Raw genomic sequence first — 68,482 nt, 5'->3', positions numbered from 1 at the left:
CAAGTTATGTTGGACTTTTCCCATCTAATTTGATCGTCATAGAGATGCTGATAAACGCTTGCAGGTCCTATCATTGTATTGCTATATAGTGGCAATGTAATTAATGTTGTTAATGCCATTCCTTGTATTGCCATTTTTAGAACCAATATGAAATGGGCTCTGTTATAGGATGCAGGCTGGAATTTCATACTTGTGCTTGGTCATCAGGTCAGACATGTCGCTATCAGGCGGTACGCATACTCGTATGTCCCCCTCACGTCCGCACCTCTCTCGCTCGTGTTCCCAGGGCGAGCACACGGAGAACGTGGCTCTGAGCGTCACGGAGAGCACCGAGCCGGCTCAGTGGCAGGGCTCCGAGCCGTCCGACCCCATCTGTGTGCTGGCCGCCTCCTCCTGCGGCCATCTGGCTGCCACGGGCACCCGGCGCGGACACATTGCCGTGTGGAGCGCCGCCGCCACCCTCCAGCGGGAGGTCACCTTTCGGGTCGATCCGTCTGATGAGACGATTGTGCGGCACAGTGACGCTATGTCTGGGACGGGTGACGTGACGCCTGTGACGGCGGCTGTGACGGCCGGTGTGACGGCTGCTAACGGGACGGACGGTGACGGTGCCGACCCGGCCGCGGTGGAGGCTGAGACGCCTGCCGCGCCGCCGGTGGAGCTCGGAGCGCTGTGTCTGCTGGCGCCGCCCCCCGCCCTGCCCGTGGGTGAGCCTCTGCGGCCCTGTCTGGTGGCGGGGGTCAGCCTGCGCCGGCCGCTCCGGCCGCGACCGCAGCGACCAGCGGAAAAGGTGGGCGGATAGCGATTGGTGACTAGGATGCATGTTGGTCAGTTTTCTGGGAAGGAGTTGCTATCTTTCCATGGTAAAAATATAGAAAATAACGTCTTATATTGAATTGTCGTTCATAGCGCGGTAAAAGTTTCTTTCTTTGTTGATTCGTATAGTCGCTATTTCACTTACATCTCCGTTGACTGTTAGTTTAAAAAGTTTTGTTCTGTATAGCTTCAATATTTGCTCATATAGCTTCATTTGTTCTCATTTCCATAGAGCGGCACCTCATCACCGCCCGACGGTTTGGATAATGCGACCTCGGACGGTGCGAGCGGTGGCACTTCTGAACACTGGCCCGTGTTGCTAGTCTACGACATCAAACAACAGGTATGTCGGAGACGGCGACTTCGCTTAGGTGTCTGTAAACGGAAAGGGCTGGTGGTGCCGATAACCTTGCCAGTCATTTTGCTACAGCTGGGGCGAGGACGAGTGCTGAACGGTCCTGATCGAAAGGGTTGCACGTTATGAACTATAGATTTGTCGGTTGTTATTAGGCAGGCTGTTGATGGGTACGCGGCGCGGCCTTTCGTGAGTGCTGAGTTGGTAGATGTGACTGGACTGGTTCGCGGAACGACTTTGGATGTGATCGATAACGGGGTCAGCTGGTTGGCGCCGCGCCGGTCGTAAACGGCACTTTGTGCTGTATTGGGGCGGCGGCTGGAACTCGGGGGTATGCGAGTCACTGCTAGCTGATAGGGGCATTGGACTGGCTCTGGTGTTGGAACGATCGCATATTACGTCCTTTGCGATTTTACTGGGTGGTCTGAGGTGTATATGTGATGCTGTATGAATCTATCGAGATCGATTTCTGATGAAAATACCGTTTATGTTCCTTTGCTTGTGTGGTGTTGTCAAAGCAGCCTTTTAAGGCTACTCGCTACTCAATACACGTTGTCTCGGTTAAGTCTGTGGGCGAGTGTTGCATACGGCACTGACCTAGCGTCTCACCCCGCAGGCGGTACCGTCGGGCAGTTGCCGACCGGCCGACCCGGCGCTCTTCACCCACTCGGGCAGCGGGCACACCAAGAAGATGAGCGTGCCTCCGCCGAGCTCCGAACCGACCACCGCGCCGGCCGCGCCCGACGAGCCGGCCAGCCTGACTGTCAGCGCCGCGGGCAAGGACCCAGAGGTCTCCGACACGGTCATGAAGTTCCTGATGAACAAGGAGGAGACGTGGTCGGCAGACGGCGACGCGGCGCCCGAGTCTCCTCCCCCGCCGCCGCCGCCGCCGCCGCCCCCGCCGACAGCCGCCGAGCCGGCGCGGCGCGCCCCCAAGCCGGTGTTGCTGCAGTGCGTGTCACTGCCGGCGGAGATGGCCGAGGGCCTGCTGTCGGTGACTGCGCTGCTGCCGTCTGCCGATGGAGCGCAGCTGGTGGTGGTGGCTGCAGCCGAGCCGCCGCCGCCGGCCGCGTCCCAGCCGGACGTCGTCAGCAGCTCCACGGTCCGACCGGCCTCCGGCGGCGGCGGCGCCCTGCTACTCTACGACCTGGAGCCCGAGGGCCGCGTGCTGACCCTGTCGGTACGGCCGGTGGCTCAGCGGGAGTATGTCGCCGGGGAGCCGCACCCGACGGCCGTCACCGTGCTGCCCAGCGAGCTGTGTGCCAGCCCCGAGGAGGACCCGTCCGAGCGGGGTGCCGCCGACGGCCAGCTGGCCGTGCTGCTCAGCAACGGCGAGCTGCAGCTGCTGAGCGCCTCCTCGCTGCAGACGCTGGCCACCCTGCTGCCGGCCGGCTCCGGCTGCTTCGCCGCCACCTTCTGCAACAGCCTCGAGTGTCTGATCGCGTGCACGGACGCCGGAGAGCTCAAGTTCCTGCCGCTCGGCCGTGGGGACGGTGACGAGGCGGCGCTGGGCGACGGTGTACCGGGCGGCGCGGCCGGCCCTCTGGCGGCCCGGCGTGCCGAGCAGCCGCCGCCGCCAGGTGCCGACCTGGTCACCCAGGCGCCGCTGACAGCCGCCGCCCTGGAGCGCGCCCACGAGCTGATCCGACTGGAGACACTGACGCCGCTGTTTTCGGCTGTGGTTCCGCCCTGCTGGACAGAGATCCAGCAGGCGCAGAAGCAGCGCCGTCACCCGCGGCACCTCCAGTCGGACAAACACCACACGCGCACCTGGCGCCTGCTGAACGACGGACCAGCCTGGAAACAGCACGTGTTTGAGATCACACTGCCGCGCTCTGTGCCCGTGGCGCACGTGGACTTTCGGTTCGTGCTGCAGCCGCTCTGTGCCACCATGCCGGCGGTAGAGGCGAGTCTGGTGCGGTGTAGCGCGCTGCCCCGCCCACCGACGGCCGCCGCGGCTGGTGCCGAGTCCGGTGCTGGTGGAGGGGCGGGCGCGGAGGCGGACCCCTCGTCAGCCGGGGACGGAGAGGTGCTGTGTGGCCCGGTAGACCTGCGCTCGTGTCTGGACATGTCCGGTCAGGGCGGTACCGTGACATTCACCTCCACTGAACTACTCCGCGCCCACCACCGCACTTTCAGCATTCGCCTATCCTGCGCGCCGGCCGACCGCGAGTCAACATCGGGCGCCTCGTTCCTGCCCGACCTGCAGAGTGCAGTGCTCAGCTCTGTGCCGCTCACTGTGGACAAGCTGGCCGCTGCTGGCGTCAAAGCTGACCACCTCACCGGCTGTGAGTGCTTCCAGGAAGTCAGCGTCACCGTGCGTCGCGTCAAGTCCTCCACGGTACCTCACCAGCGTCTGCAGAGGACGGCGATGCTGGAGCAGAGTGACTACCACGAGAGTCTGCTGGAGGCAGCCTGCCGTCGCGCAGAGCTAGATGACCCGCTGTTCTGTCAGAACGTGTCTCTGGACGTGCTACTCTGGGTGGCAGCGCTGAAGCTGATGCACAGCACGACTCCCGAGACTGGCTCGCCGCTGGTCACGGCTGTACAGGAGCGACTGCGGCCGCTACTGACCGCCTGCTACCTGTACGGATCCCGGCCGGTGGCGCACAAGTGCTCTCGGCTGATCGTCATGTGTATCGAAGCAAGTCGCGGTCCCGGGTTCGTGAGCGCCCTGTGCGAGGCGCTCATTGAGTTTATCCCGCGCACGCCCGGGTTCCAATCTCCCGGCGCGCTCAACTGGTTCTTCGTGCTTCTCAATCACGTACGCGGTCTGATCCCATTGGCGGCTGCCTCAGCGCTGCTGGCCCTGCTCGCTCAGGTAACTCGCCAGCTGTCTGCACGGGCAGACCGTCTCCATGACGTGCTACGGACTCTGTTTGGTCTTCACGGCACGCCACTCGAGGAAGAACTGTTCGACTTGGAGGCGCCCTTCGCGTCTGATGTGAGCGGCACTTCCTCCTCGAGCACAGTCTCTTCGACGCTAACTGGCACCGAGACGACACACCACTCCACCGGTGACCCGGACCTGCGTGACCTACTGGGCGCCCCTTCAACCACACGCGCCGGAGTCTGGTCAGCTCTGGCCAGCGACGAACAGCTGCGGGGTCTGATTGAGGTGGAACCGCTGCACTACACGTGTCACGCTACATCTGATTCGACCCGACTCGAGTGGCAGGCGGGGCCGGTGTCTGCGCGTCTGTTCGGCCCCAGTCAGCAACTGGCCGGCCAGAGGGACGTGCTAAGCACGGCACGACTCGAGGAGGCCATCGCTGATGTCGAGAAGAAGGCGGCTGAACTGCGCGCGCTGATGACTCAGAAACCTGATCAGGAGACCGGCCACCTGTTGGATATCCTTCAGCACGTCAGTCAGGAGGTAGCCGGCGCCAAGAGGCTGACTGAGCAGCTGGAGGACTCGCTGGCGGCACCGGACGAGCCGCCGCCGTCGCCTCCGCCGCCGCCGCCGGCTCCGGCAGCGCAGACGGCCCAAACGGCGCCCGGCGACCCCAGCCAGCAGCTCACGGTGAGCGGTGACGACGTTAGAGATATGTTTCATTAGATTCAGACAATTGAAGTCTTCCTCTTTTTTATTATTTTGCTATGTTGCTTTGAGTATGTACTTCAAGCTCCAAATAAGAAGTACGAATAGATCTGTCATAACTTTAGACACACGTCTTGAAACCGTCCACCACCAGTGCATTTTTTTTTTTTAGTTTTTACCTCGCACCTTGGTCACGTTAACAATCTTCTGCGCCATTGTGAGGTTCATCAGTCCCGCACTGCCGATCCCAGACTGACTACCCTGACAATGCGACGCCCTACCTATATGTCCCCCAGGACCCGATTCTGTCTGTGTTGCTGTTGGCTCCCTGCTACCGCCCTCTGACGCTCGGTCCTCCCACCAGGACCCGATGCTGTCGGTGTTGCTGTCGCCATGGCACCATCTGCTCGCGCCGCCCGCCCACCACACACTGGTCATCGACCGCATGCACAGCGGCGCGCGGCGCTTCGTCGTCATCGACTTTGGCGCACCCATATTGCTGACTGGTGAGTCGCGGCCCGACGCAGGGAGAGGGGGCGCTGGGGTGTGCCCGGGGAAGCTTAATGACAGTCTCGACTGATACGAAGTTCTGCAATGTTGCCATATGTTCTGCTGGTGTCTGCTAGAATCTGTTCTGGCGTCTCTATCCGAGTCCCAGTTGACGTGTATGTGACTTAACATGCCGCCCTCCCTCAGACGTCATCATCCCGTCGTGCCCGGACCTGCTGTCCCCCTCTATATACGAGTGTGTGACCCTGCCGCCCTCCCTCAGACGTCATCATCCCGTCGTGCCCGGACCTGCTGTCCCTCTCGGTGGACGTGTGGACGGAGCGCGAGGAGTCGGACGGTCAGCGGCTGGTGGTGGCCTCCGACATCGGCTACCGGCGGCTGGTGATGACCGGCCTGGAGCCGCCGCCCGTCTGCCGATACCTCAAGGTGGGTCTCAACACTCCCGGTGGTCGGATTAGTGTGCGAGCGCTGTGTCGTGTAGGCCGTTGTTTGAGACAATCGATGTTAGGAAGACCATGCAGCAATTTGGAGTGTATGTCGTTTTGGTACTAACTCTGCTCATTTATGGAACACCAGCGCAATACGTTGCCGAGTGAGGTAAAGCAGAGGTTACCTATCGCTTCACTCAACACAACCTTTTTTCATCGTGTTCTGTGTTCAGTGTTCACCCACCACTGCTGGCTAAGAGCGTGCTCCGATGCGTCCTGGTCCACATGGAAGCCACACCTAAGACTTTTTTTGTGTCCCCAACGCGGAGACCTTCCCGTGAGATTTCTGTAAGCCGTGCAGTGAGACTGTGCTCTCTCACAGATGACGACCATCGCCCGGTACGGGATGACGACGACACGCTGCCGGATGCCGATGGCGCTGCTCTATGGACACACGGTGGTGATGCCGTGGCAAGTGGCCGATCCCACCAACAAGGTCCGCGTCATCACCCGGCAACAGGCACAGGTGAGATCGGACGGCTGAGGAAGGTAGGCTGGAGAGACAGGCGTGGGGTGGCTGATAGGCTTAGGAAAAAGAAGAGGGCGTTTGAGAGAAGGTGACATGTAGTGGATTGTGATTGGTTGGTAGCTATGGAACCAGGAGTGAGGGGTAGGGTATTATGTTTTGAAGGGCTCATCAGACTCCTCCAAGAACTTCAGTATATGTTTTTCCGGCTGTCTGTTTTCCTGAAGTTTTTTATCATCCTCATCAAAACTGTTAGTGTTATATCTGCGTTCACGATTTGTTTACCTGCCGCTCGCCGAGTCTAACGCCTTCTCCCGCCTTTCAGACGGAGCTGGGCCTGCTCACCACCCTGCACCAGGAGGTACACTGTCAGTACAGTCTGGCCTGCGAGCGGCTGCGCAGACTGCTACTTCAGGTAGCGCCCAGTGCCGACGAGCTGGCGGACGGCGCTGGACGATCGCTGGCCTGCGCTGCGCTCGATAAGGTGCCGGCGGCGTACCAGGTGAGGAGGGACGAGGATGTGTGGGTGGGTGGAGTGTGTGGTGAGGTGAGGCTAGGTGAGTGCTGGGAGATAAGACGATTGGTTGCTGGTATATCGTGCTGTGCGGTTATCGATTCTTCCGGAATGGGCAGTGGGGTGAACTGCATGTAGGATTTGAATGTTGTTTCGATTATAAAAAGTGAAAAAACGATAAGCCTGGAGTTATTCATGCGTTATTCATGCGTTATTCATCAGTATCCTTAATTGAATACGAGTAATGTCGTGTGGTGTTCACATCTGTACAGTCGTTTAACTGTCTCATCACTGAGAAGTTCTGGTCGCCGTGACTTCTGCATCCCGGATGTCCCAATCCCCAACCCATAATACATAATCATCTCGGGGCACCTCGAGCCGTGTCGCCGCTCCCCGCTGACCCCGCCCTCAACCCCTCAGGAGTGCGTGGCGCTGCACCAGCAGGCCTCTGTCGTGCTGGCCCTGCTGCGCCGGCTGCGTCAGTACTGCCGGCCCCGTCTGCCGTCGGCCGCCGCCGCCGCCGGCCAGCTGCGACACATCGGCACCTCCCAGCTCCGCCGTCTGGCCGACCACCTCCTCGAGTCGCTGCTGGCGCTGTCGGTGACGGGCCGCTCGTCGCCGAGTGCCGCGCCGCCGCTGGCCACGCTCACTCCGCCGCTGTGTCTGCGGCTGTTTGAGGAGCTCTGTGTGCACGGCGGTCCGCGCGTGCAGCTGGCGGCCGGCACACTGCTGCTGACAGCGGCCGGACAGCAGGCCTGGTGGGGCGGCCTGGTGGCCGATACGTTCTGTAGGATGTACGCGCACACGGAGGACCGGCTCTTCTGTAAACGGAGGTGAGTTATAGTCAGTACGCTGCTACGCTGCTTCGGGAGGAGGGGAGTGCGGTGGGCGAGGAAGGATGTTGAGTTAGAGGAGTGAGACCATGAATCGACAACGGCGGCCCGATATGTGCGTGGGAAATACAGGAACGCCTGGGGTCTTGTACTAAATCCATTCTCAGGGGATTCATAATTTGTAATGAGCTGAACTACTAATGATATTGACGTGTACCTAATTCCCATATCTGTTTTTACTATATACCTTGCCTGATGCCTCCCATCCCAATGAGCAAAGCTGGGCCGATCTCACCTTTTCCCTACCTCTCCGAGTGAAATGACCACTCTTCTGACCTCTGCCGACCTCCCCGGCAGGCTGTTCATCCTGCTGACGTACCTGGGCCAGCGGACGCTGTCCCGCTCTCGGCACCAGTCTCGCTGTCTGCTGGAGGCGCTGCTGGGTGCTCTTTGCGAACACCTGGCCGCACCAGTACCCGAGCTGGAACTGGTGGAGTGGCTGCTGCTCTACCTGTCGACGCTCATCGAGGGACTCGACCAGCGAGACTCCAGTCAGTGGCGGGGGCAGAGGCGTGGGGTGGGGTGGGAGGTAAAGTGTGACCCAATTTAGTGGCGAAGGATGATATAAATTATAAACTATTTCCAATTACACAGCTTGCCTGAACGTGAACCCAAAAGGTTGCGTATCATTGTATTTAAATCATCGACAAATAAGTATAAGAATAAAACATGTGTATCTTGTATCGCTGTCTGTGCCGACTTACTTCTTGATTACTTGCTTCGGCTGTCTGTCCCGTGCTGACCCCTGCCCATGTAACTCCAGGTCGGTGGCGGTTCCTGTCCGTCCTGTGCTGACCACGGCCCGCATAACCCCACTGCCGTCCAAAGGAAGAAAACCGTAAGCGCCATTTACCAAATTTTACAGGAGAGCACTTTTTCGGTTTTCATTTAATACACTCTTACAGAGTGGATGTTTATTGTAAAATTAGGTATAGAAATGATGCTTTCTTTATCAGCAACCTACTGATATGCTTTATTTCCCTCAAAATTGAATACTTTTTGCTATATTTCAATAAATGTTTTTTTCCTTAGTCAACAAGTCAACATTTAGGTGCATCTGTCAAGTCAAATAAACGTATGTCAAGCCTGAATCTCACGGATGGCGGATACGCTTATTTACCTTGGTCACCATGGGCCGAGAAAAAGTGGCAAAAAGACGTATGATGTGACTTACGTCTTTTTGTTTTTGATACTAACCTCCGTCTTCCTACTCAATGACCGGCCAAAAAGCGTAAGTGCACGATACGCCTTTCTGCCCTTTGTCATTTCAGCCGAATTCGAGATAAAGTGACAATAAAATAGCCGTATGTCGTACCAGAAAATGAATGAAATGAATGAAAAGGAAAGAATGAATGAATGAAAAGCGTATTAAGTACCTACACATGAATCCGGGGCAACTGCGTAAAATAATGCGGCAAATGAGTGTAAAAACGGAGTCAGAGTCGGGGTCAGTCGAAGTCAACAATTCTGACAGGAGTTGGAGTCGGGATCGGAGCAACTTTGGAAGCCGGAGTCGGAGTCGCGACTTCGACTCTGCATAATTCATTGCCTGGACAGCGACACGCAGGGATGCGGAGTCGGGGTCGGAGTTTGAGTAGGAGTTGGTCGGAGTCTACAGTTCTTCACGAAGTCGGAGTTGGAGTCGATTTTGGGAGCCGGAGTCGAGTTACCGAAAATCTCGACCGCTCAGCCTTGGTCAAAACAGAAGCGTCGCTTTCCTTCTAGCTCAGGATGTACCGCACTGTTGTCTTGGCTCTGTTCTGCAGAGCAAGCAAGAAGTCTGTGGCGGGAGATCAGCCCCAGCAGATTCTTGCATGGCTCGTCGATTTTCTTGTGCAGCATACGGGTAAAGATCCGGAGGAGATTGCCTTCTCTTTAGTGCTCGAAGGTACGGCTCTCGCGAAATTAAGCGGTAGGTTTGCACTTTTACATTTCCGGTTATATCTCAGAAACTAATCGAACTACGATGAAGCTATTTCACGATCATGGCCGGCTTGTGAACCAACAAGTCGATCGCATCTTCAACACTTATAGGCGACGAATGTATAGCCTGAAGTACACTAAATTTTCTAGGTGCAAACTGCAAAACCTACCGTTAAAACCCGCGAGACCTGTACCTGTAATACGGTGCCGCCGGCGGATACGACATGCTGACGGGACGCTATCGTGTCACAGTCACACTTAATTGTGTGAGTTCCACCTCCTCGCCTGTCCTTAGGAGTGGCTGACTGCGTACTTGACTGCTCCACCCCGTTGTGTATCGAAGCATCGTTGCAGGGTAGGCGGTGGTCCGTACCATAACCGGCTGCCCCCTGTCCACCCCGGTTCACGTTGTGATGACGGAAACCGGGCTGATGCCGGTGGCCGCCCGCCGGGCTGTTTTAGAGGCCAAGCTCCTCGCCAAGGCATACGTGCTAATCGAAATGACCCGCTCAGGTCAGCCGCGGAGGCGGAGGGGCGACACCGGCTGAAATTCGTGACGGACTGGTGCGAGGCCGTGTGCGATGCGTGACGGGCCGCTGGGATCGTCCCACCGTTCAGTCACCCTGCAGCCAACCCGCTCACCGCCGTGGGAGGTGACTGCCTGTCCCCACGTTACATTCGGCCTGGACATCGAGATTCTGCGACTGGGAGCCTCGGCCGATGGTCTGCGCCGGGCGGCGCGGCGACTTCTGATCTTTCTTCTCCAACGAGCCACCTGGGTGTGGACGGACGGTTCGGCGGACGCTGGAGTCCACTGCGGAGGAGCTGGAGTGTTCGTGGACTGGCCGGACGACTGACGAGCCGCGCTCCCGTCGACGTCCACCAGCTCCGCGCCGGGCACTGAACCAGGTCCCAACAGTGTTTACCCAAAATCGTCAAAAGTCCCACTACCGCCTGCGCCAGGTGCGAAGATGAAAGATGCACCGCGGCCAGATGCAGCATCTGTCTTGAAGAGGCGGACACCCTGGCGCACGTGCTACTGAGGTGCATCAGTCATCACCCTCATGACCTGCGGTTTTGCGTGCTGGGAACAAACCACCCGACGACCGAGGAGCTGCGTAGCGCCGACGTGGTGGCGGCTTTGGGGGGCCGCCTTCGTCTCCCTTCAGAGCCGATTGGCTACCCCTCTTTGGGCCGCAGAGAGACAAACAACAACAGCTGAGCTCCCCGGCCGGCCATGTCTTCTCCAGCTTCAGGACGGAGCTGGCCGCGCTCCGCTCAGCCCTGGACCACATGCGAGCGAGACCATACGCAGCATGCGAATCTTCCAACAGTTTTTTTTTTGTACGGACTCCCAGGCAGCACTCGCGGCCCTCCGGGAGGGGGTTGGGGGGTGACCCAAAAGTCCCCGCTGGGTACCGTCGTATGGATGGGTTTGGCAGCACTGGTCGTCCCGCCCCATCACATCCACCTGCAGTGGGTGCCGTCCCGCTGCAGCATCGACGGGAATCAGCGCGCCGACCAGGTCGCCAAGGAGGCGGCGACGCTCCCCAAGCAGCGGTCCAGGTGGATGTCGGCACCGCCCACCGCGCGGTTATCAGAATAGCATGCGACCGCGCCGTCGCCGCCTGGCCGGACGGCTGGTACCCGGGACCGATTGCCACCGCCGCGCCGATGGCGGAGGAGGACCGCTCTTTAGCCGAAGACGTTCACCAGCTCTGTGCGAGCTACTGGTCGGGGCCCCGCCAGAGCCTGCACTGGATCGTATGGAACTCTACCGTGGAGTGCTGCCAGTGCCCCGACACCGATTGCGCGGCGGGCCGGTGCACCGTGTGCCGACAGGAGGCATACACTCCTGTTGTTGTTGATTGTTGTTGATTTTCCCTCCGGCTGCGGGTGGCCCCGCGGCGTAGCCTCATCGGCTCTGGAGGGCCCTGAAGGCGGCCACCAGGGCCGCCACCACGTCACTGCGCCAGACCTCGTCGGGTGTTGGTAAGATGTTCCTTACGGCCGGGATTCTGAGGCGAACACCCATCAGGCCCGGGCACGTGAGCAGGATGTGCCGGGGGGTGTCCGCCTCTTCGCCGCACAGCGGGCACCGGGCGGCCTCGCATAGCAGGTCCCGGCATTGGGCGCAGGCGGCTGAGGGGCTCCGGCCGATGGAGTGCAGGAACTGGGTCGATCCACTCCAGTGGCCAGTCCGGATCTGGTGGACATCGATGGCTGATCGCCGATCCAGGTTGGAGATTGGGGGCAGGTATCTCGTACCCATCAGCTCACGGTACCAGCCGGTCGCCGCTCTGCGTGTCGGGTCCGGGTATGACGGTCTGTCCCTGGCGCCCGGTCCCTGGCTAGACAGTAGACGGACCGCAGCCTTGTAGATGGTGTTGACGTCGATGGAGGCGATTTCTTGTTCCAGCGCCGCCGCCTCTCCCGCCAGCACGTCCACCGCCTCGTTGCCTGGGATCCCACAATGGGAGGGGACCCACTGCAGCGTCACGTGGCGGTCCGGTGCAGCGATTTCCAGCAGGCGGCTCCATATCTCCGCCCCCTTGGCCGTCCTCTGGGCCGAAGGCCCCTCTCTCAGTGCAGCCAGGGCAGACTGTGAGTCAGTACAAATAAACGTATGTCCATCGAGCTTGCCATTTTGCTTGGGGACGGGTATACTGACAATGGATAAAAACCGTAAGTCCATCGTACGTCTTTTTGCCATTAGAAATTCGGCAGGGTGACCAGGAAAATAAACGTATACGCCCACATACGGCTGGCCGAAATTGTCGGACAATCCTTTCCAGAATGGAAGATAAACGTAAGTGCATTTTTTCGGTTTCTACCAAGGCAAATAAACGTATATCCATCTGTAAGTTTATTTTCCGTTGTACCATGTTGACAATGTATGGTGGCAAATAAACGTAACTGAGCACTTGCGTCTTTTATCCATGGTTACTCCGAGTTTTAGCCGATTTTTCGTTGATCATACGTTTTTTTGTCAAAGATACGTTTATTTGCCAGTATTATAAAATGCTTTATGTGACATAAGGTTATTTTGAAATATTTTATTCTTGTATAACTTGGTATAAAATCATTTAATATCTGTGTAATGTATATGGTTAGATGCAGAATAACATGACGATTCCAATGATACCAATAACTCATTTTCGGTAAAAGTGGCGCTTACGGCTTTCTTCCTTTGTACGGCAGCCCAGGTCGGTGGCGGTTTCTGTCCGTCCTGTGCTGACCCCTGCCCATGTAACCCCAGGCCGGTGGCGGTTCCTGGCCGTCCTGTGCTGACCCCTGCCCATGTAACTCCAGGTCGGTGGCGTTCCTGACCGTCCTGTTTGTCCCTGTCCGCCCTATACTGACCCCTGCCCGTATAACCTCAGGCCGTTGGCGGTTCCTGGCCGGTGAGCGATCGCTGCTCCGGTCCAGCAGTAGCTCAGCCTCGGGACGCGGCAACAAGGGCTACCGCCGCCGGCTGCTCACCCGACTCAAGAACCACAAGCAGATAGACGAACTACTGAACGTGAAGAAACTCACCATGGGGAAGGTGCGTGCGCTGAACTCTTCCAGGGACTTGGTGTGACTGGCGTGACTTGTGTCGCGGTGACTTCGATTAGGGCTTATCTACTCGTTTCTACTCGATCTATCGATGTCGATCACATCTATTTGATATTGTCATGCCACCATCATTACAAAAGAAAGATGTTTACCCGAGCCTGTAATATCACTGTACTTTTTATTAACTTTTGATCACGATGATCGTTAACCGCTAATCTTCGGATCATCTGGCTCTGTTAATAATCGGCGCTGCCCTGGTTTTTCCATTTCAGAGTTTGGCCAACAGCAACCTGATCGGTTTTCTGGTGCACAGCACCAGCTCGCCAAAGTCGGACCTTCTGAAGAAGAAACAATTCAAATACCACAAGGTACGCCACCTCACAACCCGCACTTGACCCCATACAGACCAGAATAAAATAGATCAACACTTAGATAATTGGTTTACAATTAAACGCGAGTCGTGAGCTTCTTGCATCCCCTTCGGTCTCCAATTAACCCTCCTCCCGCTCCCCAGTCGGGCTCGTGTGCCGACCCCCGCCAGGAGTGTTCCAGCAGCGGGGGCGGCTCGGGCGGCGCCTCGGCGGCCTCCGGCTCCGGCGGAGGGGCCGCCGAGCCGGCGCCCACCGTCAGCCGGGACGTGGCGCTGCGCGTTGTCCGGCTGCTGATGGAGCGACTGCTGGAGCCGCAGCTGTTCGTATCGCCAGATATGATGATGACCGGCTGCAAGGTACGGGGTGGTGGACTGTGGGGTTGAACGGTCCGCAGTGGCGACAGAGGGGGATAATAAAAGGGATGCTCAGCTGATGGATGATAGTGAAAGGTGCTGAGGGGATAAAATGAATGCGTGGTTGAAAAGTCGTTACGTGTGGCCAGGAGGTATGGTTGTTTAAGTGAGAGGAGGGAATTTGATGTTGGCTTGCCAGACAACGAGCCAAGCATATCCTCTTGACAAATGTCAATGGCATGAGTTGACGTTTTTCACTATTTAAAGCCGAAGGTGTAAAACTCGAGTGGTTGTGAATGTAGTGTTGGCAGCCTTTAACCACCACCGGCGCCTGTCCTGTGCCCTGTGCACGTCTTTCGTCACGCACCTCACTGACGGTCCGTCCATCCACTAGGTGGTGTCGTGGGTGGCGGCGGCGGCCCGGCCGGCTCTCCGACTCTGCGAGGTGGTCACCGCTACTCAGCTGGAGCTGCTGCTGCGAGCCGCCAGCGGTACGGCCACTCAGCCCGTCAGCTGGGCCGGCCCGTGGACGGCGCACACCGTCCAGTGCTTCATACAGGTCAGTTGGGCGCCCTTCATACGGTTTTTCCTATCAACGGGGATAGAATCATGGCTCGCATCGCTGTTCAAGTTTCACACACAGATCGCAGCGAATTTAGTGTTTTTGTGTCACGTGAGTCATCACTTTTTTGTCCAATTCCATCTTCACCCGGAATCAGAATCAGAATCAGAATATATTTAAAGCTCATCCAGACAATCACTGGTTTTTCATGTGCTCGCGTCGACAATATGGGCAAAGGATACTTAACCGGTAAAAGACACGATATGGGTAAAAGACACTTAAAACATGTAAAACAAAAGTGGAAGTGCTAAGATCACAATAAAAGCTCCTGTGCGTACATATATGTGCGTTCACCGCCGCGCCGTGCTCAAGTATTTCTTGACGGTCCCTCTGAACGCCGATATGCGGGTCTCCCTAATGTCGCGCGGCATGGCATTGAACGCGCTGGCGGTTCGATAGGCAAACCTTCGCTTGCCAGACTCGGTTTCGACACGTGGCAAAACAAGAAGGTCATCCTGTCTGGTCGACCTCGATCTCACACTCAGCGCGGTACGAAACAGGCCAGCGGAGCCGCTCGGCTGTCCCGCTAGGGAGCCTTAGTATTCAAATCGATATACAATGGCTATACTGTTGTGTCTTCTAGCTGGAAGTTATTCCCCTCCTCCACCATCACCCCAACCCTTTTCGCCCCTTTCCAGGAGATTCTAGCTGGCAGTTGTTCCTCTACCTTTCCATCACATTAACCCTCCGTATGCCCTACCCCTTTCCAGGAGATTCTGCAGGCGGAGCGGGCGCACCCGGCGCAGTGGGGTGGCGGTGGTGGCGGCGCTCCGACCGAGCCGCCGCCCTCACCGCCGCGTACTACCACCGCCTCGTCCGCGGGCGGGGGCGGCGGCGGCAGCGGCGGCGGCAGCTCGGCTGGCTCCTCGGACGGCTCCGGGACGCCGGAGGACGAGGATGAGGACTCGTCGAGTCCGCCGCCGGCTGGGCAGGCTCTCTCGGTTAGTTAAGCAAGATGGTGATGAGATTGTCGTGGCTTTGGGCGTTCAGACTTCGGATATCATCTTCGCCCATCATTTGAGCTTGGCACGGGCGATTACAGACATCGGAGAATTAGGGTACAGATGCTCCAATCGGGGTTATCGGAAAGCGGTTTTAGTTTTAAGGCAGATGTATAATGTATATCAAATTCCCGAAATTCGTTTATGCCAAATGGCTTAAATGATGCATGCACGTTGAAGCGTGGCAAGGTAATTGAAGGAATTTGGTTGTATCCAGCAGTGCTCTGTCGCTCTCGCGCCTACCCTGCTGACCCCCCCCCCCCCCGCCCAGTCGGACAAGCTGGAGGTGCACATGTTCTCGGCGGACGGCGGCAGCGCCCCGTTCTCGTCCTTCTTCCCGTTCCCGGCGCTGTCGGCCGCGGCGGCCGGTACGTCCGGCTCCGGTCCCAGCGGCTCGTCTCTGCCGGCCGTGCCGTCCACGTCTGCGGCGGGACCGGCCACCACGGCTGATACTGCTGGAGAACTGTACTCGGACGCGTCACAGGAAGGTACGTGTGCGGTGGAGGTGGTGGCAGGCTATAAGGGGAATGGGAGCTGTGGTTTTATGTGGACAAGGGCTCCGGATGGAGAAGACTACGACTGTGCTGATTGGTCATGCACTGCCTGGTTATAACTAAGAATCTTTTGGATTCGGTCGTAACCCTGATTACTTTAGTATTTCCCAGGGTCTTCGCACTGGTGATTGCCTAGTAGGTCGGCAGTGAGTGTTAGTGTTGACTTGTAGTCGTCCCCGCTCCCGCACCCGCTCATGCCCCCGCCCCCGCCCCCGTCAGGCGTATGCCTGCTGCCGCCGATGGTCGAGTCGGACGATGACGGCGACCCGCTGATGCTGGACGACTTTGTGGTGGACATCTTCGAGGCATCGCTGGGAGACAAGAAGCCGCCGCTGCCGTCCGATGCGGTCAAGTGGGGTCTGATCCCCGCGCCTGGCGGATCCTGGTCACTCTCCAACTCTGTGTGAGTTTAACAGGGTTCTTGGCAAACGTATTGTAAGCTAGTGGGCTCCTCCCCAACACATCACTCCCCAGTCCTACATAAGTTTGATGGACCTGCACTTGCAATTCTGTGAGTTAGTGTGCTGTGGGTTTGGGCTCCCTCTGAGCCCATAAATATCATCTGAGCTCATGAAAACGGATTCGCTTTGCGTTCACATAAAACACATCGCGTTTTACTTATTCATGTCAGGTTTTAAGGTTTAGCTGCGCATCGCCTGACTGAATGGCATCAAGGTTTGGCGAAGTGACAAGGCGTGCAATCCAGCTCTACTCCTGATCTGACTCCGTGTCTCTGTCCGCCACCGTCTGACATCCCCCTTCCCTCAGCCCCGGTCTGGGTAAGCTCGGCTCCAGCTGGCTGTCTCACTCTGGCGGCGGCGGGGGCGGCGGCGGCGGCGGGGGTTCCTCGGCCGGCGGCGGCGGCTCCGCCTCCTGTCTGGACATGCTGCAGGCGGCCGGCGGCTGCGGCGCGCCGGCCGGTCCGCCCGCAGGAGAGCTGGCCGGGTCCAGCGCCGCCTCCGACGCGCGCCTTGAGGTGGGCCTCACCGCCTGGCCCGAGCTGCGGCTGAGGAAGATGGCCGCCCTGCACACCAGCACGGTACGTCCAGGCGGAGAGGAAAGGGGCGCGGTGGGAAACGGTAGGATTACTGACTTTATGTTGTGTACCGGCAGCTGTCTGTCGTGGAAACGATGACGTAAATAAATTCAATGCTGTGCCTGTTTAAAACATTCAGCGGGAGTCGACTTATTTTTGAACCTGCATCAATTATTTTTCGTGATGATGTGCAGTGTAAATGCCTTTTGTATGCGCTGTTGTAGAATTATTTTAAAGTAGATTATTGTTGCACGCATTTTTGGGCATATCTGATCCGCTATTTGAGAGGACTCACCCTACTATCCGCTGCCCCTTTGCCTTCCCATCTGGCATCTGACCTCCCACCGCCCCCCGTCAGGTTCTGCGCGCGGTGAGCACCTACTCACCCCCGACGGTGGCTCCGCCGCCTCCCGAGCCGCCGGCCGCGGCGCCCACTGACGAGCCGGCTCACGGCCAGGAGATGGTGGCGGACGCCGTGGCGGCCATCCTGACCAGCATTCAGTACACGGTGAGCGGGGTGGTGGTCGGTGCTGGAGCTCTGTGAGCTGCTGGATTTAGGAAAAAGGTTTGAAGTAGAGGATGGGAATCAGGGTGGAATGAGGGTTCGTTTGATGTGGCAAGACCGTGTTTCAGACAAGCATATGACCCCATGTCGGCTTGATGATGTCGGAGTTTTTAAATTCGATTTTTACCGATATTTATTGATTAATTCAATCTAACTTATTTGCTCGGCAAGCTTTCTGCGTTTTGTATGAGCATCTATAACTAGCCGTTCTACTGACCGTTTCTCTCTGTCTCTGTCGTGTCTGACCATCTCACCGACCCCTAACCTCCCTCCCCTCCCCTATAGGCATGTCCGGAGTGGGTGGAATCGCTGCTGGCGCTGTGGCTCAGTCTGGACTGCCCGGGCACGGCCGGCTTCCACCGGAGTTCACCGCTGCTGCTGCAGGCGGTACGCAGCGCGCGCCGGCTCACACTGCGCGGCTGGTCGCTGCTCTTCCAGGCGCTCACCGGCCGCGCCAGTCCCGAGGCGCCCTCCGCCCGGGCCGCCGAGCTGGCACTCGATGTGAGTGAGGGGGAGAAGGGCATGTAGGGGAGGCGGACAGCATAGTATCAGGCGTGTGCAGTCTGGTCACTCAGATGATTGACATGGTTGGATACCAGCTGTCCGGAATTGGCTGCGGTTTCTTGCGTCTATATTCAATTGTTTGAGTATCTACGCTGGGTGCGAGAAATCATATGCTTGTGGTAATTTGATCGGCGATCAGACCTCTCAAGAGTGAAGGAAGATTCGGGCTTAGTGAATGCGTGCAATTACATTCTACCAACACAATGCTTACGATACCTCATTTCTGGCTCAAATAATACCAAGTTTCTTGCGGTGTACTCGATACTGATTCCATGTCCGAATTATCGTATAGCCGTGCCTGACCACCCCCCGCCTTGCTCCTCACAGAGTCACGAGCTGGTACAGGCGGCCTCGCCCCTGGGTCACGTGCTGGTGCTGTTCCTCACCCAGTCAGTGAGCGGCCGCCAGGGCCAACAGGAGGTGAGAGGCCCGCGCCCCGCCACAGCTGCTGGTGTGGGGAGACAGTGTGCTGCTTCACACGCGCTTGGGCTACACGGTCTTGGCACTAGTTCTTGTTGTTAGGTTTTGGCTATTACATAGTAAAATGTCAGGGCTTTGTCCCCCAGGTACTCCATCGCTTCTAGCTGCGTTATGTCACCCCCTAGCTACTCCACGCCCATAAGATTCATAACACTCGAGCTACCTCACCATGTATCGTCTCGTCTCCCCCCGTGTCACCCCGTCCCCCCCCCCCAACACACCACGTGACGTGTCTTCCCCCCCCGTCCGGCAGTGCGGAGCCACCGTGTGTCAGTGGTTCGACGCCCTGCTGCGCACCCTCCTCTCGGCCTCGGACAGCGCGCGACTCATGCTGCTCGAGCTGCTCTGGATCGCGGCGCACTCGCCCGGCTTCCCGGAGGCGGGTACTCCGCTGGACGCTCACTGCAAGCTCGTGCAGAGGATGTTGCAGCTGGTGTATCCGGGCTCGGAGCTCGGCAGTATCGTCGGCCTGGTGCAGGTCATAGGTAGGTGTGAAATATGTTGGAAGATCTGATGCTGGAGGACCAGGGCAGGAGGGGTATACGATTCATCGTTCGGCAAGCTTCATAGAGATGGTGTGCGTATATCAGCTTCTGTGTCAATAGTTTATTTATAAATGTGTCAATGATCAATTATGTAATTGCTTATGTCTTGTAATTTTGCGATTGCTGGCTGATAAGTTTGCACACGCTAAGTCATCCCTCGCCTATCGTTGCTGCACTCACACTCAACAGACCTACCGGCAATTGGAGTAATACATCTCCAATACTCCTGCCACTCTAACCCTCCCTCCCCCGCCTCCCTCCTCAGTGGGCTGCGTGCACCGTCACCTCTCCGCCGCCGGCCAGGCTCGCACCACGCGCGGCCCCGACTGCGCGCCGCCAGAGTCGCTGGCCGAGACGCTGCTGGTCGAGCTGCTGAGGCTGGCCTCGCTGCTCGTCCTGGTGCCGCTCTCGACGGCGCAGCACGCCGCGACGGTGAGGGACGGGCTGTTGGGCCCTGTGTCTGCCGTCTGCTCCGTCTGTCTGTGAATGTATGCTGTCGGATATCTCTTCTGTGGATCGGGTGTGGTAGGGATGTCAGTCTTGAAGTTGTTTGTACGGGACTTGACGTGACTTCGTAACACTGCTTTATAAATGTTAGTGTACGGCTATTTATGTTGATAAAACATTACTGTAGCTGTTAATGTGCTACTTGCCTTCTGGCTGCAAACTTCTCAAAGGATGTTGACTGTTGAGCGGTCGCGATCGCTGTATCAGTGACTGACATCGCCGATATCCTTTGTCTGCAGACGACGGAGACCCAGTCGCCGCCTCAGACGGACGAACTGAAGGCCTCCTCGGGAGGAGCCGGAGCCGGCTCCGGCAGCTCCGGCTCCGGTGGCTCCGCCGCGCGGCAGGCCGTCAGGGCTCAGCTGGTCGTCGATAGAGGTGAGAGGAACGCCATGTGGACAGATTTAAGTTGTGCTAGGCCTGGGGGTGGTTTTAGAACTAAACCCAGTTGAAAAAAAAAATACCTGAGATTGTTTCATATCCGGTGGATACAGACATTGGCCCTCAGAAATAATCGTAGCTTCTCATGAACGCGTTTTCGACTTCCTATTTCAGATTGTCTACTTGCAGCTTATGAAAGGTCTAGCCCCTTCTGCCCGACCGATAAATTTTTAATGGAGAGCAGAATTGATATTAAGAACATTGAATGTATGCTCATTGTCGCGTCGCCTCGCTCACCGACTTCTTACCGTCGCTTCCATACCCCGCCTCTGAACCCCACTCGTCTCTGCTGCCCCGCTGACAGTGTTGGAGAACGCCGCGATCGTGGAGCAGCTGCTGGGCTCGGCGGCGCTGGTGACGGCCACGCCGGCCTCAGCTCAGGAGCAGCGGACCGGCGACCAGGGCACCGGACAGACGCAGGAGGCGTCGGTGAGTGACAGGGGTGCCTACCCAGTACCCATCCAGTTATAAAGTATTCTTGCGCTACTTACCTTTCTAAAACTAGATGCCGGCAGCGCTCTTGCGTTGCCTTGGGCCAGAATTGGAGGAACGGTACTGAGGGCACACACCGGGCAAAACCACCGAAACCCAGACTGAGTTTGGACTGAACCTGAAACCAACCGAAACATCCCAAAAATGCTTGAAAGCACGCGTGATTGGTGTGGATATCTACCTACAGTAAGATATGAATTAACTGCACGTGCATAGTTCATGTTCCAGGCACCCCAGTGCAGTCATTTTCATGGCACCCTTTAGCGTGTGTCTAGCTCTATCAGTGTACCGACTTTTGTGTCGCTAGCTCGACGTTTCCTGGGATCAGAGGATCCCTCGTCAAAACCGTTATCCGCCCCCCGCACGCGCAGCTTGCACCCCTCGGATATTATCTGATATCTCGCCGGAATGTCATGACTCAATGTATTCTTCTTATGACCTGCAAGTTTTGAACCAGTTAGAGCTGCCGTTTACCCTGCAGGGGTGGCAGCGTACGAAGGGGTGCAATCGGCTTGCACGTGCATAGCTCATGCACCACATAGTTTATTTCAACCAAATGTGCACTATTTTGAAGGCCTTGCCTGGGACTACCATTGAACCGATTTTGAGGCTGATAGCTCAAAATTTCTTTGTGCCAGAGGACCTCACGTCAAAACGGTTTTCCGCCCACAGCACGTGCAGCCTGCACCCCTCGTAGACGGTGACTCCCCTGGAAACTGGTTCAAGGTGTTACCGATGTGTCCCGCCAGTGTGGCTTTGTCCGTGACCTCGGGTTGACCTGTAGCCTTGACAAAAAAATTCGTGTCACCGAAACTTTGAAGCGGAATAGCGTGTGCCACGAATCACTGAGCGAACCGACGCCAGCACCAAAAGTTTACCTCGCCGGAGACGAGTCGAACGGTACCACTTTGGTCCCGATCGGTACACCCATTTTGACTCCAGGTCCAAAAAAGCTTGGACAAACTCACTCACATACTGACAAACAGGCTCGGTCGAACTTTTTTTTTCAGCGACCCACCATTGTAACATAGTAGCGATAATATGGTACGATAACATCTGCCCTTCCCCGCAGAGCGCCACCAGCAGCGGCGCGAAGGGCGAGACCACGGGCGCCGCGCTGGTGAACGCTCTGGATGACCTGCTGGGTACACTGGTGGCACACTGTTCGGACGGACGGCTGCTGGTCCGTGCCACAGTCACCTACCTGGCCACGCGTGAGTGGGTGGGGGTGAGCGGTACGGCGAGGGTGGAGTAGGGCTGGGGCTGAGGGAAGAGGTGTTCGACCGGGGAGGAATTTTTGGGAACAGCGGCTAGCGCACTGGGATGTCATGTAGAACATGCTCCAGGCTGGATATGGCTGCGGTGAAACACTCAACGTCTATCTGAACTGAAAAAGTTTGCTATCATTTTAGAACACCGTTAGTTAAGTCAATCATCCGGATGTCTATTTACGATGTACGACATCTGCACTATGCTGACCTCTGCACTATGATGCTGACCCCTACCATTATCGTGTACTCGGCCAGGCTCCGGTGGCAGTCCGCTGCGCATCTCGCCGCTGCTGCTCGGCTTCTTCCTGAAGGTTCTGTCCAGCTCCAGCGGCGTGGCGTCCATGATTCGACACCGAGGCCTCGAGGTGGGTCCACCGAGCCAGGACACACGCTCTACAAAATCATGTGTCTCGACGCAAGCAATGCAACACAAAATCAAGGCAGTTAGTAGCATGTGTATTGAATAAAACAGTATGCTACTAGTTTTGCTAAACTTTTTTGGCCATCTGCTGTACCTGACGCACCAAACATAGACGTTTTACGACCCATGTAGGTCACTGACCTGAAGATCAGGTGTCGTGGTCCATGACTTAGTTCACATACGGGCTGCGGCAATCCGTCAGCGCCTAGTGATGACCTCCACAATGCCCCGTTCTGCCTCAGGCGGTGTTTGAGAACGCGGCGCTCTCCTGCCGCCCGGTGGCCGAGCCGCCGTCTGGCGGTGTCACCGGACTGATGCTGCGCTACCTGAGCCAGCGGCAGCGGCGGCCGGCCTCGTCGGGCGGCCTGACGATGCGCCGCTCGGCGGGCCCCGGCGCCGCGCCGCCGCCCGTCTCGCAGCACCTCTTCAATGACGCCGACGGCCTGATCAATGTGGCGCCGCTCAGTGAGTCAACGGGGACGGGAGGGGAGGAAGGTGGGAGGACTCGGTAGTCAGTGGGGGGGGGGGGTGAGGTGGGGAGTGAGCAGAAAACCGGATACCGGGTGATGGAAGTAGCGTCGAGCAAGAGGTAATAAGATCAAACACAGACACAGTTGATTGGTTGAGCCGATAGGTTGCTGGCGGATGAACGGCTGTGCTCGCTTTTAGTGAGCTTCTCCGGCAACGGTTTGTCTCTTTTGTCTATGTGTGACCCAAACTGGCTAATCAGACAAGTACTTTCGCCGCCTCTGCCTGTGTCTGGGTTGACTCCGTTCCTCCCGGTCTATGGTGACAATCGTTTTCCAGCTCGCCCTCATCTAACTGCCCCCGTTCCCGTCTCCAGGTACGATCACGTGCAGCAGTCCGATGGCGCTCCAGCCGGAGGTGCTCGTACAGCCGACGGCGCCGCACCGGCGCAGCCGAAATCCGGCCTGGTCGCACCACTTTTACGCGCCGCTGGAGCGCACAGTGGAGCTGCACGTGCGTCTGCCGTGCGCCGTGCTGCTGCACCAGGTGCATCTTCAGCCGCACTGCAGCTCACTGGCCAGTGAGTAGACGGACAGACAGGTGGCGAGGTGGGATGAAGCGGGCAGTGGCGGAGGAGAAACGGTAGGGAGTACCGTAGGGAGTGAATCTACATACTGGGATGTCTTCGTGCAAGCTCTCAGTTTTCTTTCACCTGTATGATACATTTCAGACTCATTTGTCCTTTTACAGGTTAGAAAACGATCTCGCACTTGCTTTAAATGTTTGTGACCCGTGCCTATCGGCTTCCCTGTCCACCACAGCCTAAACGTCTTACTCGCCGCTCTCTCAGCCTGTTTGACCCGCTACCTTTCCAATCTGACCATGCCTCTCCCTCCCGCAGCGTGTCCGTCGGCGGTGACCGTGGAGGTAACTAGCGGCGGACCGTCGGCGCCCGTCTGTACCTCTGTACCGACCGCCGGCCTCACCTTCATTGGTATCGAGCTGGCGCAGCCGACAGTGGCCACCGAGGTGACGGTGCGCCTGCACCGGCCGGCCGACTCGGCCAACCTGGGCCTGTCGCAGCTGCGACTGATGGCGGCCACGACATTCGGCGGCGCCGCGCTGGCACTGCGCGGCGATCAGGCGGCGGCTAACGCAGAGTGGTGAGTGAGACAGCGGGAACTGGGGATGGAAAATTTGAGAGCTGACTGCTAACGGGCTACACTTGGTAACGTTGAACGTTTGATGCGATTCGATTCCTTTTGCATTTGTTTTATGGCTATGTATCATTTTTTATGCATCATTTTGTTGATCAGTGTTGTTTGTGTGTACTATCGGCAGCCACCTACGTTGTCTTCTGCGTTGCTGTATGAACTACCTGTAAATATAGGTTGCTGTGTTTTCTGCGTTCTGTGACGCCCATCTGTCAGCCACCGGATCTCTGACCGCTCTCTCCCCCCTCAGCCACCTGTGGCTGCGTCTGCTGGACGCCGCGCTGCAGCCCTCCGCCGACACGGAGGTGCTGGACCGGCTGTGCGCGGCGCCGCGGCTGCTGGAGCGCAGCCGCGCGCTGCTGACAGCAGCCTCCCGGTCGGCCGAGAGCGCCCGGCGCGCCGTCCGTCTGCTGCTGCTGCTGGGCCGCCACCAGCCCGAGCTGGGCCTGGGGCTGGTGCGGGAGCTGCTGCGCCGCCCGCCGCCCGCTGACGGAGGACGGCAGCCCGTGCGGCTGCTCTACCAGCTGGCCACGACTGATGATCAGTTCATCGGTAACCGGGTGTTCGAGCTCTTCACCTGGCTGCGGGAGGGCGCCCTGGGAGCGGTGAGTGCGACCAGAGGGCAGTGTGCTTGCCTTTAATTTTCAATTTGATATGTTTTGCTTTAACTGTTACCGATCATTTAGGCGTTCTGTGATGATTTATGCGTCCTATGAGTGTACTTAATGCTGTCGCTAGTCGTCATTTAATAGTAACTTCTATTAGTTTGACTAGCTGCTCCGGTATATCAAGCCCATTACGTACAGTAGTCTGTCGATTTACTCTTCTACCTTTGTCGCCGATCAGCCGCCGTCAACGAGCAGCCATCCGTTGAGTGTGCACCGCCCACCCTCTTAACGCCTTCCGCGCTTCTCGGTCGTCAGGATTCGTCGCCGCCGCTGGGCCCACTGCACCCTGTGATGGTGCACTGTATAGCGGCCATCCTCTGGACGGTGGCCGACATGGGGCGCGAGGAGGTGCAGCAGCTGATTCCGGCCGATCTAGTCACGTGAGTACCGCTGCCGTCACTTAGACTTATTTGACCGACTCCATCTAGCTGTAGAAGCAAGATCATGTGTAGTTGACTTATCAGCATGCTAGGTATTCGATTGATCGCAGCTTTAGTAGACACCTGTTGTTAGCTGTTGAAAGAGTGTTAACACGAAACACAAAATTTTCTTGAAATCTCTAACACGAAATATTATTGTCTGTTTTCGTTATTCCCCGTGCCAGCTGCTGCAGCTCGCAGTTTGATGTACGGCTGTTCACACGGTTTCCGGTGCCTACTACAGTATGATGACTGATCTGTTTACGTTGTTCCTTGTTCCCTTTTGCAGTGTTGTGTACGGCTGGTGCAGCCGTCTGTCTGCCGACTCTGCACTGAAGCGCTCCCTCGACTGGGTGCTGTGCGCCCTATGCCACCTGCGTCCGGCGCTGCTGCGGCCCCTCCTACACACCATGGGCGTGCTGGTGCTGCCCGGAGACGGCGCCAACGCCACCGACGACAGGTCAGGGATGACGGAGGGCGGAACTGAAGGGTGTATGGTAAGGTGGGTTGTGCCTCATGGTTTGGTGCTTATTTTCAGACATGAATAAATCTTAGACGAGTGCAAGTGATTGGTGCCTTCTTACTTAGAAGTCCACCCTGGACGGATGGGGCTGGGCCTGTCTGATGTTTGATTTGAGATGCGCGGCTGCCGAAATCATTCTTCTGTTCCACTTTCCATCTAGCTTCTGCGTATTAACCCCGTTCCTTCGCCTTGTTCCAACCCTCAGGAAGGACCGCGAGGCGGAGGCGTGTGCGTCCGTCACCGATGACGCCAAGCACGGCGGCGCGGCGGCCACTGACGAGGCGGCGGCGGCGGCGGCGGCGTCCCGGCTGCTGCCCGCCGAGCGTCTGGAGCTGGGCGGCGGCCAGCTGGCCACTCTGGCGGCCGTACTGCAGGCGCCGGCGGCCGTGGCGCACGCCGTGGACGCCGGTCTGCTGCACGCCGTCCTCGTCCAGGCCGTGCACGGTACGGGCGAACGGCGGGATAGGGAGAGGGTTCAAGGAGCTGGGAGATGAGGGACGAGAGGCTTGTCTGTGATGGGACGGAGACGCGAGTGGGGCAGGAATATGCGTTCCTAACCTAACTTGTACTGCCGCCTCCCTCAATATATGGACGATGCTAAGGCTTCTATGCACTACCTACCTGCTGACCTCCCCGTCTGGTATTTATTTCTTTCTTTTTAATATTTTGGGAATGGCTGCGTGTCTTACGTTCTAGGACTGGCTCGACGTTGGCTCGACGTTTCGTTTCGTTGCAGACTGTTGTGCCGAGATGGGCGGCCTGGACAGCGCCGTAACCGATCAGCAGCCGGCGGAGCTGGACGAGAGTCTGACCGACACCGACAAACAGAGCTGCGGCGGCGGCGGAGCGACGCTGCAGGCCGCCAGCGCGGGGTCCCAGGTCAGCACAGGACACCTCAAATTCGCAGATCAGGTCCTGGGCGATGCGTTTTTTTTTCTTGATCCCAAATAGTTACGTTCATTAGAAACTGTCCAATGCTTTTCTTTTGATGACAGTTGGGGGTAAAGGCAACTGATGACTTGCGTTTGTTGGCGAATAACATGCTTAATTAATTGACGAATTCTCCTAGGTATGGTCCGGCCTACCGCCACCGCTGGTGCAGCGTCACTAACTCACCGATCCCCTCCATGCCCAGATGCCGGCGCTGCTGTCGCTGCTGAGCGCCGCCTGCTGGGAGCCGCGGGTGCGGGACTGGCTGGCCTCCGATACGGCCTCCGTCTACTGGCTGAGTCTAGTGCGTCTGCTGACGGCCCGTCCGGCTCGTCCCGCCGCCCTGGAGACGGAGCTGCTGCGGCTGCTGGCGCGCTGCTGCCACGGCCACCCGGCCAACCAGCGCCGGCTGGCGGCCACCGTGTGTGACGTGCTGGCCGCGCGGCTGGAGGCCCCGGCCGGCTGCCGGCCGCGGCTGCAGGGCTTCACGCGCCGGCTGGTGCTGCGGCTGCTGCTGGAGGGCGAGCGAGTGAGCGTGCTGCTGCGCGCCGCGCCGCCGGCCGGCCCGCTGCCGGCGGCCGCCGGAGGACTCTGGCCGCTGGAGCACCCCCGACTCTGGGCAGACACCCTGCTGGTGTTCCGGACCGACGCTACCGTGGCCACCGTGCTGCAGACAGCTCTCGGTGGGTGATGGGGGCGGGGCGACGGGAGAGGAAGGGTTCAGGGCCTACTTAGTCGCAGGATTTCGATGAGTCGGGAGAAACTAGTGGGGACTGAGAAGCACATTAACTACGAGTGTCCTCCTTGCACAGTTCTTGCTGTCTTGGGTTTTGACACTGAGCAATCTTGACCTACATCGCATCACCCTTCATATGCACCGTGATATGACCAGTCCAGCTCCCTTATAATGCACCTTACCGACCTGACCTGACCTGACGCTACTGGCTGCAGGTCTGGAGGGCTCGGATGGCGCCTCCAGCTCCAAAGATCCGCCACCGCTGCGTGCCGACAAGGACCAGAAGAACCAGGCGAACGCGGCCACGGCTGCAGACACCGACCCCAGCGGCTCCACAGGCACTCCGGTGCTCTACAAAGTCATCAAGGAGAAGAAGTACGGAAAACGGATACGACGGACGGCAGGTCAGTGCACGAGGTGGGAGAGGTGTTGATGGAAGTTGTCCGAGGACCGACTAGGAGGAACCACCATTACGGCTAAGGGGAATCAATTTCGGGCAAGTTGGGGTCCGCTCAGGCTTATGAACAGTGAACACACATCTAGATTTAACCCGTTTTCAAAAGTAATGTGCTGCTAGCATTATGACAGTCAATTGGGCTTTTTTCGTAAACTATTAATTAGTTTGACGATCATCAGTTCCAGTGGCTTCACGGAAATTACGGTTAAATTGAAGAATTGTACAGGGTAGTGGGGTTAAGGGCTGACCATTCCGCTACCACTTCTCTTTGTACCGTGTTGGCACATGTAAAAACAGCCATCACACCCGTCCGTTTCCTTGTCACAGACTGTCTGCCGGAGCCGGCCACCCCGGCCGCCCCGGAGACCCGCTACGAGCTGGTGGACGCTCAGCTGGGCGACCAGCCGCTGCCGCCAGCGGCCAGCCTCAGCCAGGTGCTGACTGTGCGCTCGGAGCGTCTGGCCGCCGCCGCCCAGTCGCCCTACGTCAGCCTCACCGTGCGCCAGAGGAGCGGCGGCCAGCACGGCGCCGCGCGGACGCAAGGTGGGTGGTAGAGCAGTTGACTGCGGCTCTGAGGGCGGTGATGGCGCGTGGTGTGTCATTGACGGTATGTTCGTAATCGAGTGCTTCTGATGGGTACCAAGTCATGTTGCTGGATCATATTTTTGCTGTAGTTACTGTCGGTCAAATAATTGGCGTCCGCCGTCCAGTCTGCATTACCCTGGAACCAGTGCCCGCCGGTTCCTCGCCTGTTGCAGTGCTGCGTTTGGTCTTGCCAATCAGCATTGCACTCCGTCTAAGCCCCTTGAGTCTGTTCTCCCGTTCCAGGAGGCGGGTCGGGCTCGCCGAGCCGCCGCGCGGACGATCTGGCGGCCGCCGTGCTGGCCGCTCCCGTGTTCCCCTCCGTGCTCTCCGTGTTCGCGGCCGAGGGCGGCCTGGCGCTGCTGGCCGGCACCCTGCCGCTGCTGTTCCCCGAGGGTGGCGCGCCGCCGCCGGCTCCGGGCGGCGGGCGGACCGACCGGCCGCCGCCGGCCGACCTCACCGACGCCGAGTGGGTCAAGGTGGACCAGCCCGAGGAGGATGAGTACGTCAGCGGTCTGATGCCGCTGACCGGCGGCGGCGGCGGCGGGGGATCCGGCGGTACCACGGGCGCCGGTGGATCGGCCGGCCTGGTGCCCGTCATGTCACCGCACAGCATCGCCTGCTTCGGCCTCTTTCTACGGTGAGTGGTCAGGGATCAGACATTGGAAATGAAAGGAGACGTCCTTAAATGTCTCTGGGGAAGGCAGAGGGTATTTGAGGGGTAAATGTCGAAAAGTTATCTTGAAATGTCGGCAGGATCGTCAGATTGGTGATCAAGGTGACTGACACGTCTGCCTGTCTGTGTTCGTACCTCAGACTGCCGGGGTACGCTGAGCTGCTGCTACAGGACCAGGTGTCCGCCCGTCATCTGCTGCGGCTGTCGCTGGGCGTCACAGATGATGGAGACGGAAGTAAGCACTCGTTACAACCCAGGGTCATGGGATAGTGCAACGGCTGGGCAACGCTGTGTCTACGAAACTGTTCAAAATTGTCAAAAATTACCGATAAAGAATTATCGACGATAGATTATTTCACTGGATAGTCGGATAGCCTTTCATCATGATTACTTTGTGTCTGATACTTCAAAATTGGCTTGATCTTTTGCATAAATGTCTGCAAATATGATAAATGGGCATAGTAGTCGAATGCTAGACAGATTCGGCTGTCTCTGTCCCGTCTGCTTTTCTGCCTGTGACTCTACCCATGTCTGACCGTTCTATCTCCGCCCGTCTCTAACCCGTCTCCCCCCTCCCCCAGACGAGATTCTGCGCCAGCCGGGCTCTGCCGAGCTGCCGCTCTACCCGTTCCAGTTGATGCAGCGACTCCTGGATGCCACCCAGCTGACCACGGACGACGGGCAGCTGCTGCGGCGGCGCTGTCTGGAGATCGGCGCCGTCAACTTCCTGCTGGCCTGCACGGCCGTGCTCAGTCACACGGAGACAGCCGTGCAGCTGCCCGCGCTGGAGTACCAGGTAAGATCAGCGACACGGGGTACGGACTGTACTCAGTCACACGGAGACAGCCGTGCAGCTGCCCGCGCTGGAGTACCAGGTGAGCTCAGCGACACGGAGTACCGACTGTGCAGCTGCCCGCGCTGGAGTACCAGGTGAGCTCAGCGACACGGAGTACCGGCCGTGCTCAGTCACACGGAGACGGCGGTGCAGATGCCCGCGCTGGAGTACCAGGTAAGATCAGCGACACGGAGTACGGGCCGTACAGCTGCCCGCGCTGGAGTACCAGGTGAGCGCCTCGCCGGTTCAAGAAACACGAGTTTGTCGTTTTTAAAGGGTGAGAGAGATGATGGGAAGATACTAGTGTGTGTGGTCTGACAAGGAAGAGAGGGCAATTGTTTTATGTGTTTTGTGTCTAATCAGACCGTTGTCGATTTTATGATTAGTGGTCTAATCGTCAAACATCTCGTATTACTTGGATTGGCGCTTCATGACTTATTTGCTGAACCTCTAAATCTGGTACCTACTGCATATCACACTGACTCTGTGACCTAAACCAGTTATCTGACATGACCTGAGCTGGTGACCTGACCTGCTGACCATATCCCGTCCTCCAGCTGATCCTGGCGACCACTCGGAACCAGCTGCTGTCGGAGGCGCAGTCTCAGCGGGCCGGCGACGATCGCTCTCACCAGTACTGGGCCAAGGGCACCGGCTTCGGCACCGGCAGCACTAGTCAGAAGTGGAACGTCGAGCAGGCCATGTTGCGGCAAAAGTCAGAGGAGGAACAGGTCACCTGGCTCATACAGGTAACTGGGAACGGAAGAGGGGTACTGTGGGCAGGTGATGATAGTAAAGACTTTGGGTGACTTGGGCATAGAAGAGTGGGCGTTTTAAGGGGAAGACAGGAAGTTACCCGGCTGGATGTGACAGGGTTTTCCCGTTATGTGACAGGGTTTATTATTACAGATCATAACTGATGGATTAACAATCTTCAATTCATGCTCCACAACGATATTAGCATTTAGCTACTGTTCCGTGAAATATTTACGCTGTTTTAAGGCTTCATTCCTTTTTACAATCCTTACACACGAACATGTTGCTTCATGCTTGTTTGATGTTTTGACAAAGTTAACTGACACCCGTTTTCTTTCCCCGACAGACGCTGGCGAGTTACATCAACCCCGGAGACGGCGGTACCGGTACCGGCAGCAGCGGAAGCAGCAGCAGCAGTAGCAGCAGCTCCAGCTCGGACGGCACCGAGCCGGCCGAGCCGACCGACCTGCTGCCGGACGGCCTGGCCGAGCGGGTGCGCGAGTCCAACATCCTGACCGCGGTGTGCTCGTACCTGCGCAACGACTCTGTGCTGGACATGGCTCGCCACGTGCCGCTGTACCTGGCCGTGCTGCGGCTGCTGCGCGCCTTCTCCACCAGCCGGCAGCTGACACCGCTGCTGGCGCAGGTGGCGCCGCTGCTGGCCAACATGCGACAGGTGGTGGACACCTACACCTCCCACCTGCAGTCCAGCAAGACGCGCAAGGCCGACAAGGCGGCCAAGAGCGGCTGGCCGCGCGAGGAGGAGGATGGAGGCCTGGCGCGGCTGCTGCACAACATCCAGCACACGTGGCGGCTGGTGGAGGTGGCCGTGGCGGCTCCGGACCCGACGGCGGCCGGACCGAGCGCGCCGGCCACCGCCGCCGCCGCGCCGGCCGTCCGCTCCCTGCACGACATCTACCTGGAGACGATGAAACCACTGCAGTTTGACACACACGAGATGATCGTGGAGAACCCCAACGGAGGCACGCGGTTCGTGGTGTCTCACCACTTCGAGTCGACGATGCGGGCAGCCGGCGAGCGCTCGCACCCCGCTCGTATGAAGCGACTAGCGCAGGAGACGGTCACCCTCTCCACCAGTCTGCCGCTGAGCTTCAGCAGCTCTGTGTTCGTGCGTGTCGACTTGGGACGGCTGGATCTGATGAAGGTTCTCATCACCGCGCCGGCCGACACCCCCTACTCGAACGGCTGTTTCCTGTTTGACGTCTACTTCCCCTACGACTACCCGAACGCGCCCATGTTGATCAACCTGGACACCACGGGACGCAACACGGTGCGCTTCAACCCCAACCTCTACAACGACGGAAAGGTGTGTCTGTCCGTGCTCAACACCTGGCACGGACGGCCCGAGGAGAAGTGGAGCCCCCAAACGAGTAGCTTCCTGCAAGTTCTCGTCTCCATCCAGTCGCTGATTCTGGTGGCCGAGCCGTACTTTAACGAGCCGGGCTACGAGCGCTCGCGCGGCACACCGAGCGGGACTCAAAGCAGTCGGGAGTACGACGCCAACATTCGCCAGGCGACCGTCCGCTGGGCCATGCTGGAGCAGATCAGAAAACCGTGCCCCTGCTTCAAGGAGGTGCGTTCGTGGGGGACGGGGTGGGCGCAGGGAAGGGAAAGCTGGAGGCATGACAAGTGGGTTGGAATAGTTCATTCTGGTAGCCGATAGCGTATTTCACAGCCATGTGACCAAATGAATAGAGTACTGTAATTCTAGAATCAGTTAATGGTCAAACTGCCTGTCAACATTTTTATGTCGTTTTTCAGCTATGAAAAAAAAACACCCATATGACCGTCTTAGCCCTTTCTTAGCCCTTTTCTTAGCCCACGTCAGTGCGATCGTGCTGTAGCAAATTAACTCTGTCACTTCTGACATCCTCGGCCGACGTCGACAGGTGATAGAGAAACATTTCTACCTGAAGCGGCACGAGATCGTGGACCAGGTGCAAGGCTGGATCACGGAGATGGAAGGCTACGCGACCGACCGGCGCTCCTCCAAAACGCTGCACGTCTCACTGCAGGCGCTCAAGGTAAGAGACGGGTTGACACGCCAGGTCGGCAGGGGAGGGAGAGGGGGCTGATTCTGTGATGATCTGTCTTTTGGCAAGAAAGGGACTGGTCCCGCGGAGAGGGATTGGCTGGAAAGAGACGGTTCTGAGTTCAACAGCAATTATGTTTGCGGTTAGCGGTATCAACATTGTATTTTTCGCATCACAAAAACAATATTCAGTGATGAGTGGGCCATGAACTGTTGGTGGCTGCTTTTACAAAACCACTGTTCGCCACAAAGTCATTGTCAACAATTCGTTCTGGTAAGGTAGGCATGGGGTCTAGCCATGCACTAACGATATTTCCTCTCTCGCCAGTCGCACTTCGCCGCTCTGCAGGAAGAACTGAAGAAACTGCGCCCGCCGCCGGACCTGGAGGGGGTCCTGGAGCCGGACCGGGCGCCGTCTCCCGCCCCCGCCCCCGCCGCCTCCGGCCCGGACTCCGGAGCGGTCTCCTCTGCCGGCGCCGGGCCCGCCAGTCAGGAGAAGCCCACAGTGGGCCTGTCTCCGAGCGGCCGGCCGGCCGGTCTCAACGCCATCCAAGATCTGACCGAGGACGCGGCCGCCAGCGCCGCCGGCGTCATCGAAAAGGTCAAATGCGCGGCGGCGGCGGCGGCGGCAGCGTCAGTGTCTGCGGCCGCCGAGCCGGCCTCGGGCGGCTCTCAGGCTAACGGGGAGGAGGCGGCAGCGGGCCGCTGACCAGCGCCCGCGGCGCGGACTCGGGCGGCGTGACGTGTGCGCGTGTGTGTGACAGTGGCGAGGGGACGCTCGGCGGTCGGACTGGGGCCGGCGCGGCCGCCCGGCGAGTGGACGGTGTCCAACAGAGGCCGCTCCGGCAGCGGCAGTGATGCGGTGTGGCGATCGTTGGCTTGGCTTGATTCAACTGAATACACTGTTCGCAACAGAGCGAGCCGTGTGACGGGCCCGTGCCCTGGCCGAGCCGCGGTGGGCGGCGCTTCTGAGAAGCGGGCTGGGGTCGGGAGAGCGGGCCGATGATAATTATGGTAAATTACTGTGAGATTGCTGTTAGTTTTTCCTTCACATGTCCTTCAGTGGAAATGTAATCAATACAATTAATCAAGTGTCGACTCGTTAATATCCGGCGTAATAGGTGGGGGCGCGCTGTTGGTTCAAATCCATCCATCCTTCCATGGTGGCCCAACTCCTGGACCTTTCATGGTTGTACGAGTTTTCCCACGTCGTCTCTGAGTGACAGCAGAGTGAGCAGGTGGAGTTCGTCCTCTTCATATGATCACTCACGAACGAGGCACTGTTGCTGACTGGACGGACTGGTAATCGAAATGGTGGGGCGAGTTACAAATACCTGCTGAGAACATCAAACGGCCCCAGGACGGGTAGTGAAAGATGCTCCATTCTTATAGATTTGAATGCATAGACATTGGTTGGAAGTAATAAGAAAAATAATTCTAGTTTATTGCCACTAGTTTATTGCCACCGTTGAAGAAAACCACTTCCCGGCTGGGTCAGAACAATTCTGAGTTCCCGTACAATTTTGCAAAAGCTGCCTGTAACCGATTCCCCATAACACACCCACCCACAATACACGAGCACCTGAGAATGAATAGAACGAGAAAAAACCGACGCGATGAAGTGCGGCGCAGGCTGCATTCGGTGCATTTGTCCGGTTGCTATATTCGTACCGGCGCGGAGCAGTTCAATCTGGTGTAGACCCAGTCCAGCGTTTTGTCTGTTTGCAACTCACGAGTACGTGCAATGTCGAGCGTGAGATCGTTCCGCACTGTAATCATTTTCGTCGTGGGAAGTCTGTGGAGGGGCGGGGGGCGATGCGTCATCAGCCGCTGACTGAAGGCTTTGACCATCCCTAACCGGCTAGAAGTGACACGCGAGCCTCTCACGGTCTGATTCCAGCCGGTTTGGGGCGGATATATCCAGTTTCGTGATCAAGGAGACCGTTTGGCCGAGCGTGGTCAACGGCCAGTGCGTAAGACCAGTTTGGGGACGGGGCTGGCTGCTCTGAGTGGGCGGAGGTGACAGACCACGCGCAACTCTCACCGTTCGAAATAGTGGAGATTTATAAGAGCGATAGTAAAACGTGAATTGCATGCAGAAAGCAAGTGCGATAGCCAGTAAACGACTTACGACCGTTACTAGAAATGAAATTGAAATTTCCGCCTGATGTCTTGTTTCCTAATGTAGGGAAAGCTTCGTAAACCTGCTTATGACTGAGGATCGACATAACCCGCGCCCTGTAGGAGGAGGCCGAAACAGCCCTCCTGTACTTTTCCGTCGATATATCCTAAACGGCTGCAGATATCACCACCAAACTTTCAGGACCCCTCCGGGCATCAATTTGACACACTGTGACAAAAATTTTCCAGAGACTATCCCCGCGTTCGATGTCTCTCGGACGACGAAGATTCTACCAAGGCCATCTGATTCTACGTCGTCCGGCCAGTCCCGTCCAAGGTCAGCGAGGGCTCGGCTGCGGTTCTGGAACGTGATTGGCCGGACGGCGTAGAATCTTCGCCGTCCGGGAGACATCGAACGCGGGGTATGATAGGTTGGCGACAAATGACGTCAGAATGCCGTCATGTTCTGCCATTTTTTGACCGAAAAAAGAGCTTCGCGAGAAGAGCTGTCAGGCCTACAGCTTTGAAGATTAAAAAAATGATCAAGACGTAAAAGGTGTAGAATGGACAGGGCTACAAAACTGCTATCTCGGATTTTTGACATTTTTGAAGTTTGACCCCCCAAAATAAAAAAAGTAATTTTTTGGATATATTAGCCAAAAATCCAAAAAGTTTTTGAGTTTAAAAAACGGAATATATATGATAGTGCCTATCATTTTCTATCTACATACCAAATTTCAGATCGATATCTCTTTTTTTGGCCAAGTTATAGCGAAAAAAAAACTTCAAAAATGATGACATCAAATTTTCAAACTCAATTTTTGGCAATTCTAGACCACGTAAGGCAAAACAAAGACCACCATTAGACTCCCCGTGACAAGCTGCATCGAAACGATACCCATTTTATGCAAAAATATCAACTTTGAAATTTGACCTAATTTGACCTGACCTTGACCTGACCTTCACCAGAACGTAACCCAAACTGGCTCCAAAGGCTGCCTGACCCACATTATCGCATTTGTCATGTAAAATGGACCATAAAACATGTATTACACGATTTTTTCATATTGTGACCCCCAGTGACCTGACCTCTGTGACCTGACCTGGTATCAGTGACCTCAGATAGCAAAGTATGTGTTTGACGAACAATATACCATCGATGGTTTTCAATAACTTACCAATTTACTGGATTTCACAACACATTTCTTGAAATGCCTGTGAACGGTGAAAATCCGACCTTTGACCTGACCTGTGACGTCATCGGTTTGACCTAGGTCAATGAATTTTGGTCACAAGGTAGTTCCCCGGTGGGGCTATCAAACGCCCTTTGAATTTTGAAAATCGGATTTCGGTAAATTTCCTATACCTATCTTAGGCGGGGGGCCGAAAAGGCCCCCTTAGGTTGGTAGGGTCCGCCGATAGCCCTACGGGGCGCGGGTTAAAGATCTGGCGTGTTCAGTGTTGTGATCTATGGATAACTAAATTATCTACGTCGTGATGGAATTGTCCGAATTCCGATCGAAACAATGGGGAGAAGAGGAGGCAATTTTAAGGCAGCCACCTTTAGCTCGCCTTTTAGGCCACAGAACGGCAAGAAGGCATCGATGACAGCGATGCCTTATCATTAAGTGTTTTAGCGTTATGAGATAAGAATAAAGCGGCTATAAAAATAAAAAAGAAGGCATTCTGATGAGTCGATTACCGACCGGTGCGTCGCAGAAACTGAGTCCGTTTCATTTGGGATGACCACCACACTGCCCAGACGAGGGTACGGAAACTTCTGTGTTGATGCCGTTGATGCCTTGTTAGCGAACTATGGGTTCAGCCATGCTTACGCGTGCGGCTCGTTCTCATGGGCACAGTCGCTGTCAACGAAAAACTATTTCTAACTAGCTCGTTTGGCAGGGACCAACGCTTTCAGGAACTGACGCACCTCACGATTGCAGGCTGACCCATTTTTGTGTCATGCTTGGCACCGACCACCTGTTGCATAACGTGGTGTGTTAGCCGAAAATACTGGCAGTGCTTCATAGTGGGTCTCTGGAGGAGGGCGGAGCGCTGCTCCCGAGAGGAGGTGAGGGGTCCGCTCCCGTGCTACAATAACCTATACCTTTAGCGGTTTTGAAGCTGCTGTGGCAAAATCGGAGGGACGCTGTAAAAAGTCCCCCCCCCCCCCAGTCATAAGTGGGTTAGTAAGTAGGTATTTTTCGTTTCTTCCAATTTTATTTACATTACATATGCTACCGAAAACTCGATGAACGATATTCCGTAACTATGCCGTGCGTGCTTCATTTTGCGAAATGAGCTACCGATTATGTGGCTATCTTTTGGCTGAGCATACCTACAATATCCATCACCACATGCCGTTTCAAAGTGCGCTGATAGATCTCGTTCAGTTCATAGAAATCGTCATATTTTATCGGAGAGCTGGCTATTGACAGAGTCGATAATAATTATTGCCTCGGCCATCCCAACTGCGAGCTGTATCGAGGCCAATTGAATAGGCTGTGACGCAGTATCGGCTCCCGGCTTACTGCGTCCTCTGATGAGACGACAGAGGGAGGGCGATATTACGTTCCCCAACCGCCCCAGTATCGGACGGGCCCCTGAGCGACGAGCGCGCCGGCCGACCTGCACGAGCCACAGTACCCCGACAGCGGCGACCATGACTACAGCAGGTAGGGGAAGCCGGGGGAAGCCCGGGCGCGGGGGAAGCCCGGCCACCCCGTTTCCGGCTAAATTATTCACAATAAAATGCTCAACTGTTTGTCCTTTCAGCGTGGCAGCTAAGGTAACGCCAGCAAAAAAGTTAAGGCTAACAAAAATTGCATATTGTTAAAGTTATAGCGCAAAAATGATATTTTAAGAGTTTTTAGCTAAAAAGTGAGATATGTTGCACTGTTAATGTTATACCATACAGTACTAATATTTATACGAATGTTATGTATAAGGACCGTTTAGGTGTTTGTAGTGAGGGGTGACGAGGCAGACTGGCTTAAGTATGACATTTTTTTCGAATATCGCTGTTCTAAAATAAAAATTAGCACATTGGGGTAACCCCGGGCAAGTGGCCAAGCTTACCCCCAACCGAGAGCAATGCCACTAAACCACTGTTTTCCATGAGATAATAGGTACTGAGCAGGTTTGGTTTACACCTAGATCAAAGATAAATTTCGAAAATAAACATGTTATCATAGACAAAGCCAGTTATGTCACTTAAGGTCAACTAGGGTCAAACTACGTTTTTGCAGATAACGCGACAGACAATGAAGCTAGAGCTTCAAAAATGGTGTCGTTGTGTTCTTCTTCATCAGTCGAGTCGAATGATATGCAATATGATGCATTAAGGTAAAAAGAAAAATAAATTTCAAGGAATTTTGAAATACACATTTTTTACCCCTATTTTTACGCGTTACCCCTATGCCGGCTTACCCCAGAAAAATCAACACTTTTTTAAAACTCGATTTTCTCAACCTTATACTTATTCCACGAAACCGAATTTTTGGGAAAACACGGCCAATGGACTTAGCTAGCTAACAGGATATCAACATTTTATACAGCACGTATGGTATGTAATAAAAATGAAAAAGAGCTTACTATGCCGGGCTTCCCCCGGCTTCCCCTATGTGAGCTGGGCTAGCGGCTACTAAAGCGTACAAAAAGTTAGAAAAATAGGATTAGGTACCTGTGGAGGTAAGCAGGTAAGCAGAATCCTCTCTTCCTTTGTCTCCGACTATCTGTACGGCAGCAACGGACAAGCGTGAAAAATTTATGATTGGATATAAATGAAATAGGGACATGAATTCAATGCCTACATATTCCACCGCTGTGGTTTTTCTGATATTATATATTGGTAGGCAGACACAACGGGCTTGATGCAAAAATCATATCCTCTCTTTGAACTTGAGTTGATGCTTTCATTTTGCAACATTGTTGAGGAAATAGGCACAGCCTACCAGACATGACGAATTTCTCTATTTCCAAGATACTTGCTGACTCCTCACCCAGGAAAGTAACACTAACTTACCTATATTCAGTTAGTCTAAAGGTACGACTTATATTCAAATATTATATATGAACGTTATCGACACCCAGAACGAAATATATAAAAGTAAGTAAACGTAAAAATGCCAATCCGATCAACACAGTATGCACTAAGGTCCCAGTTTGAGCCACGCTATGCGCTCCTAAAAAGGCACTGTGGCTGCGGTCCCGTTTCAGCACACACTTTGTCGATGGGTCGTGTCTGACTAGCCGTACGACGTAAACGTTCGACGCTAACCTACGCTAACTGCACAAACAAATGAGGATGTTTTCTCTATTGAACAGTAGGTATACGCCTAATGTTGAGCTTGATGTAGGTCCTCTACCATTATATTGAATGTTGACTGTCCTTAGACTTCTACCTATAAAACTTATTTGAATAAATAACCTTATTCAACTTGAAATTGAGCTGTTTTATATATAGGTAGTATATACACTTTATTTAGTAGGAACCTACAAGAAGAGCAATTTAGTTCAATGCGGTTCACACCCAAACGTTTATCACAAATGTGCACCAAAATATTGGTCGGGGTTTGAGAATGTGCAGTCCATACCTCCTATCATGCATTGCACACTTATTTCACATTGATTGAGTTTGCTTTTAGCGTGTATTTCGTAACCGCAACCGTCTTTTTTTTTTGACGGACCTGGCTTCAGTTCCGACTCTTGCTTTGAATCTCTGCGGAAAACGAAAATTTTTGATTACTGCGTTTGTCACATTACCTGCGGACTTCTGGGATGATGTCTGAATTCGTAGCTTATCGGCCCTACGCTTATTTTCAACCCACATGTAAATAAGTCCGAAAACCAAATAGAGTGGAAGCTTACCATCATGCCACGAGCGACAGTGTAAAATTCCACCTCTTCAGGGTACATTCAAAGCCAAAAGTTGAGTGATAAACACGATAGCATGCGGAGAAGCGTTGATTGGAGATATAGCAATCTCGGGCGGCATCATCTAATAAAACAGGGAATGAGGGGTCTGGCGAATAATGTATCAGGAAGGGAGAGGAGAGATATAGCGAGGGAGAGAGACAGGAGAGAAGGAGGGAGAGGGAGAGGGAGAGGGAGAGGGAGAGAGAGAGAGAGAGAGAGAGAGAGAGAGAGAGAGAGAGAGAGAGAGAGAGAGAGAGAGAGAGAGAGAGAGAGAGAGAGAGAGAGAGGGGTCAACTTTACGTCAGAGGGCAATGGGCATTGGTGCAGCCCCTTTTTGTTTTTTCCTGCGTTGCACAAAGCGTGTTAGATACAGGCAATTACAATTTTGCGTATCTTGACATTCCACCTATTGACAAATCTATTGGTTTGCATCAACCACATTTTGATGTTAGGTCAGGTCACTGATCTATGACCCTATGAGGGCCTATTGACCTATCTTGGAGTTTTCATCAGTCGACTGAGGTCGGTCACTTGACGTCAGGTCAACATCAAAGGTGATCCTCCCCATACAAATCGTATGCCATTCGACGCGTCTGGACGTTCAGAATGCAAACAATTTGCTGTTCCGATACCATATCCGCTAACGGTTTTCAACGAAAAGCCGGACACCCATCTTTGGGTCTTGGGCTTCATCTCCAAGATCACCCATTGGCGGAGGCCTTAAAATTGGGCACTAAGTCGTTGAGGTCGTGAGGATATACCCGTCCGTTTGTTCCGCAAGGTCGTGGCTCAACTATGGCTGGAAACGGCTATGGGGCTTGTATATACTCGCTCCAATCGCCGCTAACCGATAGGCCCGGCAAGCGGGTTAACCCAAGAAAGATAACGTTGTGACGCGACACGAAAACACATCTCGTCCCGTGCCGTCACCGTCCGACTAGATAACGTCGTCGCGTGCGAGAGGGGGACGAGGGCCGGGGCCGAAGGTCGGCAGAGCGATCCGATCGACCGCAGCCCGGCGGCCGACGGGAGCACTCGGCTTCATCTGCGCATGTGCGTGTCCCACCGCTGGCTCGGGGAGGAGTGAGGTAGGTCGGGCGGCTATTCTAGTGGTGAGGTAGGTCGTGGGCCTTTGGCGGAGGGCCATGGGTGCGTCGCACGCGCCGAGGATGGTCCCAGTGCGTCGCGTCAACTAATAGAAGTGAGAGCGGTTGAAATATTGTATGTGTTCACTGATCGGGTGATCAAACTTGGGAGGTGGTTATAAGGAAATGTTCAGAAGCGCGTACGATTTCTTGTTACAAGGTGAGCTTTGAATAAGGTTTGCAGATAATACGTGATCAACAATTGTTAAATATGTTTTGCTTTATAGACTTCTAAATGACATATTTTTACGTTTTATACGTTGAACTTTATCAATAATTCGATCTTATCAATCAATCAAAGTACTTGGTATCGTAAAAGTAACATTAGTTATTTCATTCATTTGTTGGGTCCCTTCAAATGTCAGTTCAACAGAAGCTGTGCAGTCAGCTTCTGATTTTTACAGTATCGAAAAAATAATACACTCTCATTCATAGATGATAAAATATACCTACATATTTAGGCATACTACAACGCAGAAGTCTTTTATATGGTCCTTAACCCTCGCCCCGTTGGGGGGGGGGGGCATTTTGGCCCCCCCTGTGGTTTTTCCTGAATAGCAAGAAAACGGCGGCGCGCAGCGCCGCCAAATTTTCAGTACCTTCCCGGGCATCAATTTGACACCTTCACACCAAATTTCAAGTCTTAGGTCACCTTAGGTCAGGAGTTATTGAGGTCAAACTGAGGTCATGTTCGAGCAAAAATGAGCAAAAAACATGCAATCTTGAAACGCTCACCAAATCTACAGTTATCAAGCAATTTTAAAGTTCTTTATATGGTCTAGTAGACAAAAAGCGGCGCTACAAAACTGCTATCTCGGATTTTCAAAATTTTTGGTTTTTGACCCAAAAAAGTTCAAAAAATTGATTTTTTTAGAAAAACTTTGAAAAAATCCAAAAATTTTCCAAATTTCGAAAAAAATGAAATATATGTGATAGTCCCAGCGCTCTTCTATATACATACCAAATTTCAGATCGATATCTCGTTTTTTGGCCAAGTTATAGCGAAAAAACTGTTCAAAAATGATGACGTCAAATTTTTGAACTCAATTTTTAGCGATTCTAGACCACGTAGGGCAAAAAAAGACCACCATTGAACTCCCCGTGACGAGCTGCATCGATTCGATACCCCTTTTATGCAGAAATATTAACTTTGAAATTTGACCTAATTTGACCTGACCTTGACCTGACCTTGACCTGACCTTGACCAAAACGTGATCTAAGCTGGCCCCAAAGGCTGCCTGACCCATATAATCGCATTTGTCATGTAAAATGGACCATAAAACATGTATCACACGACACTTTCATATTGTGACCCCCCCGTGACCTGACCTCTGTGACCTGACCTGGTATCAGTGACCTCAAATAGCAAAATATGTGTTTGAAGAACATTTCCCCATCGATGATTTTCAATGAAATGCATTTTACTCGATTTTACAACGCATTTCTTGAAGTGCCTGTAAACGGTGAAAATTGGACCTTTGACCTGACCTGTGACGTCATCGGTTTGACCTAGGTCAATAAAATTGGGTCACAAGGTAGTTCCCCGTTGGGGCTATCCAACGCCGTTTACCGCTTGTCGCTATGTTGCGTGGTTCTCGAGATCTTAGGGGGGGGGCCAAAATGGCCCCCCCCCCCAACCGGGCGCGTTGCTCGGCAGAGCCCAACGGGGCGCGGGTTAACACAGAACAGCCGCCTAAAAAATAAATCGCACAGTCTGGGATAGTTTGCGAGAGCATTGGCTACTTTAATGAGGCGAGATCAACCAGCCTGACATGACGACGTAACGAAGTTCAAGTTCACGTTCAGACTAGGGCGAGAGAGAGGCTCACCCCATGCGTGCCCTTTAGCTCCCGATTCAGCAGCAAAGATATGTCGTAATATGACTTAGATATTCTGGTACTTATCGGTCTGAGAGCAAAGTGTCACTAATCATGTCACTAATCTTAATGCAAACTAATCACAGGCATGGGTCTGTTGTTAGCAAACAATCGATGTTTGTTTCAAGTACACACTCACTACAGGTTCTTTTCACAGTGTTGACTCAGTCATTGGGTGCGACACGTGGAAAAGGCCAGGTCATTGGGTACGTAGGCCTGGCACTGATAGTGGGAAGATACCGGCGTACCTGCACATTGCGTGGTCGCACGCAACGGCGGGCCGCCCCATTCATAACCACCGGTTCTTCGCTCCATATATGGCCTGCCGTGGTAAAACCGACGGCCGCAGGATGACGACGGTACCTCGTTATGCAGATTATATGCAGATTATGCAGATATGTCAGGTTAGGGCTCGCCGTCGGCAACCCTTGCAACTATGTATCAAAAATTATACCACTCGCTTTATATCTATTGCGGTGAGCACAGAAATCTATATAACAGAGAATCGTTTAAAACATCACTTGTTTGCATATTTGTTTTTCAAAAACCCAAGGATATATTTTATGCCAGTCTATGTAGGTCTAGGTACACACGGATACAATATAAATAACCAACACTCGCCAGTCAATCTCTTACATGCCGAGAAGCGCTCCTTTTCCGTCTCCGTCAGCTGTTCGTTGCGTCACGGAGCGTGGGAAAGTGGGCGTGGCCTATAGGTCACCGCAGAAGGGAGACATATAAAGCGCACGCTCGCAGCGACTGAACCCATCTCAGCTCTCACACTCGATCCGTTTGGCTACTGTTGTCACGGTTTACCTACGGTTTACCATCCATGGCATACGACTTCAAAGGTGAGGGCACTGAACGTCTTAGAGACCATAATCGGAACTGAATGCCTGGGATAGAAACCGCGTGCGCTGTTTCATTTAACTTTATGAGAAGGCTTATCGCGATAGCCTGACAAGGCATGTAGGTATATGCGCTTTTCGAGGAGCGCTGCAGATCCGAAAGTTTACACTAGGGAAATCAAAAACTGCCCACCCCCTTGACAGAAGTGCGGCGCGCCTATTTAATGAGTTTTTTTTTTTTTGCTCCGCCGGTACTAATGCTGAAGCTGGTGTTAGTGTTACCTCTGGGTCGAGTGGCACATGGTTTGCTCCCTCTAGAGTTCTTTCAACGAAGTTTGAATTGCGTCCAGCAACACATGCTGAGCTTAGGTTTGTCATACGTTCATTAAAAGTACGAACTTCATCGGGGCCCGATGGGATTCCTCCTTCCTTCTTTAAATCATTTTGTGGTCGACTATCTACACCATTATTGCATGTTATTAACGCCTCCATAGCCAGTGGTACCGTTCCATCATCCTGGAAACTCGCGGAGGTTGTCCCCATCTATAAAGGAAAGGGAGATACCAAGCCTGCATCCAACTATAGGCCAATCTCTTTGCTAAGCGTGGGGTCAAAAATTCTTGAAAGACTCGTCTCCATTCAACTCAATCAGTACTTGGACGATTGCCACGTATTGGCAGACGAACAGTTTGTCTTTCGTGCACACCATTCCGTCGAACATGCTCTTATACATTTAACAGAGTCCATTATGTAGGTCATCAGTGGATAATGGAGACGTATGCATTCTAGTTTCTCTCGACCTAAGTAAGGCATTTGATTCCGTCAGTCACAACATCTTGCTGAGTAAACTTTCCCAATATGGTATTGACCATCCTTGGTTTGGAAGCTACCTGTCAGATAGATCTCAGTACGTGCGGGGTTGCGACGACGCAATAGGTCATGTATCTACCGGTGTGCCACAGGGAAGTGTTCTGGGTCCAACGCTTTTCAATCTATTCGTGAATGATTTACCTGCAGTTGCTCATGGCTTATGTGCAATTATCCAGTATGCAGATGACACCCAGTGGTCTCTGGTTCGCCTCGTGATATAAGCAATGTCATAACTCGACTTCATGTTGCTCTTCAGAAACTTTCTGAGTGGTTCTCACGAAATCTACTTGCACTTAATGTTCTCAAAACGCAAGTTGTTGTGTTTGGTTCCAAAGTCACCATGAAAAATGTCAATGTTAGGAGTCTAAATATTTTTAACACTGCAGTACCCGTATCTACAGCCATCACTAACTAGTCTAGGTGTAACGCTGGATAGTTGTCTTACGTGGAGCAGTCACATTGACGGTGTCATTCGAAAGTGTACTGGTATGCTAATTCGATTGGGCCAACTTCGTCGCGTGATGCCCTTAAAGGTAATTGTCCTCCTAGTCAATGCCCTTGTTCTTCCTCATATTCGCTTTTGCATGGCTCTCTGGGGAAATTGTAATGTGACACAAGGGAAGAGAATAGGAAAAATAGTTAAATTTGCACAGCGTATCGCAGGTCGCGAAGCTCACAGACTGGCTTGGCGTGGAGATCTTGCCTTACAGCATAAAATCGCGGTATTAAAAACAGTTCGTCAATATCTACTTATCCCTGAATGTATGCCGCCACTAATTGTGTCTCTCTTTAAAGAGAGACAGTCAGACCGACAAACAAGGCAGTCAGGCAACCTTGACCTAGTTATACCTAGGACTGAAATGAAGAAAGCGTCCTTCTCTTACAGTGGTGCAAAACTGTGGAATAGCTTGCCCATTCATGTCCGAAACTATTCGAAAGCTGATTTTGTGAAATATATTTTGGAAAATCACGCGGTAAAATGATGCATATGTATGTGGTGTTGTTCCGGTGATGTCACATTGTTCGTTGTAATAATTGCCGGTTACTCATGAGGCTTCGCTGTCTCATCAAACTTTTTGTTATAGAAAATCGCTTTTGTTCTGCATTTTGATTTCGTTATACCTACGTGCTTATGAATGACAGGGCACTGCGCTGCCTGTATTGTATGTATATGGTTTATGTGTGTCAATGTGTTTCCCTCTGTAATGCCCACCGAATGGTGGTTAGTGGGAATATGAAATAATAATAATAATAATAATAATAATAGCCGATACGTCAGAAGAGTAGCAGTTATGGCTCGGACTTCCGAGGCCTTAGTTTGAACAGTTTGTGTCATATTATTTATAAGCACAGAATTTCGCTAAGTGATTTATTTATGACGTCCGACGAAATCACATTTGAATGAAACTACCTTTTGATTGTACTCAGCTTGAGAATAAATAAAACTCAGATTGCAGCTTCGTTACGGCATGAGCGGCCTTATACCTACATAACACCTGACTTCACTCACAGCGAGTATGAAAGAATCTGGACTAAACCTGACGAAACATTCATGATAAGGTGCTCTACACATGTTTGCAGTTTTACCACTCATCGAATTGCGATAGGAATCGGGTAAAAAACGTCCGTTTTTATTAGTTATTGAAAAAAATATTTACCTCCCGATTTTTTTTTGCATTTACCAAACCTCCGGCTACCATGACATCATACAGTTGCGCGTCACGTTTGCTCTGTTACCAACGTCCTCGTCTGTCTGTTTCCAGGACCCGTTCCGGTTCCCGTGGACACCGCGATGGATCCGGAGAGTCCCATCGGCTGGAGGATCCGCACGGTGGAGATGCACACGGCCGGCGAGCCGGTGCGTATCGTGGTCTCCGGCCTGCCGCCCATCGAGGGCGACACACTGCTGGACAAGCGCCGCTACTGTAGGGACAGCCTGGACCGGTTCCGCCGGCTGCTGATGGGCGAGCCGCGCGGCCACAGGGACATGTTCGGTGCCGTCCTGGTGCCCGCCGACGACCCCAAGGCGGACGCGGCGGCGCTCTTCATCCACAACGAGGGCTACTGCACTATGTGCGGCCACGCCTCGATGGCCGTCGTGCGCTACTTGGTGGACGAGGGCGTGGTGCCGCGCGCCGAGACCGGAGACACGGAGGTGAATCTGCAGTGCCCCTGCGGTCTCGTACGCGCCTGGCTGACGCAGGACAACCAGACCCGGTTCCTGTCCGTCCCGGCGTTTGTGCTCCACAAGGACCTCAGTCTGCCGCTGCCCGACGGACGCCAGTGCAGGATGGACATCAGTTACGGCGGGTCGTTCTACGCGGTGGTACGCGCTGGCGATCTGGGTCTGAACAGCGACTCCCCCTCCGCCGAGTACGTGCGCCAGGCGAGCTACATACGCCGCCATCTGAGCGCCTCCGGCGTGAAGATCCACCATCCAGACAGCGCCGACTTGGGCTTCCTGTTCGGCGTCGTGTTCGCCGACTTCGCGCCGCTCTCGGTGGTCGCTCCGCCTCCGGAGGTGGTCTCGCAGGTGATCGTGTTCGCCGACGGTCAGGTGGACCGGTCGCCGTGCGGCTCCGGCACGACGGCGTGCTGCGCCGTGCTGCACACCGCCGGCCGGCTGCCCACCGCGCACGGCTGCACGTTCCGCTGCGCCCTCACAGGCAGCGAGTTCAACGGCCGGGTGGCCAGGGAGATCGAGAGCCACGGCCGGCCGGCGGTGGTCGTCCAGGTGTCCGGCAGGTCCTTCTACACCGGCAGGGCAGAGTACCTGGTCGAGGCGGAAGACCCGCTCGGAGAGGGCTTCCTCGTCCAGTGACAGTTTATTGGGGAGTATTATTCTAGTGACCGAGCCGCTCGAGGGGTCTAGGTCCAGCGGTCAGTCTCTTTGAGGGGTCTTAGATTAGTGACCGGTCGTTTGGAGTATGTCCTTGCTCAGAGACGTTAGGGGGCTTCCTGTCTCGTTTCGTAAGTCTTTTTGATTTACTTGTGGGTCATTGCAGTCACCTGTTGAGGTCTCGCCTTTACTAAAACGCCATTATTTAGTTACAGCGTTGGACTGTTCACAATTTATCTTTTTACCTCAACTTTCGAATGCTTTTTAGTTCTTATGGCACATGCAAAAATTAGATGTCAGACAAACATAAGGACAGTGCATACATTAAACACTTCTAGCAGTTCAGATGTAGATTGATTATGTTGCGAGATATGTGCAATGTGCATGCATGTATGAATGCATTCATATTTTCGACCCTTCTGGCAAGGCTAGTCTTAGCTCTGAGCAACTGCATCATTACCGGATACATTTGTTTATATTCTCTAGAATAGATATACAGGGATACGCCATTTTGAGAATAGTTCCTATTCACCGCAATGTTACAACGCCTTACACGATCAAGAGCCGTATTCACGTCGATCATTTTCGTACGAATTTTCTAACGCATGACCTAAAATTATACTTACGAAAGAAAATCGACTTACGAAGTTGACGCGAATACGGCCCCAGAATATGTAGCATGCGCGGGTGTGTGTGTGTGTGTGTGTGTGTGTGTGTGTGTGTGTGTGTGTGTGTGTGTGTGTGTGTGTGTGTGTGTGTGTGTGTGTGTGTGTGTGTGTGTGTGTGCGAGTAGGTGTGTGTTCACATATATGTCCAGTGTCCAATTGCGCATTGCTCCTGTTGATGTTTTTGTTTGAGTTAAGAGGATGGTGATGGGCTTGAAGATGTTTGTCGTATTTATGGGAAACGAACTGTCTGATATATGTAATATATACGGAAGCGATGAAACGAATGACTGTACCAAGTCACCCATTTGAGATTCGGCAGTTGTGCAATGTTCTACGGAAACTTTCAACCATTCAGAATCATTATCGCTTGGGAACAATAAGGAAATGGCGCCAATAAAAGGGACTGAAAGAATAAGGTTACAGACACATTAGCTGATTTTCCTGTATTGATCTTAAAAAAAAAAAACAGGTAGGTACAGTTCCGATAAATGACACAAAGAACATCATCATTCATCATACATTAAGGACTACTCGTATCAGTGAATGCATAACAGTTTGTTGTAAAACGGGAACATTTCAAGAATATGAAAATCAGTAACAACGAAAACTTGACAGAGGAACTGCTTATAGAGCCGAAACGGTTAAATAGGCCAATGCCGATTCCTATAAGAATCAGCCATCAGAACACAATGCACGCTAACATAGCCTAAAGAAACGTCTCAGACCCATGACCCTCATTCATAAGCCACCAATCAGTAATTATAATTAAGCCATGACATTTCCACCACGCTGTCGACTCCAATCCACCGACCCCTCGCCCATTCGCGGCGCGCACCCACGCCTCCCCCGGCTCGAGTTACCTCGCCGGCCAGCGGATCAGCTTGCAGCTGTGACGGGGGTCGTGGTGCCGAGCCCGCGGGCGCGTGCGGAGCGAACTGACCCAGTGCAGTGTCGCATTCTGAACACTACACGCTAAGTGATCGTCTGGGAGCCCGCTGAATGTGAGCTGAGTGAGCTGAATCGTGCTGAGTGAGGCATAGTCTCTGCCTGACGGCTGGCGCAGTGTGAGACAGTTCGATCGCCCGTGACTGGTTTAGAGCTGCGAGTGGAGAGGAATCTAGTGTTGAGTGAACAGCGAGTGGGGTGAGGCTGTGATTTTTTGGCAGTAACTAGTTGATTCCATACTTTCAAAATGGTGAGCTCTCTAAGCTAGAAAGTCAAACTCTAGCGAAGCAGCTGTGAGAAGAAGTGCCGACTGGGCGGGTAGCCGACGTTTGAAAGAGTGAGCGTGGATTGGGTGAGACGCAAACCGGTAAACGGGTAAACGTCGTAGCGTTACTGGAACAAAACGTGAGCACTCAGGCGAACGCCGACCAAACGAACGACTCCAGAGGCTGCGAGGCGTAGCACCGCCTCAACATGACGGCGGCAATCCTGATGGTACTGGCCATCAGCAGCTCAGTGATAACACCAGGTAAGCTAAGAAAGTTTTGTGTAGCTCGTCATGAACTGTTATAAACTTTTCTTAGCGTTATTTCCAGAGCTATGCAACATAAATATACAGATCAATTCATTTCCTGTATATTTATTCCTTTATATTTATACATGTATAACAGAGGACGCTTATTGTGTATGCTGGATTTTATAAACTATGCACATTTACATACATGCATAATGAACTGATGTAATTTCATCTACGAATTGATATGCTGCGATCATGGTTATATTCAAATAAGGGGTACAAACGGATTACTTCAGAATCATGCAGATTGCAGCTTCACTTTCCAACAAATCTACCTCTTATATAGTCACTAGGAAGTAGGAAACAGTGTAGACAAATGCACTTTGGGAGCATATAATTGGTGAAAAAAACGTTGTTAAATGCCCATCAAAAAGTTCTGATGCATTGAAGATTCACTAAACAATTTTTTTTTTAATCCCTGTCATTGGCCCGCTGTTTTCTGCACGTTTTCAGCGTTTTCACAGCAGCAGCGGTTTCGGGTGCGGCCGTCGGACGCGAGTGTGATCGAGGGGGAGAGTGTCACGCTGCGCTGCGAGGTCGACCACCAGGTCGGCCAGCTCCAGTGGACCAAGGAGGGCTTCGCCATGGGTGAGAGATATAATCAGACGGAGGTCAGGCGCTGCCTGAAGGCGGCATGTGTCCTCTTAGCTGTTTGATTCTGTTTTGGTGACGCTGGATATGATAAATGATTATGAATGATCTCGTGATTAGGTAAACAGTTTTCATTTACTGATGCATTTGCTAAAATAAGGTGTACATTTTTCATTTACTGATGCATTCGTTAAAATAGGTACGGCTCTCGCGAGATTAAGCGGTAGGTTTTGCACTTTTACATTTCCGGTTATATCTCAGAAACTAATCGATCTACGATGAAGCCATTTTACATGATCATGGCCGGCTTGTGAACCAACAAGTCGATTGCATCTTCTACATTTAAAAGCTTAAGACGACGAAGATATAGCCTGAAGTACACTAAATTTTCTAGGTGCAAAACCTACCGCTAAAACCCGTCTCCGCGGGTTTGTACCTGTACCTTTCGAATTTGTATCATGACTACGGAAGGCGTTATTCAGCCGGTCTACACGGCTTACGTAACGCATATTTGTTTTACAGGCATGCATATCTGCTTTCTTAGTTCCCAGATCTGATGTTTTTGTAACTTTCCACCATTTGCCTTTTAGCCGTAATGGATAACTGGTTACATTATCCTAAGCGGCCCTAGCGTGGTTGACGGCGACAGTAGGTATAGTCCACTACAGAATGATGTTCCACTTTTCATCGGCAATTATTTGCCTGGAGTGGTAGGCTGTGCCGCATCACACGGGCTGAGTTCACAAATTATAGCTTTTTCCCAATGCTCACAATCGACCCGCTTAATTGCTTGATAAACGGCACAACTTAGCGCTCCGGTCAACTGATAGCTTCTGAGGAGTGGAACATCATTCTGTAGTCGACTATACAGGGGTTCGAGAGATCGTACCATGGACTGTCCTCTCCAGCAGGCCATCAGGTTCGCATTCTACCACCGCAGCATTGTAGCATAATTTATGTTCCATTCACCCTGTCTGATAAAACTCCTCTACGTGCCCCGGGCCCCGTCACATTCAGTCCACTCGCTCGCCTTCCGCCACCGAGCACATGTGTAACGGGAGCCGCCCCCCTGTGCCACGCACCGGTCACCTTACAGGGGGCGGGCCTTTGCCCTGCGGACGGCAGCAGCCGGCCGCGGGGCAGCTGGCGGCCCACGCAGTCACAAATGAGGCGACGCAGTTCGGGTGATTGTGCCAATTATTATCTCATTTGTCACAACGTATACCTAACTACTAGTGAACTGAAGCTGACCCAATCAAGTAAAAAACAAGTACAAACTAATGGCTGTTGATCCGCCTGACAAAAAGCATGTGAAAGTGTGAAGAAACTCGTCGGCTTGAGACACAAGACACTACGGCTAAGTCTAAAGTCAACTTATCTTTTTGTGACTAGCACCTACATACAACCCATAGGCATGTAGCACATCTGAACACATTGTTTTCCTTTACACAACATTGCTGATTTATCGACGAGCCTGTCAACCGCAATCCTGATGCACATCTAATGCGCAGTACGCAGCTCATGATAATCAGCTGTTGCATAGGCTGTCCCGCAGCACACAGGAGCCCTCCGGCACAGCCTACCTGACAGGCCGCCGTCGGCCGGCCGCGCCTCTTCTGCAGGGTACGAGCGTGATCTTCCCGGCTTCCCGAGGTACCGGGTCATCGGTGACGCCGAGGCCGGGGTCAATGACCTGCGGATCGTCAACGTCACACTGGAGGATGACGCGCTGTTCCAGTGCCAGGTTTCACCCAACGGAGGCCAGGAGGCCATTCGCGCCGCGGCCTATGTCACTGTACTGCGTGAGTGAAAAGGGTTCAAGGAAGAAAGGTGTGTTGACTGTTGAAGTGAGAATGCCTGTAATGCTGCGGAGTCTAAGAAGTGTTTTCAATGTCAATTAACATTATCTTCTGAGCTTCGCAAAACGTTGATAAAATCTTTAAAGCTCAGAAGATTTCGGGATGCGTTGGGCTCCGGTGCCTTTCTCCAGCCCTAAAATAGGCTGCAATAAGCAATAAATTGACGAGCAACAAGGTAAAATGCAATCTGACTCCCTTATAATATCGTCAGCTTTACTTTCCTCCATCTAACGTCCCAATATCCACTCCACGCTGAAGCCTGCCTCATTCACTGTGACGTCAACGCCCCCCTCCCCCCAGTGAAGCCCGTATCCATATCGGTGACGTCAGAGGCACGCTCACCGCGACCAGAAGTGTTTGAGATCCGGACTGGAAACGAGATCAAGCTGACCTGTGATGTCAAAGAAGCCAAACCGGCGGCCACGGTGCAATGGCAAAGGAACGGGGTCGACATACAACCGGGTGAGTGCCTGCCTGCAGTAAAGCAGTACGCGTAATAATCTGTTTGTTATTGATCAATTCCATTATTTTACACTCTCGTATTTGCCTGGCGTCAAGGAGGCGACAGAAACATTATCTGAATCAAATACATTTTGTTTTATAACAAATTGCCAACCTGCTCTGTCGATGCCGAATGAAGACGGCCGCTTAACTTCTATAACTTAAACCATTTATTCTGTTCAGTTACCGTAACGTTTACCTCAAAGCATTAGGGGCCAATTACATTTTCCCTCCGGTCTACACCCTATTTTATCCCGCGCCCCGCTGGGCTATTCAGCCATACGCGCCCTGCTGGGGGGGGGGGGGGCAGATTCTGCCCCCTGTCTAACTTCCGAACAGATGGTCGTAGAAAGACGGGGAAAACGGCAATCGAAAGCTCTCAACAAGGCGGATCTTAAGAGCCCATTTTTTTTGCTTAAGTAGGTCAGAGGTCAGGTCAAGGTCAGGTCAAGGGTACAAAATGCAAGTTTCTACAGTATCGGCCTTGCACCGAAGTTGCCAAAGAATGGAATGAGGCTGATTGCCCAAAACGTGTTCTTAGACTACCCAGACAATATTCGTTGCATACAATGTCATTCAAAGGTCAAGGTCAAGGTCAGGTCAGGTCAGGTCAGGTCACCAAAAACAAAATATAGAAAAGGGCATGTGCGACACATGTTTTATGGGTCATTTTACTCATAGAATTCAATAGGCATACTCAATAAGTGATATGGACCACCTCTGGATGAATTTCAGGTCGAGGTCAGGTCAAGGTCAGGTCAAGTAAAGTCAAATTTTGAAGTTGGTTGTTAAGGCCTAAAAAGGTGTCTATCTGAGCAGTTTTTCACGGCGAATCGAATGGTGCTATTTTTGTTTACGTACGAGGTCTAGAACTTCTTAAAAAATCATTTTTCAAAATTTTTGTGTGTCGTGACGTCATAAAATTTTGAATAACTCCCACATTTTTGAACCGATTCTTCTAAAAATTGGTATGTAGGTGCATATAGACCACTTCTCTGACATATATTCCGGTTTTTTCGATACACTCAAAATTTTGGATTTTATAATTATTTTCCCAAAAAAGTCAGTTTTTTGAGAAAAAAAAATTGGGCCAAAATCCAAAATTTTCAAAAACCGAGATAGCCATTTGATAGACAAAGTAGAATCACGTATAACCTTTTTTGTTACGTCTTGATTCCTTTAAATATGAAGATGTTAGCGGCGTTTGAAATTTTGCCGTTTTTGAGGCGAAAATGGCGAACATGACGTCACTAAAACGTCAATTTCTCAAAAAATTTCCGACGGATTTCGCTCACATTTTCAGGGAACGTGTCAAATTAATGTGTGATAAGGTACTGAAAGTTTGACGTCGCTGGCATAACGCGTTTAGAAGTTATTGGCGAAAAACGGGAGGGGGGCAGATTCTGCCCCCCCCCCCAGCGGGGCGCGGGTTATCACACTCATCACCTCCGCGGCCCCCTCAGACCAGGAGGTGTCGTTCTCTGACCCGGATCAGCCGGAACGGAACGACACCAGTTCCACCATCACCCTGGAGCCCACCCACTTGGATGACGGCGCCGGGTACTCGTGTCTGGCCATCCACCCGGCGATACCGGCCGGCCAGCAGGCCAGCTTCAACACCACCGTCACACTCTCCGTACTCTGTAAGTGAAAAGTGTTTAATGAGTGATCTGGGTTATGTGAGCCACCCGTGCTCCGTGAGTTCCCTGTGTTATGTGAGTGAGCTAGCTGCGTTTATGAGTGCTACGTGATTTCTGATACACGGGCCCGTGTCTTGTGAATTTCTCGTGTTGTTTATTGCTTTGAGATATGCGAGTGCTCCATGCTTTGCGTTTTACGTATTCTGCGAGTGTTCTTGCACAGTGAGTGTGAGTGTGAGTGAACTTGCACCCTGGTTTGAAAGCATTCCAAGCTCCGTGAATTCTGCGTGTTTCGTGCCTGTTGGGTGTGGATGCGACATATTGCCCTGTGAGTTTCCAGTGGCCCCCACATGGCGCCTGCCTTGTGCATCGATCCTCTGGCTGAGTTCGATAGCCTTGTTCTGCGCAATTCCACCATATCTAATCCCGTGAGCACGTAATATAAGAGAGACGTGGATAGGTAATTGTACAGATATTCATGTGCTGATATCAAGGAAGATTTTACTATTATTGCCCCAATAAATGTGTCGCAGTTCTATTACTAAAATTTTCGCGCTTGAAGAAGCGAAATCGACAAGTGCAATCGATAGTTGTTTCTATCAAAGGGCAGTAAATACAGGCTACAGCTCGATAAGATACCGATTATCGTTCTACGTTTTATTGTGTGACACTTCTACGAATTATTTTCAATAGTTCAATTTAAGGCGAGTGTTATGCGTTCTGGTTCAACCAACATGTTATCTGAATCACTCGCTAGCTCACTCACTAAAATGGCAACCCTGTTATCATCCCCTTCTTCCCGCCCTTTCCTATTTATCGTCAGACGCACCAAGTCCTCCCGAAATCACCGGCTACGACGAGGGTGAGATTGTCAGAATGGACGAGGAGAAGACTCTGACCTGCATCTCACGGAACGGTAACCCTCTCGCCGAGCTGGTGTGGTTCAAGAACGGCGAGCCCATCACCTACCAGTACCGGACGATCCGCAACCGGGCCATCTCCGAGTACACGTTCAAGGCGGCGGCCTCCGACCTGGACGCCGTCTACCGGTGCGAGGCGTCGTCGTTCGTGCACCCCGAGCCGATGGTGACTTCCGTCAGAATGAACGTCCAATGTGAGTAATACATTACTAGTTAGTTCTGCTAAGCGCTGATTTGTGTTATGCTTGACACCCAAACAAATTACTTATCTATACGATAGATGATTAGGTATTGGGTTCACATATGCCCGGTATTTTGGGTTGTAATGACTGCACATTAAGCTGTCCAGCAATCACTGCGTCCGTGGCGCTTTTGCCGTGCCGGCGCCAGCACACCCCTCCTCTCTTGCGGCGCGGCTGGACTCGTTTCCTCCCTTCTCGCCGGTTTTTCACACAGAGCGTGGGGTGGTCGCTCCGCTGTATGCGACCGGGGAGGCCGTGCCGGGTCGCACGCCGCTCCCCGGCAGGTCAGGTCGCGGCCCGGCCCGGCCCGGGCCCTGTTTCCCGACCGCTACTAGCACGCTGCCAGCACACGTGTCAAATTGAGTTTCCATGGAAATATCAACAAACTCGGGCGCTCCAACTTTGAGTGACTTGACCACAAACTATGGCGTCAGCTCGCGAAATGCGCTGGCAGCGTGGTAGCAGCGCGCTAGCAGCGGCCGTGAAACACCGCCCCGGCCACCGTCAGCAGCCAGCTGATCCAACGCGGCGGGGTCGCGTGGGGTCAGGGCCCCCGGGCGCATGAACCAGACTCCTGGGAGGATGGAGGCGCCGTCCGGGGGCGTTCTTAGAGGCCGCAGCAGCGGGCGTGGGGACGCCGGTGTTTAGGTCACGCCAGGCGGCCACAACGGTCGGCGGTAGCAGACGAGTCAACCGCAGACACCACAGCGGCACACAGCGGCTGGGTAGCATGAATAAATACTACGCAGTAGGTACATTACGTGAAAATGGAAGCCACGTGGTGGCAAAGTGAGGCACGGAACACCGCTGCTGGCTGAAGTAATGCTGGAGAGGTCGACTGACCGCCACGCGTCGTGCCGCCGCTAGTTGACTTGTCACGTATAACTGATTGCCATGGAAAGCAGTCACTAAAAGCAGCTGATTGCTATCACTCAGAGAAAGCTGTACCACCGTTCACAGTCTGTAGACCACTCACTAAACCTTTGACTCCTACTGTCTTATTTGTAATATCACGTTTTAAGTTGGCTGCAAAGTAGAGTCGATCTCACCGGGCTTTCCCCCCACGGTCGTTCCCAGTCGGACCCGAGTCGGTCGAAGTCGAGGGAACTGAGGAGGCCAAACGCGGCGAGGATATCCAGATGTCCTGTAAGACATCCAGCAGCAACCCTCCGGCCAACATCACCTGGGTGCTCAACGGACGAACCGTCGTCAACGTACGTATTCTGGGAATTCGCCCAAAATGGTGAAGTGAAGAGGACGGTAGGGGTCCTAGTAGTGCGTATGAATATGTTGAAGGTCGTAAGCCACAATTCAGGTTGTCGGAAATATCTACAGTCCCTTTTAAGTCTTACAAGTACCGCGCGACAGTGCGGTGGATCCATCAAGCCTGACCGAGGAAGGGTCTACTATAATTTGAAAGTCACCGAACCAATTGACCTGGGGAATGAACGAGGATGTCAATTGCTTCGGTGACTCAAATTTAGCAGTCCTTCCACGGTCGGGCTTGATGGTTCCCCCGCACTCTTGCGCGGTACTTGTAAGACTGACTGTCATTACCTTACAAGCGATGTTGATGCGAATGAAAGCGAAATAACAAGATCCCGTTGAAGTATGGCTAGTGTTTAAATGCATAACAAACATTTAATTTTGGATAGTCAAAATACGCATATTTAGGCTGTCACGTAAGATAAATGCTCCATTATTTCTTTCAGACGACTCAAGCCATTGAGCCTCACGACGAGGGCGGCTGGGTGTCCCAGTCCAACCTGACTGCCACCATCCCCATGAACATGCGCGAGGACATGGTGGTCTCCTGCTACGCACTGAACCCTTCTCTGGGCATCAACGAGGTCGGCACCATCAAGGTCACGGTACTATGTAAGTGCCAGTAGGGTGGCACGCGTAGCCTTTGAGCTAGATGGAATAACGTTGCATTTCCTGAACCTTCAGTTATTTATCAATATACCCACAACAAAGTATAAAAAAGGATTCTGGGCTGTGATAAAACAGGTGTTAAATATTACATTTTGTTGACGTTTTTTTTTTTTTAAAGAAATTGTGATTTGCTAGAAATAAAGTACTCTAACCGAAATTGATATTCAACACCTGACAGTGAGGCTTCCTGCGGCGTAAAACACCAATGGATTATAACCCCAATCACTATTGAAGAGAGATCAGAACTCAGTCATCAAACAAAACAGCCAATCTCTGACTGGCCTTCCCCCATGGCCGCCTTCACAGACCCTCCGAAGAAGCCGCGCATTCTGGGCTACGTTCCGGGCACGTACTTGACCTCAGGTCAGAGCGTGTCCCTCTCGTGCCTGGCGCAGGGCGGCAACCCATCCGCCTCTCTCACCTGGTACAAGGGCTCTGACGAGAAGAACTCCAAGACGAAAGTCGATGACGACGTGGCGAGGAGTGTGCTGTCGTTCGCCGTCGACTACCGCGATAACGAAGCGGTGTACCGGTGCGACAGCTCCAACCCGGTGCTGGAGAGTCCCGACTCGACCAATGTCACGCTGCTCGTCTACTGTGAGCAGACGGGGCGGGGAGTGAGGGAGGGGCACAGGTCGATAGAATCAGAGTCAGCGATCAGAGGGGCACAGGTCAGCGATTAGAGTGCAGCCTTATTGATCACAGCTCACATCTGCACGATCACATGTAATGGTGGAAACATGACGCTGAAGGTTATAACTATAATCTCCTAACTAAAGAATTTACTTTATGTATGTAAAAAAGGAGGCAATTCCACTCATCATTTTTATGCTTGACAATTACATGCCTTCTTTATTACATCATTTGCAAATACATACATGCACTTGAAAATATTATTTGCATCAAATCAAGAAGCACCAATTTCCTAATTATCCCATCAGTAATGAAGTCACCGACGCGTTTCATTCACCATTTTACAGACCCACCGCCTGGTCTGAAGCTGAAGGTCAAGCAGAAGAAGCTGAAGGCCGGGAAGCGGGCGGTCATCATCTGTGAGTCTCGACCGTCGAACCCGGCGGCCAATCTGACCTGGTGGCGCAACAGTGAGCTGGTCACCGACGGAGTGTCGAATGTCACCAGCAAACCGGCCGGCGATCACGGAGGGTGAGATCGAGGGTGGTGAGAGGATAAGACGGGACTTTGAGAGGAGGGTGAGATAGGCGAGGTAAGCTAAAGCTGGCCAGCGAGTCGAAGGGTGAGACGGGGTGCATTCCGGTACAGTCTATCATTTGTGAAGCCGTGCCCGGCGGCACAGTCTAGCTCACAGGCGGTCGTGTCATGCGGTACAGTCTATCTCGCAGGCAGCCGTGTATTGCGGTACAGTCTACCTCCCAATCAGCCGTATTGCGGTACAGTCTATCTCCTAGACACTTGTGTTGTGCGACATACCCCGCGTTCGATATCTCTCGGACGACGAAGATTCTACGTCGTCCGGCCAATCCCGTTCAAGGTCAGCGGGGGCTCGGCTGCGGTTATGGAAGGTGATTGGCCGGACGACGTAGAATCTTCGCAGTCCGAGAGACATCGAACTCGGGGAATCTCCCAGGCATGGTCGTGTCTGGCGGTATAGTCTATCTTACAGGCAGTTGTGTCCTGCGGTACAGTCTATCTCACAGGCAGTTGTGTCCTACGCTACAGTCATCTCACAGGCAGTTATGGCCTGCGGTACAGTCTATCTCAGAGGCAGTACCATGTCCTGCGGTACAGTCTATCCCCCAGGCAGCAGTGTCCTGAGGTGCAGCCTATCTAACAGGCAGTAACCATGTCCTGTGGTACAGTCTATCTCCCCGTCACCGTGTCCTGCGGTACAGTCTATCTCACAAGCAGTCGTGTCCCGCGGCACAGTCTATCTCCCAGGCAGTCGTGTCCTGCGGCACAGTCTATCTCCCAGGCAGTCGTGTCATGCGGTACAATCTATCTCCCAGGCAGTCGTGTCGTGCGGTACAGTCTATCTCACAGGCAGTTGTGTCATGCGGTACAGTCTATCTCCCAGTCATCGTGTCCTGCGGTACAGTCTATCTCCTAGAAAGTTGTGTTGTGTGACATAGTCTTTCTCCCAGGCAGTTGTGTCATGCGGTCCCAGTCATCGTGTCTTGCGATGCAGTCTATCTCCCAGGCAGTCGTGTCTTGCGGTAGAGTACATCTCCCAGTAGCCGTGTATTCCGGTACAGTCTATCTCCCAGGCAGTTATGTCTTGCGACACAGTGTAGCTCGCAGACATGCTGTTATCTCATTGTGTTGTCTCCATGCCCAGATTCACCAGCAAGATCCGGCTCCGGAAGCGTCTGGAGTGGACTGACGACCAAGCGGTCTACACATGCCGCTCTCAGGTCTCTGTGCTGCCCGGAAACATGCACGACGCCATCACACTTCACGTTGCCTGTGAGTGTCTTATGCGCGCCGCTCGCACGTCGAAAAGCAAACTTACCAAAATTTGAGATGGGTGTATGTAGCGTAGTTAACAGTTGACGTTTGCATAAAATAATTGTTGTTGGCTGAACTCAGAAGAGCACAATCGGTTGGGTGTCGTCCATTTTACCATTATTGATTTGCTTCGAACAGATATGGCGTTCTCTGACATCTACCCCGTCTAACTCTATCGGCCGATGTTTCACACTCACCCCTCTTCCCCTTGTCGTCAGTCGCGCCCGTCTTCACCAAGAAATCCATCACCGAGGACATCCTGGTGGGCGACTCGCGTCTGCTGGACCTCACTGCTCGCGGCAGTCCAGACAACATCACCTATCGTTGGTTCAGGGGTGACGGCGGCCTGCCGTCCGAGGGCGCCCGCGTGGTCGGCATAGGACCGCTGCTCAACATTACGGCAGTTCAGAAGGCGGACGCCGGACGGTACAGACTGGAGGCCGAGAACGACGAGGGCACCTCCAAGATGAGGGTCACCATTAATGTGCAGTGTGAGTGATGTATAGTGTATACTCGGGACAATGAAGGAATGGGAAAAATGGGTCACTCTAAATCGAAGCGCACTCTCATACTTCAAACTCGAGTTTAACTTACAAGTCGTAGGTCTAAAAAGGAAGCAAGATTTTAAATTGCTTTAATATTGGAATGGGTTATTGAGTAAAGATATCTTCAATAATTGCAGTGAGACGATTGTTATATTACTTACGGCAGATTAAAAGTTTCACTCATCTTAGACTATATCTGATGAAAAGTTTTCAACAACTGTTCCGAGTTCGTCCCACCCTGTATCCTGTGTTCCAGACCCTCCGGAGGTGACGACTATCTCTCGCGAGCTGCTGGTGGCCCCCGGTGCCACGGCCGTCCTGGAGTGTTTCGCCGACGCCAACCCTACCACCGACGACATGATCAAGTGGTCGAGAGACGACTTCACCTTCGGCGGCAACAAGACCAAGTCGTTCTACCGCAACGGCACCTCCTTCCTCACCGTCTACGACGCCAGGAAGGAGGACATTGGAGAGTTCCTCTGCACGGTCGACAACGGACTCGGAGAGGTCAACGCCACAGCTGGGCTGCTTGTGGAACGTGAGTTCGGATATGGGCTAAGGAGAGGACTAGAAAATGCATGATGATGCTAAAAAGCAATGATTTATTTAAGTTACCCTGTTCGTATGGTTTGAAATATAAGACATAAATGATAAATATGCATATCATAAGACACTTATCCGAGACAGCAATTCATTCCTACGGTCTTACGGTCACAACCATGTATGTATGTAGGTAATGCGTCACAATCTCGTATGTTGCCCTTTTTTTCCAATGCCTCTCGCCTGCCACAGATGCCCCTGAGATCGACACCAGTCCGCAGTTTCTGAAGTCGGCCGCTGAGAAAGGCGAAACTGCTCTGATCACGTGTCGTGCCCGCGGAGCTCCCAATGTTACATTCGAGTGGTCACGTGGTGGCGTGGCCATCGACGAGTCGACCGAAGACGACAAGTACAGCATTACGTACACCAGGGTAAGCAAACATGAGAACAGGGATTGTGCCCCACAATCCCTGTTCATGTTCTTGTGGGGCCACTACGTCATGTTCTGTTCCCTCAAAAGCCCTCAGTGAAGTGACCGGAGGAAAACCGCAAATAACTATATGCGAGTTCTTCTAAGCTCAAATTTTTTAACTATTACCAATCTCTCGCTCAACATCTTTTGGACCGACTTTTCGGCCCCATGTAAACTTGAAAGCGAGATCCACCCTTGCGATATTAGACTCATGTACCTTAATGCTACCTTGTGTTTCTGACACGCAGGAGGGCCTGGTGACCTGGCAGTCGGTGCTGAAGGTCTCCTCTGTGGTCACCGCTGACTATGGTGCCTACGCGTGTGTGGCGCGCAACGAGCTCAACTTCCAGCGCCAGGAGATAGAGCTGGGTGGCACCACCTCTCCCGACCCGCCCATCGAGGTCAAGGCGCTCAGCGTGACACACAACAGTGTCGAGCTCAGCTGGACTCCCGGGTTCGACGGCGGCCTCATACAGGTCAGCGGCTGTGGCTGCGGAGGACAGTGGGTGTGGTGTGGGGGTTTGAAAGGATGTTGGAGAAAGATGAAGCTGCAGTGGTCGATCTGTCATACAGTTGTTAATAATGCATGGTATCACCATCCTTAATCTCTCGACTAACTGAGCGAGCTGGTGACAGGTCACTCACTCTTTATCACTCTTAATTTGTTTGATTATCGCCCTTTGTACTTCTCGGAAGCTTATGATGTGTGTGCTGTATGTTATGTGTATGATGCACCCATCAATAGCTAGCATCTGTGCACGATCAACTGACCTATTCCTGTTTCTGTCCCGCAGCGGTACCGGGTGCGGTACACGGAGACGGCCGGCCCAGAGCGGTTCAGTTACCAGGACGTGCTGCCGGAGAACGCCACCGTGTTCAGCGTCGAGCTGCTGCGGCCCAACACCGAGTACAGCTTCTCCGTGCAGGCCTACAACGACCTCGGAGAGAGCGGGTACACCAAGGACGTCGTCAAAGCCAAAACCACCGGTATGTAGCCGGAAACAGTCTTCGTACATGGACACTGCAGCAATAATAAAAAACACTCAAAAGAAACATGCTCCCATTTTTGTGAAGCAAGTGCTTTCAGACTACAGTATTGGCTATTGCTGAATTTTTCCAGGCGACCGTCTAGTCGCGTGCCATATAGACTGTTCCGGAATGCACTGGTGTATTGCGGCACAGTATTTAATGGAAATCGGCACACAATGATAGCACCCTATTAGGCGTAGGTAAGGTATGCCTCTTGTTTTAAACAAGCCTAACGATGGCCAGCCATTCGCTTTTGGAAGACGAGGATGGCCGAAAGAACGAAAAATGCACCTTTAAAAGGACACTTATCTACACATTATTACATAATCATTCATGAACCGGCTGGCGGCTTATTCTAAAGACGGACTCGTCTAACATGTCACGCATGTAGACAAGCGTATCTATGTCACAGCGTTGCTTCTCTGCCCACCACCATCTGACCGTCATCTCCCATTACACCCCTCGTTCCTCGCACACACACACACCCCTCCTTCTCACACAGACGGTCCGGAGGCCCCTGCGCCTCCCGAGGAGGAGGACCGCGCCCGCGAGCTGCTCTCCCGGCTGGCCGTGTTTGTCATCACCGTGGCCGGCGCCATCCTGCTCGTCATTAACGTCATCCTGATGACGTGCTTTGTCCGACGACGTCAGCTCAGACGGCTGTCAAGTACGACTGCGCAATATCGGGGCGGTGTTCTGTTAGGAAATGTATAAGGGTAATCGTCACAATCCAGCATTTTTTCAAAGCGTGTTTCGAGACCATATCAATAAATATGAGTTCATTGGCAACGATCCGGGAAAATGTCAGATAAAAAGTTGTTGTTATCACATGTAGTACTATTAATTCTAATCGTAGCAATATTAGTCATAACGAAGACACTTTATTTCATTGTTCCATCAGTATAGCCGTATATAGGCATCATGCCTTCCAAGACAGTTCACGGGACTTTTGCGGTATAACATCCCAGCCCTTCCGTGACTGTGTGCCTGTCTCCCGACGCGCAGAGCTGGCCAGTAGCAGCGCCAAGTCGGACACGCTGCGCAGTTACAGTGGCGACACAGACAGCTCCGACGCGAGCCGAGCTGATGACGACAGCTACTCCGTTGGCGGGACGGCCAACAGCTACACGGTGAGGCGGCATTAGAAATAAAAAATAGCGCTGAACGTCATGTGCGTGCAGTGTTATGTTGCAACCGTTCGTTTATATGACCCTGCCACCCGCCGGCCGCTGGGGGGGGGGGGGCTAGTTATTACCCTTTACTTCTCCGACGATATCGTTGCAATGCGAAAAGATAGAAAAAGCGAAACTTTGCACAGATATTCCCGAGTAGCTAGCCTGGATTGCGTCCAACTATATGACGCCACTGTGATGTCATCTTAAGTGATACTACCACCAAACTTACCTCAAGTATGGCCTAGGTATTCATTTGAAGCTCTACTAAGTTACAAGTTCATATCATATCAGGTTTCGGAGATATCACACAAACCGTAAAGGAGGAACTTTCTCTCTCTCCCCCCCCCTCCAAGCGGCTCATGGGTCAACTTTTAGGATGTGTATTACAAACGTCTTTCCTACGCTAAACCTTATATCACCTCTTATATCATATTCTTTGCTAGTGTCGCTAGTGCTCGTCAAGTTCCAGCCTCTCTTTTTATGTTCCAGCGCTGTCGTGTATTATTTCTGTTATCACACACCCCTTCCCGCTCCCAGGAGGGTAGCAGTAGCAGCCGTGGCTACGGTCCCGGCTCAGAGACCACGGCTGGCTACGGCGGACGGCCGTGGTCACCCGCCTCTACGGCTTACAGTCGTGGCGGCACGGCGCGGCGCGCGGGCTACGGCGGGGGACCGTACCGACAGACCGTGCCCACCCCCGACCTCCTGGCGGGCGGCGGTAGGAGGGCCGATCCCTACTACCCCGAGTCAGTGGATCTCTCTGACTGGGGAGAGCAGAGGGGGCAGACGCGCCAGCCGAGACTGCGGGTCCTTCCGTCGCCACCGCCACCGCTGGAGCAGCGCGGCCACCTCTTCTAGACTGAAGACGGACCGGACACGCGGACAGGCGGACAGACGGACGAATGGACAGACGGACAGATTGACAGGCAGGTAGACGGGCAGACAGACAGACGGACAGACGGACAGACGGACAGACGGATAAATGGACCGACGGACGGACGAACAGACAGACGGACGGATGGACCGGACAAACAGACTAATGGGATGGGGATGTAACTATGCGTTGTGCGTTGTATGTACGCTTGTCTCTGCCATACTGGGTTGAGAGTTTGAAAGGAAAGTCTCGAAAGGCTCAATAATCAATATGTATCTTGACGGCGAGATGGATTATTTTGCCTACATGCGAGCTAAGTGTGAATGAGCGAGGTGCCATACCGTATTTGTAGCTTGCTGTCGAATATCATCATTCAGCACTGATGCGTCTTTTATAAGGAGCATGTTACGTGACTATCACAACTGAACTGCCATTATATGTGAGCTTTTCCCTGCGAATAGGTCGATTTTGTAAATAAACGTTTATTGATAATACATACGAAATACTCTATTAGACTTTCTCCATTCAGCCCTTTCACACTATGCAGGTGTCGTACTAACATTTTCATCTCACTGTTTGATATTTATTTTCTCATAGCGTTGTCAAAATGTTACGAAAACTAGGGCTACTACTTATTTACAGGCATGCTAGTGCAAGAATTAACGCGAAGATGACGACTTATGGCATATTGCGGCGACGCGACAATAAATATAACGTTTCCAAAAAGCCCTGTCCGATCACTGGCAGACGGGCACACCCAGGCAGCGGTTGTAGCAGCACCGTCTGCCGTTCACGCAATCCCTCTGAAAGCGACAGCGGCGTCTGAACCGGTCCTGGGGCTCACACTGCGCCGTCTGGCGGCAGACTGGCGCAACTCTAGTTCCCTCCGCTGTCGATGATATGAACAACGGCGCTGTTGTCTCTCCAAAGCCTTGAACTTGGTTGGAAGGTGGACTGCGGTTTCCTGTCAACGGGCGACGCGGTGGGGAGGATGGGCGCCTCCTCGAAGGGAACACTGGAGAGGTGCTTGGCTCTTGAGGAGGGACCAAAGATGTCGAAGGGCGCAGGGGAATGGCTGAGGACGGCCGTTTTCTGAAAGGAAGAGGCGATGAGTGCGAGTTCAAAGAAAAGGGAGGAAGCCGCTTATCCCCGGAGAAATGCAATGATGAAGGATGAGCTCCAGTTGGGAACTGCAAAGAAGATTGAAAGTCATGCGGTGATGAAATAGGCAGCCGATTAGTATGTGAAAGTGATGACGTGGGCCGCCTTCGTGTAGGCGGATGTGTGAATCTTATGTCATGAGAATTAGACTGGGGATTCTTTAGAAAAGACCCCGCTGAGGGTGTTACCGCCACTGACGTGGAGGACGGGCGAGTCCTGAGAGGAAGAGTCGGTGAACTGACAGGCCTCAGAGGTGGTCTGTGAAAGCCAACCGAACCCCCGGGGCGTCCGTTGTGTGGCGGAACACCGACAAACCGATTGGTCGTACCGGAGAAGACGATCGGTCTCCGGTTACCACCGCCGACTGGAAGGGTCCCAGGAGGTCGTGCAGGCTGCGCTATGGACGTCTGAGGGGTGTTCGCAGTTGGAGTAGGACTTCTCACAGGGTGGGAGGGGACAGACGGGCTTTTGAGTCGGTCTGGAGTTGTCTCTAACGGAGGCGACCTCAAACGCTCTGACAACGGGGCCGGAAAATCACCGCCAATGTCGTTCCGATGGTTGTGGTCCTGGTCCCCAATAGTCTCCCGCTGGCTAGGCAGACCCTTGTCCGTCTGTTCTGGTTCACAGTGTCCCTCTTTCACACCATTCTGACGGTGACCCTCCTTTGGACTTGACGCTCCACCCTGTCGGTGTTTTTCTTCTGAACTCGACGTTCCCGACGGACCGCCGGGCTGAGCCGGGATGGCCGGTCTGGAAGGCTCCCCCGGCCGTTTCAGACCGCCGCCGACCTGGCCAGGCGCGGAGGGTTCTTCTCCCTCCTCTTCAGGCTTCCTCACACCACCACCGACCTGGGCCGTGGTAACAGTGACTGTTGACGTGCTGGTGTCCAGCAGGGAGCGGATCGGGTGGGAGATCGGTCCGCCCATCAGCACCGTGTCCACCCCCGGCTGGGGCTCGGCCACGATCACCGCGGGGCCTGCAACAGACGCAAGACGCGTGACAGGACGCAGCAAATACGCAGCATTAATCATTATACAGCATGATGCACACACATCACTAGGCTGGTTTAAGAGCATTGGCGTTTGCAACGTTATGTGTTGCTTTGCATGTAATTAAATCACGCATTCGGCATGGCATTGTGCCTTACTGAAAGTGAAAAGATCTCAGAACCTATGAGTTGCATATTTGTGCCATTACAAAAATATTGCAAAATGTGGCGTGGGCGCAAAGAAGTAGAACGGTGTTTTACATCACAAACCTGTTTTCACAACAGGGATCAGTTAAGCTCCTCAGGTGCACGTAATAAAGCTAAGCATTTCTTCATCGCTCGATTAAGCTTAATGCCGACCGCAACATTTCATTTGCTGCATCATCAGAAGGAATCCATCGATAGTGTCTGAGTTACAACGACTTTCGGGTACTACTGGATACTGAAAACCACTAAACGTCCCATAGCGAACATAATCTTCGGGACAAAGAAAACTAACCGTATCTGGAAAGTCTGTCGGACTTTCCGACGCCTACTTTTCAAACATGTGAAGCTTACATGCATGTGGCACTGAAATTTTCATGTCAATTCAGTAAGATTTCGGGTATTCTAAATCTAATAAGCATCCCATTTTGTAAGTGAAATAAAACAAATCCTTATATAAAGAAAATCGAAGCAGATCCGTCGTCAGTTACGGTGCCAGCCTTAAAGTGACATGTTAGGAGATGCATTAATTGATTATATCGAGTTGTGCCACTCGCAGGGAAGCAAAGAGAATATCATATTGCCTTCTGAATGGTTGGCGCTCGGTATTTCGATATTGAGTTTCCGTGTCACTGTTAACCGGCGGATGTTGGATTACCGTGACCGTGAAGGCGGATCACCCACCGGAATAGCCAAAGCCAGTGATCCGGACAGATAACACAAATATACGTTCCCAATACTCACGGCACGAACACACATCAACACGACACGAACAATGAACATAGATGCTCACCCTTGGCACTCGGCTCGATCCCGAACGAATGGATCACGTTCCCCGGGAAGAACAGGATACCACGCTCGTCGCGATCGGCTCCGTCCGTTTCCTTAACCCCGCTCTCTTGCTGATGCACGCTATCATCTGAGGGTGCGCCTCCTGCGGTTTGTCGGACGCCAAGTTTGGAGCGACCCTGTCGACGGTCAGCCGTCGGTTGCCCAAATCGACGGCGGAGAGCTCGTAGGTAGGCTGACACACGGGACCGGGTCACCCCAGAGCGGGCGGTCTTAGAGGGTAGAGCGCTCTCGCTCTGCAGTCGCTCAGGCTCCGTGACAATCGGTGACAAGATTTGAAGACGGCCAGATGTTTGGGAAGGCGGACCTCGCGGGGATTCGGTCCTGCGCTGGGTGCTCGGTGAAAAGATGAGACGGTCACGGCGACTGAGTTTGTCGCCACTGCTGAAAATTGCGCAAGAAGCATACAACAGAAGGGCTATACAACACTTTGAGGTCTTCATGATAACTTCCGATCACCAGATTGTTGTGAGTCGTACAATATGTTGACAGGATCCCGTTCAAGGCTTCCGTCAAATCTTCCTTGTCAGCTGTAGGTAGGTATTGGTTTAGTAATGAACAAAACACAATAGATATATTTTCTTGGTATGTCGTCTCTAAATCATTCTTGAAAATCTGTCAAAAGTCCACCCTCAGTCCATTCTGCACCCTGTTTACGCTAAAACTATAGGCACCAGCCTCGGCACCAGCCACAGCACCAGTCTCCGCACCAGTCGCAGCACTACACTATTCGAGCACCAGAGCGTCAGCTCCTCGGACCTCTCTCGTCGGGAGACTGGTGTCGTCTCTGCCACCACGGACAGTCATCAGCTACCATGTCGAAATAGCCGTGCGTGCAGGCAGATTCGGGCCAGCAGTGAGTCTCAGTGGCCACCTGAGCGGACCGTATAGGCGCTGTGACGCTGAGTCGCCGGTCGGCCGGCGCGGAGCAGGTTCTTGGAATAAGTCCCCCACCATTGCATGGCAGTAATCCCCGGCTGGACTCTGGTGGTGGTTTGGTACAGGACGGTGGTCGGAGGCTGCAGTGTGGGGCCGAGACACACATCGGGATGCCAGGGG

At 53.4% G+C, this 68,482-nt stretch overlaps 3 protein-coding genes across 5 annotated transcripts in view; all 3 read left to right on the top strand.

Moving 5' to 3' along the window:
- Nucleotides 1-33,700, top strand: part of LOC122382365 (baculoviral IAP repeat-containing protein 6-like) — a 42,602-nt gene extending 8,902 nt beyond the window's left edge. The window contains exons 6-49 of the mRNA XM_043367594.1: nt 287-790; nt 1,049-1,159; nt 1,788-4,694; nt 5,077-5,218; nt 5,485-5,648; nt 6,033-6,176; nt 6,502-6,678; nt 7,111-7,523; nt 7,881-8,074; nt 12,890-13,053; nt 13,337-13,432; nt 13,579-13,791; nt 14,183-14,347; nt 15,121-15,351; nt 15,683-15,899; nt 16,185-16,368; nt 16,734-17,004; nt 17,360-17,509; nt 17,852-18,067; nt 18,458-18,550; nt 18,864-19,095; nt 19,421-19,587; nt 19,902-20,040; nt 20,408-20,532; nt 21,668-21,809; nt 22,122-22,231; nt 22,530-22,752; nt 23,132-23,335; nt 23,657-23,918; nt 24,220-24,574; nt 24,893-25,017; nt 25,346-25,516; nt 25,785-26,023; nt 26,316-26,458; nt 26,715-27,192; nt 27,461-27,649; nt 28,030-28,245; nt 28,531-28,924; nt 29,101-29,195; nt 29,542-29,756; nt 30,353-30,544; nt 30,898-32,145; nt 32,462-32,596; nt 32,933-33,700. Coding sequence (XP_043223529.1) covers nt 287-790; nt 1,049-1,159; nt 1,788-4,694; nt 5,077-5,218; nt 5,485-5,648; nt 6,033-6,176; nt 6,502-6,678; nt 7,111-7,523; nt 7,881-8,074; nt 12,890-13,053; nt 13,337-13,432; nt 13,579-13,791; nt 14,183-14,347; nt 15,121-15,351; nt 15,683-15,899; nt 16,185-16,368; nt 16,734-17,004; nt 17,360-17,509; nt 17,852-18,067; nt 18,458-18,550; nt 18,864-19,095; nt 19,421-19,587; nt 19,902-20,040; nt 20,408-20,532; nt 21,668-21,809; nt 22,122-22,231; nt 22,530-22,752; nt 23,132-23,335; nt 23,657-23,918; nt 24,220-24,574; nt 24,893-25,017; nt 25,346-25,516; nt 25,785-26,023; nt 26,316-26,458; nt 26,715-27,192; nt 27,461-27,649; nt 28,030-28,245; nt 28,531-28,924; nt 29,101-29,195; nt 29,542-29,756; nt 30,353-30,544; nt 30,898-32,145; nt 32,462-32,596; nt 32,933-33,313 — 12,936 coding nt within the window. The 3' untranslated portion in view covers nt 33,314-33,700. The remainder of the gene's footprint in view (nt 1-286; nt 791-1,048; nt 1,160-1,787; nt 4,695-5,076; nt 5,219-5,484; nt 5,649-6,032; nt 6,177-6,501; nt 6,679-7,110; nt 7,524-7,880; nt 8,075-12,889; nt 13,054-13,336; nt 13,433-13,578; nt 13,792-14,182; nt 14,348-15,120; nt 15,352-15,682; nt 15,900-16,184; nt 16,369-16,733; nt 17,005-17,359; nt 17,510-17,851; nt 18,068-18,457; nt 18,551-18,863; nt 19,096-19,420; nt 19,588-19,901; nt 20,041-20,407; nt 20,533-21,667; nt 21,810-22,121; nt 22,232-22,529; nt 22,753-23,131; nt 23,336-23,656; nt 23,919-24,219; nt 24,575-24,892; nt 25,018-25,345; nt 25,517-25,784; nt 26,024-26,315; nt 26,459-26,714; nt 27,193-27,460; nt 27,650-28,029; nt 28,246-28,530; nt 28,925-29,100; nt 29,196-29,541; nt 29,757-30,352; nt 30,545-30,897; nt 32,146-32,461; nt 32,597-32,932) is intronic.
- Nucleotides 33,701-37,295: 3,595 nt separating this feature from the next.
- On the top strand, nt 37,296-48,172 carry LOC122382364 (trans-3-hydroxy-L-proline dehydratase-like). 3 transcript variants are annotated; one of them, XM_043367591.1, is made up of 2 exons: nt 37,296-37,403; nt 46,149-48,172. In XM_043367591.1, the coding sequence occupies exons 1-2, from the start codon at nt 37,391-37,393 to the stop codon at nt 47,204-47,206; spliced, it is 1,071 nt and encodes a 356-aa protein (XP_043223526.1). In that variant the 5' UTR covers nt 37,296-37,390; the 3' UTR covers nt 47,207-48,172. The 3 variants fall into 3 exon arrangements, with proteins under 3 accessions (XP_043223526.1, XP_043223528.1, XP_043223527.1); XM_043367593.1 differs by lacking the exon at nt 37,296-37,403 and adding an exon at nt 40,691-40,733; XM_043367592.1 differs by lacking the exon at nt 37,296-37,403 and adding an exon at nt 40,778-40,950.
- A 690-nt stretch (nt 48,173-48,862) lies between these two features.
- LOC122382363 (nephrin-like) lies at nt 48,863-64,850 on the top strand. The gene is made up of 19 exons (XM_043367590.1): nt 48,863-49,366; nt 49,868-50,002; nt 51,628-51,807; nt 52,165-52,326; nt 53,829-54,008; nt 54,829-55,119; nt 56,245-56,381; nt 56,880-57,045; nt 57,409-57,699; nt 58,083-58,266; nt 59,417-59,544; nt 59,805-60,077; nt 60,388-60,669; nt 60,924-61,102; nt 61,392-61,619; nt 61,938-62,130; nt 62,675-62,839; nt 63,178-63,302; nt 63,885-64,850. Exons 1-19 carry the CDS (start codon nt 49,312-49,314, stop codon nt 64,203-64,205), a joined length of 3,675 nt encoding a protein of 1,224 aa, XP_043223525.1. The 5' UTR covers nt 48,863-49,311; the 3' UTR covers nt 64,206-64,850.
- The last annotated feature ends 3,632 nt before the right edge of the window (nt 64,851-68,482 follow it).

The sequence above is a fragment of the Amphibalanus amphitrite genome, unplaced genomic scaffold (genome assembly GCF_019059575.1).
Source record: "Amphibalanus amphitrite isolate SeventyFive unplaced genomic scaffold, NRLGWU_Aamphi_draft 000138F_arrow, whole genome shotgun sequence".
Taxonomy (NCBI): Eukaryota; Metazoa; Arthropoda; class Thecostraca; order Balanomorpha; family Balanidae; genus Amphibalanus; species Amphibalanus amphitrite.
The sequence above is the reverse complement of the archived record's forward strand: the minus strand, read 5'-3'. Positions and strand labels throughout refer to the sequence as shown.

Coding starts and splice junctions, on each gene's coding strand:
- LOC122382364 (XM_043367592.1), top strand. CDS start 40,917: ATGTTCAGAAGCGCGTACGATTTCTTGTTACAAG. Junction 40,951..46,148: donor GTACGATTTCTTGTTACAAG/GTGAGCTTTGAA, acceptor GTCTGTTTCCAG/GACCCGTTCCGGTTCCCGTG.
- LOC122382363 (XM_043367590.1), top strand. CDS start 49,312: ATGACGGCGGCAATCCTGATGGTACTGGCCATCAGCAGCTCAGTGATA. Junction 50,003..51,627: donor CAAGGAGGGCTTCGCCATGG/GTGAGAGATATA, acceptor CCTCTTCTGCAG/GGTACGAGCGTGATCTTCCC. Junction 57,700..58,082: donor TGTCACGCTGCTCGTCTACT/GTGAGCAGACGG, acceptor ACCATTTTACAG/ACCCACCGCCTGGTCTGAAG.